This window comes from Sander lucioperca, chromosome 16 (assembly GCF_008315115.2).
Source record: "Sander lucioperca isolate FBNREF2018 chromosome 16, SLUC_FBN_1.2, whole genome shotgun sequence".
Lineage (NCBI taxonomy): Eukaryota > Metazoa > Chordata > Actinopteri > Perciformes > Percidae > Sander > Sander lucioperca.
This window is the reverse complement of record NC_050188.1, coordinates 7,388,415-7,459,846: the sequence shown is the minus strand read 5'-3', so window position 1 is coordinate 7,459,846 and position 71,432 is coordinate 7,388,415. Positions and strand designations below refer to the sequence as shown.

Genomic DNA, 71,432 nt, shown 5'->3' with positions numbered 1-71,432 from the left:
TTCATTCGGGACTGTATCAGGAAGTTTCCTTATTGTGAGGCCACGCTCCTTCAACAGCTGGTGAGGAGCATTGCACCAGTAGAGATTGTAAGTGAAGAACATATCAGAGAACTGAAGTGCAGTATATAGAATATCATTTTTAGCAAAAAGCGCATCAATGAGGGATAATGTGGTTATAACTTTAATACACACTTATATATTATTTCCAGGGCAATGACCCAACAGCGTTCTCAGTGTTGACCCAGGCCGTAACAGGTCAGATGGCGATTGTAGATGCTGACTACTGTGCTACATGTGGGGAGAGGGGAGCACACAAGAGGTGCTCCCTTTGTAAAGCAGTAAGTCAAAGTCTTCTGTAATATAATTCAGTCATGTCATGAGAAATTTTTTGAATTACGTCCAGGTCATTTTCTTTTTATTTGCCTTAGGTGACTTACTGCAGTGTGACGTGCCAAAAGCTCCACTGGTTCACTCATAAAAAGATGTGCAGGACTCTGCAGGAGCAGGATGCCGAGCTGGAGAAGGATGCTCCGAGGTTTAAAGAACTGAAAGGTGAGGTAGAAGAATTTGTTTTAAAGAATACTTCACTCAGGATCTAAATTGAAGAAAACAATATTTACTTTAAGCTTTAGAAGAATACATAGAATGAATTTCATAGCAGTCATGAAATCTCTAATCCAGATTAACATTCAAGGGTAGATTGAAACAAAAGGTTGTGGGCTGGGCTAATCAAGGGGTCTGAGTGATACCACAACAGCAAAAAGTGAATAGAACTCAGGAAATCCCAGACAGGCTATCTAACAATACAATCTGATTCAATCTGCGGCTGGCCCATTTGGCTAATCCCTTCAGCACTTTTAGCACAATTTAGTGTCTCTGTCTGCCTTGGGAGCAGTCTGGTAAGATTAACTCACATGTAAATTCAAGAAAGCTTCTCAAAGGCTATCTAAGTTTACACACAGTGATCTGTATAGAAATGGAAATAACCACCCAATACAAATGATAAACAAATGAATTAAATGCTGCTTCCTAGAAAAAGTAATTCATGCCTTCATTACATCCATGCTGGACTATTGAAACTCCCTTTATTTAGGCCTTCCCCAGTCTTCATTAGGTTGCCTTCAGATGGTCCATAGTGCAGTTGCAAGGATGTTGACTGGTACTAAAAAATGTGAGCACATCACCCTAGTGCTAGCCTCTCTTCACTGGCTCCCTGTCCACTTCAGAATCTAGTTTAAGACCCTGCAGATTGCCTTCAAGGCTCTCAATGACCAGGCACCATTTTATATTACGGATTTATTCAAAGGCACTCAGCCTCGTCGTCTCTTAGATCTGAGGACAAATCTCTCCTCTATGTCCCCCGATCTCGACTCAAACTAAAAACTGACAGAGCCTTTGCAGTTGCTCCTTGACTGTGGAACCTGCTGCCTTTACATATCAGATATGCTCTCTCCATTTCTGTTTTTAAATCTAGGCTAAAGACACATTTTTACTCTCTAATCTCTCAATCTGTTATAAATGTCTATAATTCAGTATCTGTAAATTGCTGCTTGTTGTTGTCATTGGGATGTTCTTTATGTGTTTTCCTTCTACTTTTATGTTTACATTTTAATGTCCTTTTATACAGCACCTAACTGCGTTTTATTACAGCACTTTGGTCAGCTTAAGCTGTTTAAATGTGCTCTAGAAAATAAACTTCACTTATTTACATACAGTATGTTGCAGGGACTAGGCTACTAGAATCTTCATAATGGTGTGATTGTATGCATCAATGGGTGAAATTGAGCATAACATTCTTGAGAGATTTCAAAATATGTAAAATATATATATATATATATATATATTTTGTATTGCTTGATATAATTGGAGAATATTATTTATAGTCCATATTGCCCAGCCCAACACAACAGACATAATAACGTCTGAATAAAGTGTATTTCTGCTCCCTGTAGATGATGAGAGCGACCTGGTTATGGAGACAGCCAACTTTCTGCAGCAGCTGTGTCTGCGGGCAGAGGAGCAGGTGGCTGCTGCTGGAGGCTGCCCTGCACAGCTCCTGGCTGGTCCTTCCACCTCTGCTCAGGGACCGTCCTGCACCCAAGACTGAGGCTCCTGAACAATGCTGACTCATCTCTTTTTGGCAATTTTTTACAAACGTTATGTATGGAGAGGTGTGGCGAAACAGAAACCATGTCAGCAGGGTACATCTTCTTTATATATTTAACGCCACACCGTTTAGTTTAAGATAATCAGTAACACAAAAGCAGCTGCTTCAGGTAACTTTACACACTGGAAGCTGTAAAACGTAGAGGTATTGGAAATCCTGTAAGTTGATTTCAGCAAACACCCTGTTGGTCTGATTCGTAAATAAGAGAGGCATAAAGTGAAATCTGATGTTGGTAATTCCAGCCTTTTCTGGGTGGAACAGTTGCTCAGTACTGTTGAAGGCACCATTTGGATGCATCTAAATTCCACCACTTAATCACAAAAATCTATGATTTGGCATCTCAGATAATAAGGATAGACCTCTTTCTTTCTCATTATGTTTCATTGTGTAAGGTGGTAGGATTATCAGTTTCTTAGCAGGGTACCTCAAAACGTTATGAATGAATTAGCATGTAGACCAGGGAAAAGGTTGTTCATAGGTCATAACAAGTGATTAATATGACTTTTCTGTTTGCATATCAACAGACATAGGAAGAGAAAAGTGCTCAATTTGCAGCCCAATGGGGGGTGTTGGAAATTTATATTTATATATATTTATATATATTATGTTGGACGATTCTACCCTCAATGACAACATCCGTTTTTTCAAATTCTCACTTTCAACAATATCGGTGCATTTCAAATATGGTACAGTTAAGGTTAGGGAAGGATTGTGGTTATGGCAAATAAAAAGGGAAATAAGTGCAGTTCTGTGTTGCAGTTACAGTTGTCTTTAGTAATGTCTGGAAACAGGAGTGCTATGGCAGGAGTATTATCCCCGTCTGCCATAGCATTAAACACAACGGTAACTGTCATGTGTGTAGGTCTGTGGTGGAAGAATTAGTTATTATTATTTACTGTAGTTCGAATACTAATACCACCCTGTCAGAATAATCCTGCATTCCTGCATTTAAAGGTACAATATGTAACATTTCTGCATTAAAATGTCTAAAAACGACAATACCTGTTATATATTTTGTTGAGTTGTGTACTTACACTATCCTAAATGTTTTCAAACCCAGAAAAATCTGTAATTTTATATCTGACACGTTATGTTTTGTCAGTGGCGTCATATAACTTTTGACCCCTCTGGTTCCTCTAACTTCCGTCAAAACACCCAAGTAGCAGCGCCTTCTGAGAATATAGTTCCCAGTATGTATACGGTTAGAAGATGGCTGTGTCTCATGTGACCTTGTTATTTGTACACGCTGTGACTATACAAATCACAACATGTAAATAGGAACATGTTGGCGTTATTTTGTCACTTAAAGGGAGCAGTAGGCTAGATGGAGTTTTCCTCCTTAAGAAATAAGGAAGAAGACATGCCTTTATTTATCCCACAAGGTGAAATTCACATTTTCACTCTGTCGTAGTTTTTTACACACATTACACAGGCCTGAACTACACACACATGCTCAGGACAGTACATGCACTAATGGAGAGATGTCGAGTGAGGGGTATTGGATGGATGAGTGCCCTTGTTCTAACATTACCCCAGTTACAACACTAGATGGCAGTTTTTCTCTCTTATGTTAAGACTGAATCTTAGTTTGAGGTTTACTGTTCTTCATAAGCGCCATCAAGATTGATGCTAATAAACCTTTTTTCATAGGATTAAAAAGATTATATTACGTTCCATTCAATTGTTATTCATTTCATTTTTTGATTTCGACGAGGTCATGGCCCCTGATTAGAGATTATTAAAAATGGTCATTAAATCAAGTTTCACAAAGCTTTGCTACTTGAACGTTAGTGCATCAACTAAGCCTAACTGATAATCTAGATATGAACTGCATGACAGCTTGAAGACAGATATTCAAAGGGATGCCAACAGGGTTATCAGGATAAAAAAGGCTTCTTCTCATCCTTGCATTCTCACACATGCTGAACATCCTTCGGCGATGCATTAGATTTCTATAGAGCTCTGTCTTCTGACTGCATTGTTCTCCGCTCTGCTCCCACGGGAGCACACTGACCCCTGTCACTGTGTTCACAGGACAAACAGCGAGCATGGCTGCTGTCACGCTTACTCAAGCCCTGTTCCTTTCCCCCCCTATTATTCCCTCTCTCCTTATCTGTGTGTCACACTCACTCTGGACTGCAAGCGAGCATAAAAGCTTGATCTCAAATTTCCGGTTTCTGAGATGTAAAAATTAGCGAACGCTCTGTCAGATCAAATGACTTCTTCGAAGCCCCCCAGGTTCTTTTTTTCTCAGCTGCTCCTCATCCACACCTCCACCTCGATGATGTGATGTGACAAGCACAGCTTTTTAGGGTAATTGGAGATCATTTTGAGAGCAAAAGAGGGGGAAAAAACTCCCTACCTCTGTGTAACAATAATGGCATGAGCTGGACACTTTTGGAGTGGATTTATTTCCAGTGGCACCAAAGAGGAGACAAGGAGAGCTGGAGTAAAGTCATTGTCAGAGAGCCCTGGGAAAGTCTTGTAAGTGGACACCTTGGGTCTTGGGGGCAAAGTTTCGGCAGGATGAAGGTGAACAGGAGGCTTTGTCTGGCTACTGTATGATTTGGATAATGGACATACACATTCATCATGGTGAGCTCATCCACTCAGCTTTGGCTGGATGAAGCTCAGTGAAAAACCTCCATCCGGAGCATGAAACATACTCGTCCTGCTATCAGCTGATTCCCACACTCTGAACATCACATCCCATCAGAGTCAAAGTCTGGCTTTGTATACTGTATGAGGTTTATCTGAATCACTACAGCAAGAAGACGTATATACTGAGGAGCTATAATCGAGGATGCACCGATGTATCCTCTGTGGAAGTCTTTTCACCCGTGGAATGTAAACAAAGAGGCGTGACAGAGAGAGAGAGAGAGAGAGAGAGAGAGGAGTAGAGGTGGAGAAAGGGAGATAACATATCCACGGTCCGGGTCATACAGCGGTTGGGTGAAATAACACAGAGGCCTAATTAATGAGGGAAATATTATTAACGTTCTTTATACGTGTTTGGTGTTTTAAGTCCCCAACGTCGACTTCAACAGATTCTCACTCCCATCTCGTAAAATATGGACGCTTGGTCAGGTGCCTTTGTCGTTGTCATTGATTCTAAAAGTCTCCTTTAGTGTCATATAACGCGCTTTATCTAAACGCGCTTGGTCGGGACTATTGGCGTTTGGACCTTTTGACGCAGTTATGTTAAGGAAAAGGTCGCGGGTGGGCTTACGTTTCCGTGACACACGGGAAGAACGGGACGGTTGGGTTTAGGAAAAGGTTGTGAGTGGGCTTACGTTTCTGTGACACGCGGGAATAACGGGACGGTTGGGTTTAGGAAAAGAAGAAAGCGACTTTAGGAAACGTGACACGCTTCCAGTCTCCTGGACATCCAGTCTCCTGGGTGAAAGTCCTGTGTTTGACCCATCCACCCCAACCAACCTCCTTACGCGGAATTTCGGCCTTACATACTACTGGCTACCGTAGTTGCTCTTAGTGTTATGTCATCTTCAAACCCCGTGTAGCTGCTGCTCTCCCCGATACGTTCTACAAACACGCTGAAGGACGCTTTTTTCGTCGCTTCAGACGCTGACAGCTACTGTCCAAACGTCCATATTTTACGAGTTCCTGGAAGGCATTAGGATTAGGCAATGGTTAGGTTTAGGGTTAGGTGCCTTGAAGTCGACAGTCGCAGCGCTGCCTTGAAGTCAATGTTGGGGGCTTAAAACACCATCGAGCTTCTTTGTAATGTGAGCATATCAGAGCTGCTGTCAGACAGACAGCTTAATTTGCAAGTGCATCCCCAGAGAGACGCTCAAGAAACAGCAGTTTAAAGCAACACTAGAGAACTTTTCCCACTTTGATCCCCCTACAGGTTGGAAGCGGAATTGTCCATTACATTACATTGTCCAGTTCATTCGAACTACAGATCCGCTACCCGATCTGGCAAACTTACATAATGTAATGTAATGGACAATTCCACTTCCAACCTGTAGGGGGACCGAAGTGGGAAAAGTTCTCTAGTGTTGCTTTAACTTCATTAGGATTATTCCAGAAGATTATTCCTCTGTCAGGTTATAAACCTCAGTCAGTTTTGCTGCTGAAATGTCCGACGATATCAGCTCATGTGACATTATTGCACATGTAGTATATGAACATTCTATAACTTTCTATAAACTTTGCACTAAAGGATTGTTATAAGGGAGTCCTATGAACTTTACCCCACATATACTGAAAACATCTGGAAACTGTTAACATGAGCAGAGGTCCCCCCAAGACTTTTTTGGAGTTATGCCAGATGAAAGGCATCTATTGGTCAGTCCTCTGGTCCAATGATATACTTACATATATCACGTCCTATGTTAATACAATGTATAGATATATATATATATACTGTGTTCACACAAAGAAAAGGCAGAACGACTTTTTGGAAGAATTCGGGTTGGTCGTTCTCCAAGCTCTCTGCAGGAGTTTGTAAAATTGATGCTGAATCTCTGATTGTAATAAACCTTTTTATAATCGAGAGCAGTGTCAACGAAGTTCCTTCTCCACACATCAACTACGCAGTGCTGCAACTAAATATACCACACACACACACATAGAAATGTTTACCAGCAGCCTCTCCAATCATTGAAGTAAATCCTTAAAGAAAACACTCATACATCATTTAAAAAGCAATGGAGCCTGCAGGGACTGTAGAGGGCCAGTAAAGTGTCCATGCAGGTCTCTGGGTGGAGGGTGGATGACTTTAAGCCTACACGCGATCCGGATAAAGAGCTGATCCACGCATTAATAATAGATAGATAGAGTGAGTTTGTGTGTATATAATATAGCTAAACGTGCTTTTCATACAAACATTTGTAGTGTTTTAAACTCAAATAGCTTATAAGTCTATATCCTATTTACTGTGTATGTATATTTTATAAATATGTGCGTGTTAAATACAACAAATAATGATGTACGACCCCCGTACATTCTTATCACATTTTGCTACGTTGTGAATTGAACTCAAAGTAAATATAGAACACTTCTCCTCTGACAGAAATCATAAAATGCAGCGTATGACAAAACAATAGACAGCTGCTGCAGTTGTGCTGCTCGTCATATTTAATACCGTTGCTTTTTAATGACGGCTTGGAGGCAGAGATGTCTCGTGTTTGTTTAAGTGACTCCTCTCTAGGTGTTAAATGACTCCTCTCTAAGATTGGGCATCGAGAACCGATTCCTACTTGGAGTCGTTTCAAAAATTACGATTCCAGTAGAATCATTTCTTCAGTGGAATCGTTTGGAATCATTTAGAAGATTTGGTTTCAAATCCGATCATCGCTTCCCAATTTAATATGCGTATGTTTGGAATTAAAGATGCAATATTTGGGAAATAGTAATGGGTCTTTTTGTTATCCTTATAATTTGTACCACCATTTTAAACGTAATCAACCTGTGCTAAGTGGACTGAGTTCTCGTGGCTCATGCATTCTGACCGATGCCCCATGATGATAGAGCTAAATCCTTCTTAACAGTAGGCTTGGCTGTCGTCTTCCCTGGCTGTAAATCAGAGAAATACGTTATTTTCTTTTTTTGTCACAGACGTCACATTGAAAAACAAAACAATAACCATCTAACACTCATCAGATGATTTTCTGTTGTATATATACAGTATATATTAGGGCTGTCAAAATAACGCGTTCATTTCGATTAATTAATCTGAGAAAAAATAACGCGTTAAAAAAAATAACGCAGATTAATCCATTCCAGCCGTTCTAGCCATAGACTGTATGGTTCTAGCCACCATTCGACTGTAATATGAAGGAGGAAGACGAGAATGTGCTGCCTGGATCATTAACTGGAACATTTACTTGTAAAAATCTTCTTCCTGCCAACCCTGGCTACCGAAATCTGGTGCCACTGATATGTCTGCTCTTCTCTCTGATGCTCTGAAACAGACGGCAACACTAACACCGCTGCACGTGACGCTAGTTAACACTATACTCGACAGCAGCGCATTGACATATATAAGAAACGTTAGCCTACTGCTAGCTAGTTAACACTACACTCGACAGCAGCTAACGTTAGCCTACCGCTATCTATTAGCTGGATTAAAAACGGTTAAAATGCTGACAGCTAATGCTAAACGGTGTAAAGTTTGACTGTGTTTTAGCCGTCTGAAAAACAACACAGACGGTGCGTTCAATGAAACTGGTAAACTACACCCACCTGGTGGTTGTTTTTGTCGTTCAACAGCAATTTACTAGTGAAATAAGTTATTGTTATTGTTATACATTATTATTAAATCATTTAATTTTGACCATATGGCCTTAGCAATAAACAAGCCGTTCTTTAATGTCACCAACTGTTGTTTAGTACCCTTTTTTTTTTCTTTTCTTTTTTTACTTTCTTAAAAAGTATCGGTTCAGGCACCGTTAATTATATATGCGATTAATTTCGATTAATTAATTACAGAGTATGTAATTAATTAGATTAATTTTTGTAATCGATTGACAGCCCTAGTATATATATATATATATATATATATATATATATATATATATATATATATATATATATACTGTATGTTATTAATATTACAAACAAGAACTTTACTTTGGGGAGACCCTTGATAAGCCTTTTAGGCTTTTGGCCTCCCTTGCATATTCTGCTGTTATTAATATTGTTAATGTTCTTTTTTCATGTGCTATTAAAGACATGAAATGACCTGTGTTCATATCAGCGCTATGGACTGTAATTTCAGAGCATGTTTGTGCTAATGCAGGTTTCCAGAAGGATGAGATCATTAAGAAAGCAACAAGGCTATCAAATGTTCCTCAAGCAGTCGGTGTTGACACCTAATACCTGATGAGGAACAAACAGCACAGCTTTCATGTTCAGCTGGCTGCAGGGTTGTGCGTGTCTTACAAAAGAATAGGAAACTCTGTATCCTTAATGTGTACTGTAGTGCACCATCTTAGCGCAATCATCACCAGTTATTACTGCTGAGCTTCATAGTAATGATCAGTAATGTAATGGTAAAAATAAGAACATCTCCTTACACGTGATTAGCACAAAGCTTACAACTGTCCTTATGAAGAACAATTCCACTTTACTCAACATGTTCAGGAAAAGTAACCTTCAAATAACTGAAGTTATTGCTTTTTAGTTAGCTCTGTGAGGTATACACATTCTGCATGAACTCTTTGTCCCAGATGTTCATACACAGAAAACCAAAGTGTTCCTATGCATGCATGTTTATGTTGTTTTGGGGGTCTTTCTAGTAAGCAGGGACAGTGATTGACTTGCAGCACCCTTCCCTTTGCTGTATGTAAGTGCGGAACACCTGACACATAACTTGAGCTCATATATGGGGAGCAGATTGGGCTTCATTGTCTTGTCCAATGACACATATTAATAATTCATTAACAAAGTATTTAAAGTCTGTTCTCAAGTAATCATAATTATCTTCTATATAATCCTGCTATCCCCCTTCCTTTTCACCACCTACACTGCAGACTTCAAGCACTGCACTGAAACATGCCTGCGCAGAAACATCTGCACAAATTCTCGGATGACACAGTCATTGTTGGGTGTGTGGAGAGTGGACGGGAGGAGGAGTATAGGGATGTGGTTGACCGCTTTGGGAGCTGGAATGGGGAGAATCACCTACAGTTGAATGCGGCAAAGACAGTGTATGTAACAGGATGCTCCTGATGTTCTATCGGTCAGTTGTTGCAAGCACTGTCTTCTTTGCTGTGGTGTGTTGGGGTGCCGGCATCAAAGCAAGGGATGCCAACAGACTGAACAAACTCATTAAAAAGGCTGAGTCTGTAGTTGGCGCGTAGCTTGCCTCTGTGGAGGAGGTGGTCAGAGACAGAATGCAGGTAAAACTGCGTGCGATTATGAACCATGACAGAAAACACTCGACAAACTCAAGAGCACCTTCAGCAACAAACTCATTCAACCCTGCTGCTCAAAGGAACGCTACAGTGCTGCACTAAAAAATATTTATTTACAATCATATCTATATATTTGCCTTATGTCATGTATCATGTATGTCATGTATCTATCACATTGTAAAGCTTTTCATTGTGCAATGCATTACCACTGTATTTGTATTTGTCTCCCTCCTCTAAAAGTGCATTTGTGTTGTATTGTATTGTGCTTGTATCACATTGTATTGTATTGTATTGTATTGTACTGTATCAATAGTATTGTGTTGTGACTGTTTAAGGTTTAAGGTACCTGGCTGTGAAGACACCTATATTTCCCCGCTTGGGATTAATAAATTCATCTATCTATCTATCTATCTATCTATCTATCTATCTATCTATCTATCTATCTATCTATCTATCTATCTTTATTCAGAGTTATTCAGGCACTATTTTTGAGTGACTCATAAATTATCAGGTAGTTCCTTACTTGTTCCTTACAAATTATTTGTTGAGGTGTTACTGGAGCTGTTTCAAGACAATCTACAAATGTTTGATTAGACCCTCCATTTCTTTAACACATTGCATTGTGGGAGAGTAGTGCACAAAACCAGACTCAAAACCAGTATTTATAAGCCTGCCCACTGTTTGTTTCTTTTAGTATAGTGTAATTAGTTATGTCACTTTTCAAGGTCCAAGGTTCATTAATTGTCATTCTACAACACAGGGTTGCACAACAAAATGCAAGTTGTAGTCATTTAATGCTACACAAGATTAAAAAAAAACAACCCAAAAATGGGTCATCAGGCCACTCCCAAAGAAACATAACCTGGACCCCAATTTAATCATTAACTACAGAGCAATCACAAATCTGACATTGTTTTCAAAACTTTTTGAGAAAGCAGTGGCTCAGCACTTTATAGATTATAGATGTATAGATTAGCTCTTATCCAATAACCTGTATTAAGCTCTTCACTCAGAACGTTCCACAGCACAGAAACTGCTCTGACAAAAGTGGTCAATGAAATTGCTTGAAATTGGCTCAGTTTTAATATTGGTGCTCCTAGACCTCAGCAAAGCTTTCCATATGATTGATCACCACATTTTATTACATTGCCTAGAAAGTTACATTGGTCTCACTGACACTGCTCTGTCCTGGTTTAGATCATACTAATCTGACAGATCTCGCTTTGTTTTACACAACAACTGTTCATCAGACCACAAGAAGATCAGTTATGACGTGCCACAGGGATCTGTGCTCGGTCCTATCTACATTAGTCATTAGTCATTAGGTCCCCATTTCTATGAGTTATCTGGTTGAAATATGCTTGATGTGCATTTACGATTAGTTCACAGTTACTTATCTTGAAAAAAATCTCAGGCTGTGCGCAGACTTGATGTGGTGGTGTGATTGGTACCGTTTCTGGTTTTAGGAAACATTCAAATAAAAAAAACACACTGAGTATATTGACCAACAGGTTGACCCTGATGTTAATTTGAGCAGCACAGGAGAGGCTGGACCACTAATGTAGAGGAGACAGCCACAACATCACGGACAGTTAATGAAGATTCAGATTAATTTATTGCAACTCATTCCAAATCAAGAAAAAGAAGAAAATAAGTTGCCCCGAAAACAATATCTGTAATGACTAACATTTCTGTGCAAAGAACAACAAATACAAAAACAGTCAACCAAACTGGTAGAAAAGATGCTATTTATTCCACTATATGCTATTATATCCACTTTGTTTTCATTAACATCATTATAATTGGAGAGAGAAGAGACATGTGATCCCTGTGAACCACAGAGTCATTGTCTGCTCAGGGTTTTCCTTCACTAACTTCCTGCCTGAATGACAAACAGGTGTGTCTGAATCTTTCTTTGATTGTTGAGACTATTGACTGCAGAACACACATGTCGACAGACATTCAGCAGAAGGCACCTTTCACAGCTTCAGCCTCAGGACACGCAACAAATGGACCTTTGAACGATTCTATTTTGGTCTTTTTACTGTGTATGATTGCAGATGATGCATTTCTGCAGCTTTTGATGTGGCTCCCACCCTCTCTTTGATGTTTACAAAAGCAAACATGTATTCATACTATAGGAAAGAGGAAGATTAGTACTTGTAGAGAGACTTTATAGGATGTAGTGTGGCTGTAAGCCAGCAGTGGTACAATATGTTCTGGTCTAGACTACAAGGCTTCCAGACAAGCACTTGTCTTACAACAAGTGACTTGTAAGAAATCCAGCAGTATCACTGACTGTGCTCTAATCCTCTATTCAGATATGTGTGAACTCTGCAGGGAGAACTTTGTGTTTGTTGTATTCAAAGAATGAAAGATGAATAAATGAATGAATGAATGTAAGACTCCAGGGTTCGGCAGGATGTGGAGTCAGTTCAGATGAAGTATTGTACAGTAAGCCTCTGCTTAAGGGCTGCATCAATAGACATGTAATTATAGCTGATGTTTGATGGCCCTGAAGCAAGCGTCAGAGACTGCTCTCATGTTGGAGGGACCAGGGTCAAACAGTTCACTTCCTTGCTTTAACACATTATCGCTCCTTTTTTCCACATTGTCCCAGCACCTTGTTCAGTGATCTGATCTATCTGACCAACATCTGACACAGGGAGCTCCATTCCACTACATACTGTATGACATATTGGCCCTGTCTGGCTCTGTTAAAGCCATAGTGTAGATTCAGATACATGTCAGGGTGCTTCTGTCCATAGCAGCATTTTTTTATTGGTCATTTAAAGGAACACACCAACTTATTGGGATTATTCACCGTATCCCCCAGATAAGTCCATACATACCCTCCTCATCTCCGTCTGTTTGACGCACCCACCGCTAGCCTAGCTTAGCACAGATCCTGGAGGTAACCAGCTCAATCTAGCCCACTGCACCCAATAAGTGACAAAATAACACCAACATTTTTATATTTACATGTTGTGATTTGTATAGTCACAGTGTCTACAAATAACAAGGTCACATGAGACACAGCTGTCTTTAACCGTATACATACAGGGAACTATATTCTCAGAAGGCGGAGTAATTCTGTTGTATGGGCGCGGTGTCTTTGTGGGAAAAGTAAGCTTGAAGCAACAGCAAGTATGGCCATCTCCACCTTTAATGAAGGTGCCTCTGCCATGCTTTCTGTTATGGCTTCAGAGCACAGTTGTGACGGTCAATTCAATGAGAGAAACTGATATGCTCAGGATCTTGAAAGCTGAGGCCGTCACAACTGCCAGTGCAAAATATAGGCGCAAGAGTCTGAGCACAGCTAGACAGGTGAAAAGGCATCAGCTGGAACTGGATGAGGGACCTACATATGAAGCCGGCATGGAAAATTAGGCTGTAGACAGTATCTAGGTTAGGACCGTTTCTTTGTTAACACAGTTTTTTACTGGGGTTCTGTTCAGTTGAAGGCCATAAATGCTGTGTTATACGTTTTGATGTGCTTTAGGTGTTGTTGTTGGTATTGTTGTTGCTAATGATTTGATGAGATATTGTGTCTGTAAATAGTTGTTTCCACTAAAAAAGTATGAATTTTTACAATACAAATCTTTGAAGGCCGTCTTCTCAAAATGGGTTTTTTCTCATACTCTGAGCCACAAATCTCCACTTTAGCAGTACATACACCAAACTTTCCAGTTGTATTCCTATTTATATTCTTAAGGTTTTTACAGAGGGGTTTGTTCATATATATCTGATTTATAAAAATTTTAAAAACTTGTAATATAAAAGAAATTTGACTTAATGTCAGTAATCAACTGGGGAAGTTTCATGCTGATATCTATTAGTCATGTTTTTTTTTTCCTATTCACCTGGGGTGTATCCCCTTAACATTCCTACACTTTACCTTGGTCTCTACCCACAGGATACTATCCACAAAGGCACACCAATTATTTTCCCTCTGCGGGTAAGACAAGTTAAACATCCTGTTGTCATCCAGAGCAGGTGATTCTATTCACTGTGTCCCTCAGCCCACAGCTTTCAGAGAGAAAAAACATCAACGGAGACATGGAACAATAACGCATGTTAACATGCTGCAGTAGCTGGAACAAGCCCCAGGCTCCCCGAGGGGAAGGGATCCCCTTCACAATTAAACAAAGTCTGGCCTCTGTTTCATCTCTGACTAATGCCTCTGTTGTCAGGGAGTTCATGTCCGCCTACAGCATTATGTCACAAACACAGCCCTGTAAACAATTTCCTTTTTCATTCATTATTATTTTTTATTTATTTCAACAACAATAATATAAAAAAGAACTTCAATTGTTCTGGTACAAAAATAAATTACATACTATTCACTCTGAAAAACCCATACAACTTTACCCTGCACATATTGTACATTACATTCACACTACAGGCTGCTATTGTATAAGTCTAACTTCACATTTGGAACTTTTATTAATTATGGCAACATTATGTTTTACATGTCTTCAATCCAACATCTGTTGAGCCTTTAACTATGTAATTGATTATTGTTTTTGATTATTTTACATGAACTAGCTGCCCTGTTGCACAGGACTACATCACCTTTAGTGCCAGTAGAAGACTCACTAACTGCCTGCCATGTTGGATGCCCACAGTATTAGTCTCTCAAAGGGGCAGATTCAGAACAAATGCAAGAGCGAGTAGTTTAAGCGAGGTAGAGCACCAAATGAACCATGAGCACATAACTCCCTCTAAAACCATATTGTCATTTTTACTTTTGTGATTGTGTTCAGAATAAACAAATAAGATATAACATGTTAGTCAGTGAGTTTTCGAGGTGTTGCTACTGTACGGTGTATTTTTAAACTTTGGACAGAGCTGGGCAAGCTGTTTTCCCCTGCAGATTATATGCTAAGCTAGGCTAACCATATCCTGACTCCAGGTTGGTACCTTACACACACACATGAGTCTGAAAGAAAGCAAATATCTGTTTCTTCCTTTTAAACTGTGTTTTGAGCTACAGACTAATCTGAACTAAAACTGTTTTCTATGTCACAATAATCTACGTTTAGAGACAAACCACACACTACTGACTTTGACCTCTATTTGGCTTGGCTCTTAAATATTTGTTAGTTGTCAGACTGCCTTGCGGCCGTCTCCTCAGGCAGTGCAGCCTTCCTCTGATGTTTCCTCTCTTTCCCACTGTGGACAGATGTGTCCTTGTGTCCTGAGTCATTCTGCTGTCTGGAGTAGCGCTTGCACTTGCAGGAGGTCACCACCGTGATCTTGTAGGTCCTGGAGCTGCCATCCTGGCACTGCAGCCGGATCCGCTGGCTCCTGGTCCGGTCAATGACGCAGCGCCACTCCTGGGAGTCGCGGCGGCTCCAGTGCCTCCCAGTGTAAGCCCCAATCCAGTTGGGCAGCAGGTGGGACGGCAGACACTCCCCAGCACACACCAGCTCCTTGATAGGGTTGATGCTGGTGCACTGGCCGTCAGAGATGTACTTGGTGGACCTCAGCTCCCTGCAGCCCATCTGGCTCTGCTCTGTGCCTGAGACATGAAAACTCAGTTAGATATATGAATGCTCCTCCATCTGTTCACAGGCCGTATTACAGAAACGTTGTACTGTAACTTACAGATCCTATCTGAACTGTTTGGTAACCATTGTAATTATGGGTTAAAGGACAAATCCGGCGCAAAATGAACCTAGGGGTTAATAACACATGTGTACCGAGTCGACCGTTCTCTGGGATGTGTTTTCATGCTAATCGAATGTGACCAGTTTTATCCATAGACAGTATATAACAATGGACCAACAGATCCCGTTGCTCTGGACGGAGACCAGTGAAGGCCTTTAGAAGCACTTTTCCGGTGATGGCTGAGCGTTACTGCGCAGCCTCCAACTGAGAGAGACGACATAAATGTGACATGAGCAACCAAGAGAAATCTCAATCATTCCCAATCTTGCAGAGACGGAGAGCGTAGGTATATGTAAGGAGATAACATGGACACAGGCTAATTATTGCTAACTAAAATGCTAGTTAACATTAGTAATTAAACTTAAACAGCTAATGTAAGTCAAAACTGCGTGCGAGCTTCTCCTGTACGGTAATTCCTCTACTATGCGACAGTAAGTCGCGTGGTTATGACACAATCGTTAACCTATTTTTATAAAAACGTCTGCTACGGAGCCATAACGTGAGGTACAAGGTAATGGAGCCTTTTATACATTGTCGTGTTTCTTTAGAAATAAACAATGGACAAAAAAAGTCTTTAAACGCTTCAGATGTAAAGTTATTCGCTGTCAAAGTGACGTCAAAATGAATGGCAGTCAATGAAATGCTAACGTCGGGTGATTGTTTGGTAGCATCAAAATGGCGCCATAGGAGGTTCGAGCTCTGAAGCGAAGCTTACCCCCTTGGTTTTATCGCGAACCGCTAATTAGCTTATGAAGCTAGTCGTCGGGGCACGGGTAAAGTAAAAAGAAATCGCTATTTCTATAACACTAACAAGGCTCAAAATAGCACCACACTTCCACGGTAGCATAATGAGGGTCCCTACATGTGACCAGTCGAACGACAAACGCTGTGCAACCAATAACCAGTAACATAGCTCAAGCACGGCGTTCGTTGTTCGACTGGTCATGACGGTTTTCCCAAGATGGCGCCCGCATGTACAAATGGTACTGTCTTTATAAACTATCTTTTTAATAAACTGTCTGTACACTTACAAAGTTCTCAATGCTTCGGTTTACATGTAGGGACCCTCATTATGCTACCGTGGAAGTGTGATGACTAGCTTCATAAGCTAATTAGCGGTTTGCGATAAAACTGGTCACATTCGATTAGCATGAAAACATATATGTGTTATTAACCCCTAGGTTCATTTTGCACCGGATTTGTCCTTTAAGACCTGATGTAGGAAAAAAACCATTACGAATGAACAGTTCCTAAGTCAATGCTCCTACTTTAAGTTAAGCTAGGAAAAGTGTTACACAGGCATCCTAACTTCCCAAATAAACTCTCTTAACTTTTTAAGGTCTTTTTTCTGGCCGTCCTACACACAGAGTACGCCAGGCAGACACAAAGGTGACAACCTTGCAGATAGATGTGGTAGAGACAGATTCAGACATAGGCTACCTTCAGCGTCTGTGGACAGCTGCAGACTTGTTCCGGTCATGTGGACGCGCAAGCCGTTAAATTCTGGGAAAGTGGGAATGTGACCACAACAATGCATGCAAGATAATGGCTGGGCGACCGGTACATGTCCACAGCTGTCCGCAGACGCAGAAAACGGAAATTATGTCCAAGCTTCCCTGACGGGTGAACTGGGACTCAGTTTCCTGCTTGCGAATAACAGTTAATGATCAGGTTGACAATTGGTCAGAAAAAAATTCTAAACTAGCATCCTTAGTTTCAGGCTTATGTTGGACTAATCTAGATGATATGGAATGTACATGCAGGTCAATCATTGGGGGGGTTATTTCCCTCCAACCCACAACAGGGACTTTAGAGGGACGATGGTCCCTGTATTAAGTTATAAGTTTCTGTTCTTGTTCCGATGTTCTTGAATGTGTGTTACTTTTTTCAAAAGTGGGGGAGATCTGTTTTTGTAAGTTGTGTGTACGTTAATGTAAGTTATCTGCATCTGCGGAAGGGAATACCTTAAAAAAAACATAGTACCCAATATAATATGTAATATGGCAATCAAAACTAAAACCTTGAGTATAGGCACCACATGGTTAATGTAATTTCTCTGAATGGTAATGGGCTTCTCAGCCCAATCAAACAAATATAATTCTAATAAAAAGAGAGAACATAGGCATTGCATTTCTGCAAGAAACTCACATGATGGGGATAGAACACGAAAACTTAAAAAACAAGGATTCAAGTATATTTTTCCTTTTCAAATGGATCAAAACATACTAGAGGGGTAATTATACTGATCTCCGAAAGAGTAACATACGAACACATCTACTAGTAAGGAAAGTAGGGCTGAACGATTAATTCCATTTGCGATAATATCGCGATATGTTAAAACGCGATTTCCTAATCGCAAAGGCTGCGATTTGGTCACATGACTTGCGAGAGCAAATCAGTCTGTACTCCGCAGAGAAAGCATCAACTTAGCATGCTAACGCTACACTGTACCTTGAGCTGATTTCTGTCATTCAAACAACTCTGAGTTGTAGTTTAAAACTTTTACAGCCATTTTAATAAAATGAAGGGTTTTATTCTGGTTCGAGTCCATACGTGCAGTTAATGGATACAGACACGCAGAACTGAAGGCTCGGTTGGCAACTAGCTCTGATTAGCGGTTAGCTCCGGTTAGCGGTTAGCTCCGTTATAAAGATATGAGTGGAGGAGCTGCCACTGAGAGGGGTAACAATCAGACTCTGATAAATGACGTTCGGGGAGCGTTCACAACAGCGTGGCCGCAGTGTTTCAACGGTTTTATTAGTACAGTTAATCCCATGGCAAGAACACCAGCAACTAGCTAACGCAACGATAGCCTCTCTGAACAAGTGCACACGGCAGCACGCAACTTCACGAGGGGGAGGGGCTGGAGGCAGCTCCTCTCTGTGCACTGTAAAAAAAAATACACTGTTGTGTGTGTGTGTGTGTGTGTGTGTGTGTGTGTGTGTGTGTGTGTGTGTGTGTATATATACTATATTTTTACTTTTTTAACTGTGTAGTGTGTAATTGTGTGTTGTTCATACTATAAAATGATTTATTGTTTGTCTTTGTTGAATAATACAGAAGACAAAGAGCTTAAAAAAATAATCGAATCGAAATCGCAATATTTGGGGAAAAAAATCGCAATTAGATTATTTTCAAAAATCGTTCAGCCCTAAAGGAAAGGGAAGGCAGTTTCATACTGATAGAGGGAAAAGTTGATGAAAATGTGTTCCCTCTACATTCACTCAGGGCCAGATGTCTATATACAAATACTGGATAGGATTGTAACAGGGTGATGTCAACACCACTCTGAACCCTCATCTTGACTCACCAGGAATGATAAAATCCCATCCACCAAAAATAACAAGAAAATAAACTCAGTAATATCAGAGATAGGACTGATCCATCAGGTAAAGACTATACCTTCTCTCCATGTCCACATTCAACATACTTAAGAATTGATTACTTTTTATTATTTGGATAACGGATAGCAGCAGAGTGCAAAAAGTGTCATACTGGAACAATGGATCTTGAAAAACCAAGTCGGAACATAAGAAGTCAATGGATCCCAAGATTAAAGTAGAAATAAACTTTAGAAACAACAACAAAATAAATGCCCCCAAAACTAAGGACACCAACCACCAAATAAAGGACATTAAAGATTGCTTAAAGGAATATTATGAAAAAGTATATTCACAACCCCAAGTCGACAATGACCAGAAAATGGAGACACTAATCAAATCATTACCTTTGCCAACCCTTACAGATAGTGGTGGGGAAAAAATCGATACAGCATAGTATCGCAATATTTTCCGTGGCAATACTGTATCGATCCACAGACGCCAGGTATTGATCTTTTATTATATATTATTATAAGTGTTGGTCAGTTTGTCTGCTTGACAATCCCATTTTGCAGCAATAAAATTGAAGTGAGATGAACAAACTGAGAAATTTATCTTTTTAGATAAAACAGTTGTTGACAAAGTTTCCTTTTGGGGACATCATTTGAAATTGGAAAAAATGTGCAATATATCGCAGAATATTGCAATATGTTTAAAATTGCAATAATATGGTATCGTGACATAGGTATCGTGATGATATCGTATCGTGAGGCCTCTAGTGATTCCCACCCCTACTTACAAAAGACCAAAATAAAAGTCCAAAACCAAAAGTCTCAAAGAAGCCCTGACACCTAAAAACATTCAACTGGGTCCTGACAGAGGAGGAAACTCAAGCCTCATGGAAAGAAGGGAACATTTCAGTTATACCTAACAGACAGAAAGATAAATTAGAGTGTGCAAGCTACAGACCAATTAGCATGCTAAACCTGAATTACATTTTTTTTTCCTTTAATCATTGCCAAAAGACTTGATAACAATCTACCTGAAATATGATAGAAACTCCCATTGCATAAAATATGGATGCTTGGTCAGGTGCCTTTGGTGTTGTTACTGACGCTAATAGTCTCCTTTAGCATCATATCTAAACGTGCTTTATCTAAACGCACTTGGTCGGGACTATTGCCGTCACTTTTGACACAGTTAGGTTAAGGAAAAGGTTGTGGGTGGGCTTACGTTTCCATGACACGCAGGAAGAACGGGACAGTTGGGTTTAGGAAAAGAAGAAAGGACGGTTGGGTTTAGGAAAAGAAGAACGGGACAGTTGGGTTTAGGAAACGTGACAAGCGGGACACGATCCCCGGTCTCCTGGGTGAAAGTCCTGTGTTGTTTGACCCGTCCACCACTCCAACCAACCTCCCTACGCGGATTTTCGGCCTTTCATACTACTCGCTACCATAGTCGCTCTTAGTGCTACGTCATCTTCAAACCCTGTGTAGCCGCTACTCTCCCTGGTGCCTTCTACAAACACGCTGAAGAGCGCTTCTGACGCTGACAGCTACTGTCCAAACGTCCGTATTTTACGAGTTCGGAGTGAGAACGGGTTGATATGGACCAAACAGGATTTGTCCAGTCACGTCAAAGTCCTGATAACATTAGAAGAACTTTACAAAACATTAGACATATTAATCAAAACAAAATACAGGCTATGCTGATAAGCATATATGCTGAAAAGGCTTTTGATTCAGTTAGATGTAAATTCCTATTCAATTTCATGGAGAATTTGGGGTTTATTCGAACAATCATTAGGACGTTAGAGTTGGGCCATCAGTTAAAATTGAGAAAATGAATAAAGAGCTCAATGATTGCTTTCGGTTTGAGAGATCCACAAGACAAGGCTGCCCAATAAGTCCACTTCTATTCACGATTATCATTGAACCATTGGCACAACGGATTAGACAGGTCCTTAAAGAGTAAGTACCGTTTTCTTCAACCTGGACCCTATTTTCCTATGTATTGTGTGTGATTGATGGGAACAGCAATCTTTGACATTGGTCCAGTATTAAGCAAGATCGCTGCAGTCAGCAGCGGCGAAACAAGCTACAATGTTAGTTAATAGGGCAATTGTGCAGCTTGTATTTACCTTCACAACAGTGCTCGTTTTGCCACTGACAGGCTCAGATTAATATTCTAAGTGTCTGACGACATTATGGTAAGGATTTCTAAGGAGGCCGACCTTTCTGTTAAAGAGTAAGATCCTTTTTTTAAATATAAAAACATCCGTGAAATTGCGTTCGCTAAAGCTTCCAGACTCCATGTAAATAAACAGTAATTTTAGCATTGTAAAATATACTTCATTCAAAGTCGACAAAAACAAAATAAAACTATGAAAAGCCGTTTTGGCTCGTCTTTCCACTTTTCCAACCATCACAACTCTAGTTTTGGTTGAAATAAACACAGAGTTTACCGATTTACATGTGAAAATATGTTGGCTCTATACACGCTAAAATTAAATGGAGTCTAGTGGATTTAGCGCTAGCGACTTGTTTCTGGTTAAACAGAAAGGTCTTAAAGAGGTTTTAAAGGTCTATCTCTGTAGAGATCCAGTTGGGACTGTGATGAACAGTGGCAATTATAGTCACAATAAAGATAATGGAACTATGACTAGTAGTAGTAGTAGTTCATGGCAAAAGGAGGTCGGTTTCTGTAGAAGTCTATGAGAAAGTGATCCACTTCTCACTTGATTTATTACCTCAGTAAACATTTTCATAATGAGTTTATGGTCTCAATTGTTAGTTTTAAGTCTTCTACAATACAGAATGATGTTAATTTTTTGAATGATGGTTGATTTTAAAATCGGCGATAAAGCAGGGGGTGTTGTAAGGCGTGGCTATGATGTGATTGCCAGTGAAAGTGTGTAACGTAACATAGAGTGTAAGCAGCTCCTCCCTCACTCCTCCCTCTCGTCTAAAATTGTCACATCCGCAACCAGGATGGCTGCGCCCGTAACGGCAAACTCGACCTCTCATAGCAGATCTCCACAAACCAATGGGTGACGTCACACATGCTCTGTCCATTAATATTAACAGTCTATGGCGGCGGGTAGAGACAGAGAGTCAGAGGAAGGCAGGGAGAGGGTAATACATAAATGTGACATTATGAAATAAAAGTCCCCCCAAGCATTTTCAGTGTATAGGTTTCCAAAGTCATTTTAGCCTGGGCTGAAAGCAACACTGGTACATCGGCGCTGTTGCCTTGGAAATTACATCCGGTACCAGAATATGAAAAACTCAGTGGCGCCAGGCAAACAAGCAAGCAGCCAGGCCCGGCAGCGGCCAGCAGCACCAAGGGGGTAAGCGAGCGTCCACAAAGTGTAGCTCCTATGGCGCCATTTTGTTGCTATCAAGCCATCACCCGCCGTTAGCATCCCATTGACTGCCATTCATTTTGACGCCACTTTGACAGCAAATAACTTTTCATCTGAAGCATTTATAGACTCTATTTGTCCATTGTTTATTTCTAAAGAAACACGACAATGTATAAAAGGCTCCATTACCTTGTACCTCACGTTATGGCTCCATAGCAGACGTTTTTGTAAAAATAGGCTAACGATTGTGTCATAACCACGCGACTTACTGTCGCATAGTAGAGGAATTACCGTATAGTACAGGAGAAGCTCGCAGGCAGTTTCAACTTACATTAGCTGTTTAAGTTTAATTACTAATGTTAACTAGCATTTTAGTGATCAATAATTAGCCTGTGCCTATGTTATCTCCTTACATATACCTACGCTCTCCGTCTCTGCAAGATTGGGAATGATTGAGATTTCTCTTGGCACAGCTACCAGAAGACTTACAACTTTCAGACTCACGTTGCTTACGTCACATCTACGTTGTCAAGCTCAGTTGGAGGCTGCGCATCAACGCTCCATCACCAAAAAAGTGCTTCTAATATACTTCACTGGTCTCCGTAGAAAACAACAGCGTCACTTTGTCCATTTCTTTTACTGTCTATGAGCAGCGCGCGCGCGCGCGCGCGCGCACACACACACACACACACACACACACACACACACACACACACAAGCAGGACAGAGACGGAGCAGAAGAATGGCAGAGAGGAAGAGAAGCGCCGTGTGGCTATATTTTCAGGCCAAAAATGAAACAACGGCAAGCTGTATAATTTGTAAAAAGGCTGTAAGATAGGCTACAGTGTTGACACAACACATTTATACAAGCATATGAAAATCCTGTCCTGGGTTTAAACTTATTAATAATCCAAAGGAAAAATCACAAAACCACTTAAAGGTCATGAAAATTAATTCAGATTTAGCAATACAACTTAATATATTAAAAAGTATCGGTATGTATCGGTATCGGTGATACTGGCCCTGTATTTAGCCTACTTGGTATCGATCAGTACCAAATTTTGCAGTATCGCACACCACTAATAAGCACTACATGTCTGTGTGGACAGCGGATCCCTCTGGTGCACCAGTAGCCTTTTCATTTCATGTTTGTTTCAAGTTTGATTATGAACAATATACAGAGCTGGTTTAATATTGTGACACACGTTTGACAAATGAATGGATGGGTAGATAGCAGCTGGTTTTTAACTTACATTGCAAAATCCATTTATTCTTTTCTTTCTTGCGTTTTTGTCCCTTATTCTCTTGTTCTTCCTATCTTCTTTCTTTCTTTCTTTCTTCCTAAGTCCCAATATGCATCGACTCACTCACTTTGAAACAATATGCGTCAAGCTTTACTGAGCAAGACAAGCCATAGGCTACACTTAGACAAATGTTAAAGTGCTGTAACTGCGCATGCGGACTCACCGTTCCGCACAGCGTCCCCCAGCCGCCTCCCTCCGTGCCTCGGCCGGTTCGAGTCCTCCTCCGCCGGCTTGTCCTGAGTGTCCTGGGCCGGCTCAGTGTGTCCGGACTCTGTGGCGGCGTTGTGAACAGCTGAGCTGCGCGTGCTCAGCAGCAGGAGCGCAAGGAGCGCGAGCAGCTGGAGTCTGCTGGCAGGACGGAGCATGACTGATCTGAGAGCTGCTGTCAGGGACAGACAGGGTTCCACCTGACCTGATCAAAACTGATCTGAGAGCTGCTGTCAGGGACAGACAGGGTTCCACCTGATCTGATCTAAACTGATCTGAGAGCTGCTGTCAGGGACAGACAGGGTTCCACCTGATCTGATCTAAACTGATCTGAGAGCTGCTCTCAGGGACCGAGTTCTAACTGACTGATCTGAACTGATCTGAGAGCTGCTGTCAGCTGACAGCAGGGGACCGGGTTCTGACTGACTGACTGACTGATCTGATCCGACAGATGCTGTCAGGGACAGTGTTCTGACTGATGAGCGGCAGCTGTGCTTTATATATCCAGCGGGAGGAGCCCTGCCCACCTGACAGCAGCTGCACCCTTCTGCTGCTCCACAGGTCTCAGCAACAAGTCACAAGTGTTCAGCTCATCAGTAGCCTAAACCATAGGATGCTTGAGGTGTAGGATGCTTCAGCTCTGGAGCCTCACTGGAGAATACAATGTTACTGCTCCTGATGAAAATGTAGCTTAAATCTGTATTATAATTTTCAACTTTTATTTTGAAAATATAAACATAACTTCACCAGTGCCACACCCTAGAATTTAAATATACTGTAATGTTGCTTTACATGAAAAGAAAAAAGGAAGCAGAACTCCCATATTGACATATGTGCCTCCATGACTCCATCTTTTCTCTGACTCGCATCATTTCTAAAAGAAAGAAACACGTGTGCCACTGGAGGCCATATCTTTCTGTTCCTCAGCCTATGTGACATTCTTTCACATGCAGTAGCCTAACAATTGTCGTCCAGAATTCCGGTTCTTAAAATGTTTTCATCCAATAAGTATTGCTGTCTTTGTCCAGTCCTTCAAACAGATCATAATAAATAAAATATAATAAAACAATGTTATGTTTTAGACAGAATACAGACTGCAGGCCTGTAACATCAGAATAACATGTGAATCAGATGGTGGATTGTCCACAGTAGGTTACATAGTGTCCCTTCATCTTCCTCAAATGTCCAGCAGGCTACAGACTCTTTCAAACTGGATGTCAAATGGAACTGTACTGTACCTGAAGAAGGTTTTTTGTCTCCACCTAGAGGCTGAACATGGTTCAGTTTGGTAAACACTATTACTGATATATAAATCTGTTGGATAGGCTGCACCAAAATATCTTGAGTTTACCATTAAAATATTCTTGCTGAGTTACTTTTTATACATCCATCTATAATATATTTCATGTGGAAATCAACCAGCATACACCTGGAGGCTCTATGGCAGTACACGCTGTGATTTGTTGGCTTGCCAAGAATAAAGAAAGCACAGATAAGCATGTCTGTGTGGACAGTGGATCCCTCTGGTGCACCAGTAGCCTTTTCATTTTATGTTTGTTTTAAGTTTGATTATGAACAATGTACAGAGCTGGTTTAATATTGTGACACAAGTTACACAATGAATGGATGGGTAGATAGCAGCTGGTATTTGACTTACATTGCCAAATCTATTTGTGCCCACTATTATTGAACTTTCTTTATTTCTTTCTTGCGTTTTTGTCCCTTAAGCTCTTGTTCTTCCTATCTTCTCTTCTCTTCTTTCTTTCTTTCTTTCTTTGGAAGTCCCAATATGCAGTGGAAGCCATTACCTTTCTCTTTAACTTTTAAATCCTGATGGTAGCTGTAATGACTCTGGCCACCTGTTCCTGCATGGTGCATAACCCTGGCCAGCTGTTCCTACATGGTGCAGGACCCTGGCCAGCTGTTCCTGCATGGTGCAGGACCCTGGCCAGCTGTTCCTGCATGGTGCAGGACCCTGGCCAGCTGTTCCTACATGGTGCAGGACCCTGGCCAGCTGTTCCTACATGGTGCAGGACCCTGGCCAGCTGTTCCTGCATGGTGCAGGACCCTGGCCAGCTGTTCCTGCATGGTGCAAAACCCTGGCCAACTGTTCCTGCATGGTGCATAACCCTGTTTTTCACTAACAAGGTAGTGATGGAGTTTTTCACACTATTATCATGGCTGAGCCTGAAAAAAAGAAGCAGAAAGCTAGGAAAGCATTGTCGGAGGAACAGAGAAAGAGGAAACGACAGACTGACCGAGCGAGGAGTCAGACACAAGTAAACATAGGAGCTGCCAAATATCTGTTCCGAAGCTGTAGGGGGAGCTCTATAGAGAGTGGAGTCTTTCCGCTTCCTGGGAACTATCATCTCCCAGGACCTCAAGTGTATCAGAGGATGTACTTCCTGCGACAGCTGAAGAAATTCGACCTGCCAAAGACAATGATGGTGCACTTCTACACAGCCATCATCGAGTCCATCCTCACATCCTCCATTACCATCTGGTACGCTGCTAGCACAACCAAGGACAAGGGCAGACTGCAGCGTGTCATTCGGTCAGCTGAGAAGGTGATTGGCTGCAATCTGCCGGCGCTCCAGGACCTTTACGCCACCAGGACTCTGAAGCGTGCTGGAAAGATTGTTGCTGACCCCTCCCACCCCAGGCACAAACTCTTTGAGTCACTCCCCTCTAGCAGGAGGCTGAGGTCCATCAGGACCACAACCACACACCACATAAACAGTTTTCCCCCTCCGCCACTAGCCTTATTAACAAGGCCCGGAACCCACCCTGACTCCCTCCACACCCCACCTCTGGCTCTACATGCCACTGTACTTAATCTGGTCTTTTTATCTTAATTTTTACTCTCTTATTTTTAATACATTCTGTGTATATAACAATCAGACTGTTAATGGAAACAATACAGCATTTCACGCAGAGCGTATGCTCAAGTTGGCGTCTCTTCGGTGTGTTCTGAGGCACTTTTTGGACCTCGGGGACCTGACTGATCAGTCCGACTGACTTTTCTGCCGACGGTCGGCCGTCTGGTTGGTGTGTAACTACCTTAAGGGGTAAAGTCATAGAGAGCGCGCTCTCTGTGTCAAATATCGCCGCAGATAGGATTACATTGTTGTTAGTAGTTGAAAGCCCCCATGCGATGTAGACGTCAAGTAGAACTTGTAGCCTAATAGTAATTGTGTTGTTGTGTTTGTACGTTTTATGGATGTATGATGTTGAAACAAGGGGCCAGAAAATACCACAAGCCCCGCCCCCCTTTTGCCCCCTCGTGGTGCGATGGTGCGCACTGGACCACTGCGCCACCTTAACAGCTGCATTGTGGATGAGTAGTGGGGGATGCAGTGGCGTAGTCTACGTGATACGCAGGTATAGGCCTACGCAGTATACCCACTAAGAAAGATCCAGGATTTCCATATACCCACTCAAAAATGCCCAATGACACGCAACATTATATTTTTGATATATTTTGAATTGTCGTCTGTGTTTTTCTTCTTTGCATAGGCTAAATAAAGGTATTTCCACCGTAAATTGCTGCATAAAAGTGTATCCAAATGCAGGAAATGAAGTCTTTGATGCTCAAAATTTCCCTGGGGGAGGACACCCAGACCCCCCAATATGATATGCCCCTCTCTTCAGGAAGCTGAGAAGGTCTTCCTCTCTGGGCCAGTTTATCATCACAGGTAAGAGTAACGTTACACAATGCCATGAAATCTTTATCAACTATTTACTAGAATTAGTTAATATCTTAATTTAGAAGTAGTAATGCTAGTGAATGCATCTTATTGAAGTGTTACCAATATTTCATCATTGAGGTTCTGTGATCCTCCACTGTTGGGGGGCGGGGTGTGGAATCTGTTTAATATATTGTTATTTTTTACTGTTGTTTCCAAATAAATTAGATTAATTAAAAATTGCCCAACATGCAACTCTTAGCAACCAAATTGGAAGACATAAAGTAGTATTTGGATGAAATAAACCTTTAAAACTATAAGTAGTTGGACAGAAAGTAGGATTAGGGTGGAATAAACCTTTAAAACGGTATAGTGTCCACCGGAAGGGGAGGGACTTCCCCTGCAGTCAGATGAAACACCCCCCAGCCACCAGGGGCGCTGCGCTGCTCGGTATACGCATGAATGTAGGGGACACGTCATGCAAACAGCAGCTTTACCCTTCTGAGCATGCGCATTCACTCCTTCAATATCCGAGATTGGAAGAGCAGCAGTGGACGGTAATGGTCTGTTCCTTTATTTCTTTTAACTGTACAAACTGCACTTATTTCTAACTTGGTATTTTAGAATGAGATACGTGAACATGACTGGCTCAGTTTGAATGATGTAGACGCTGTTGTTTAGTGTAGCGTTAACGTTAACTGTTAGCTAGCATTGTCTCTGTCTCTGGGAGCTAACGTCACATATAGCCGTAACGTTAACGGTATGTCTCGTCTTGTCCACGTAAGCGTCTGGAACAGTGTCGAGCACTTTGACGTTAGAGCGAGCTACAAATGTCAAACACAATGTCAATTGAGGAATGCTGTCAACATTTAGAACAATTTGTAAATAAAGCTTTATTTAAAATCTGGAAACCTCTGGTCGGTTTACAGCTAACATACAGACATATTCAGTGCTTCCATAAACATGTCTTCTGCTGTAGTTTGTGTAAATGCTGCTAGCTTCATTAAAGTAGAGATTGAGCCTTGTTCAGTTCACAGCCAGATGGCTGCACTGAGCTAGCGAGTGTGTGAGCTGTCAGATTTGCTGTCTCCTTTGCAGATGATGATGATGATGATGATGATGAAGATGGTGCTGCCTGTGTTTCTGCTCCTGGCTGTGTTGGGCCTGGGCTCCGGAGAAGAGGGAGCCCGCCTGCTGGCCTCCAAGTCCCTGCTGAACCGCTACGCTGTGGAGGGCCGAGACCTCACCCTGCAGTACAACCTCTACAATGTGGGCTCCAGGTCAGGCTCAGTGCTCTGCTCCAGCTTCTCTCTCTCTCTCTCTGTGTGTGTGTGTGTGTGTTGATATTATAAACTGTGAATAAAACTAAACAACGGCACAGTAAAGGTTGAGACACCGCAGCCATCTGCGCAGAGCCGTTGCAACACGCGTACACAATAATGGTGAGACGTCACGTGAAAGCAGTTTTTCTGCAGTAATGTAAATACGTTAGCCATAATGTGCTAATCGCTATGAGCATCACAGATTGGACAAACTGCATGGGACTGGAGTATTAAAACTGCCTGTGTTGACATTGTTTGCTTGCAGCAGGCCCCAGCCAGATAGGGGGGGGTGTTCTCTTTGGACTGTGCCGACATCAGCAGCACCAAAAAAAGTGATCCGGTGATTTTCCGTGGGGGGGGTCAATGAAACGTCCCATTTGTGTGTTGTGTTCTCAAACCCCCCAACAAAGCACAAGTAAATTCACAGTTACCGTTTTCCGTCACATCGTTTATAGATCACGACGTTTCCAACCGCACTTGAAGGCATCTTTACTTCACAGGAGTGAGGGAAGGAAAAGAGACGAGCGAGACATAGCGAGTGCTTTGTTGTTGCAGAAAACCTTCTGCTATTCCACAAAACTCCTGGGCACTTCAGAGCTTGTGTTTGGTGTTTTAAAACTTTCTCGTGGCAGAGATAGAGGCAGTGATGTTTCCCGTTCCCCACACCGACTCAAAACAATCCGACAAGTCTGATCTACGCGCACATGACTGGCCATCGCAGCGGGACGCAGGGTGGAGTTTCTACAAAAGTTGAGTCGGTCTCAACTTTTCGCCACAGGGCTGCTGTTTTTTTGAATGTTCCCCCTGCGTGTTTTTTTCGGAATTGGAATGAGGCAAGAAACATCAAGGAGAAACCTCCGAGCCGGCTCGTCTGCGTAGTTTTCTCTTTTAGCAACCGTGCTAACAGCTGTTCATGTCACTTTGTGCGTAACAGTGAACTCAATCATGGGTACCATAGTGACACGGCATGCGGCTGACAGCTTTTTCAGACTTTAATTGTGATTTAATTTGAGTGTTCTGATATGGAACGGTGCGCTCTCTGGGCCAATGGGTCTGACTGTCTGCAGCAGCACACAGCTGGCTGCAAGGGCCCAGTCGTCGAATCAAGGGGAGGGTCCACTTCTTGCAGAGTTGTTGGGAGCTTGTAGGGAGCTGAATGTTGGGGACACATTGTGTTGTTTTAGAGATGCTTGTGTTTGTCCAGTACCAGGAAACCCTGGTTGATCCCTCAGCAGCTGGAAACATGTGGAATGTTAGCAGAATGTGACAAATATAGTACTATAGCTCTGCTATTGTACTGGGTTATTTATCTGGGTGTGTTCTGGAAACATTGGTCAACTTTAGATAAACAGATGGATATAGAGTTGTATGAATGGCTGGCTCCTAAATGATGGGACGAACTCCCTATTGACATCAGGACAGCTGAATGTCTACACATCTTCCGCGCGGCAAAATAATAATAATAATAATAATAATACTTACATGTGACTCTAGTTTGTTGCTAATGTACTTTCACTTGATTCTTGTGGCCGGAGTTTGGACCTTCATGGTTGAATGCGCTTAATGTTATCACTTTGGGTAAAAGGGTCAGCTCAATGACCTGTAATGTATCTGAGTGTCCTCTCTCTGTCTGTCTCTACAGTGCTGCTCTGGAGGTGGAGCTGTCGGATGATTCTTTCCCCCCTGAAGACTTTGGAATCGTTTCAGGAATGTTGAATGTCAAATGGGACAGGATTGCACCGTATCCTTGAACTGAAATGTCTTGTTATCGGTCCTCTCAGCCTGCGGTTGTTGCTGCTGTAGGATGGGGTCAGTTGTGGAGTTTAATGGGAGAATGTGTGCTGACTCAGGGCTCCACACTGACACCGATTCGCTCTATTGTCAAACACTGCTGTTAGCAGCACAGTGACTCACCGTCACAGATGAAAAACGGGGGCAACTGAGCATGGAGTAAAAAGAAGTTGAAATGACTTTTTAACATCACAGACAGCTGAACCTACAACGCAGTAGAACTGATGGGGAGAGTTGTGTTCAGGTGGCAGAGATCGGAGCAGTCAACACACAGTGTGTGTATGAACACACAGCACACACATGAATACAGCAAAACATATTAGCACATTGTCACACAGAACACTTTCAAATCAATGTTGGGCTCTGAAGTGTCAAACATATCTCTCTGATGTAACAACCAAAAGTCGAGAGAGACGCTCAGGTCGTGAGATTTTTCCACGTTTTGAATTGGTTTCAGATATGCATGCATGCATGGACTCTTGATCATTTTCCAGTTGTCAGATTTAACTGTTGAACTTTCAGAGCCAGCAACGTGTCTCACACAGTGGTGCTGCGCCCCCTGAAGGCTGGCTACTTTAACTTCACCTCTGCCTCTGTCAGCTACCTGGCCCAGGAGGGAGGACAAGTCGTGGTAAAAGCCCTTTATCTTGATGGTGGAAGCAGTTAAAGTGTGTGGTGCAGTGAAGCTGAATCAGGTGTGTGTGTGTGTGTCTCCTGCAGGTTGGCTACACCAGCGCCCCCGGCCAGGGAGGCATTCTGGCTCAGCGCGAGTTTGACCGCCGCTTCTCCCCCCACTATGTAAGTGTTCCACTAACTGTAATACCCCTTTCACACCGATGGCTCAACCAGGGTTAAAGGAACACGCCGACTTATTGGGACTTTGTCTTATTCACCGTATCCCCCAGAGTTAGATAAGTCCATACATACCCTTCTCATCTCCGTGCGTGTTGTAACTCTGTCTGACGCCCCCACCGCTAGCCTAGCTTAGCACAGATCCTGGAGGTAACCGGCTCCATCTAGCCTACTGCTCCCAATAAGTGACAAAATAACGCCAACATTTTCCTATTTACATGTTGTGATTTGTATAGTCACAGCGTGTACAAATAACAAGGTCACATGAGACCCAGCCATCTTCTAACTGTATACATACTGGGAACTATATTCTCAGAAGGCGAAGCACTGCTACTTCTGCTACTTGGGCAGAGTGATTTGTTCGCAGCCCCTGAGAAGCCCCGTGGTGAGGAGCAGAGAGTAACAACGGTGCTTTTCAGGTGTTGCGCTAACACAAAGTAACACTCAGTATGTGGTGTGGCCGCCAGTAGTATTAACCCTTGTGTTGTCTTCTGGTCGACCCTGCACTTGTTGTCCTTCTGGGTCAAAATTACCACTCTTTTTTGACTGTTTATTTATTTTTTTTGACACATTTTCAATGTTTCTGTCACTTTTTTCCCACATTTTCAATGCTATTTTTCACTAACACCAACTTATTACCAATAGTTTTACACATATTTTTGGAATTCATGGTCAATAAATCTCATTTATAGGAGATTATACCTAATTTTGAAATGATGAATGATTTTGACTCGTATTAGAGGAACGTGCGTTGGTGGAGAATCACAGACATGTGTATGTCAAAGTTTAGTCATCATTTCAATTTTTTCAAATGCTATAAAATTGAAAACCCACAATTCAATGAAAGTAGTGATCGAGTACTTGCAATTGCACTTAATTTTTTGAGTCATTTGGTTAAAAAGAAACCCATATTTCTGATGTAGAAGTTTTGAGAACGGGGCTAATTTGACCCGAGGACAACATGAGGGTTAAGTACTGCACAGACCTCTACAATGACAGACAGCGTTGAATCAACACATGTCCAAAACCGGAACATTATAACCTTGATCATTTGTGATTTTTCTCTTCTGAACTTTAGACTCCCATTGCACTGAGCATGGATAATAAAATGAAATGTCCCATGTGTGTCTGTTGTAGCTGGACTGGGCTGCGTTCGGCGTGATGACCCTGCCCTCCATCGGCATCCCGCTGCTCCTCTGGTACTCCAGCAAGAGGAAGTACGATTCGCCGAAGGCCAAGAAGAACTGAGCTGGGATTCATCCGAGGGGGGTGGGGGAGGCGGTAAGGGAGGGGCAAAGGGGGCAAGGGGGGCACAGGATCTCTGAAAAGCTTAATAACCCATATTGGGGTTGAAAGTAAAATACAGTGACCAAGGAACAAGGTTGTGATTTGATCAAACAGGCAGCGTGATTCAGGAAGAAGAGCAGCAGCGACAGTACCGTGTGCTTCTCCCTATGACCATGGCTGGCCGATCCTTCACATTTGCAGATGGTTCATGTGACAGAACAATTACTCCTGTTAAGGGTTTTGTGGTTTTGTAATTGTGGAACTGAATTCAGATTTGAAGTTTATAGCCAGGTGTTGAACGATGAATGAATAAAAACTAGCTGGGTTTTTCTAAAGCTGTGTCTGTCAGTTTTTGTAACATTCCATGGAACCACGAGAACAGATTTTAAGGTTATTGGCTGATGTGTAAACATGGCAGTCAATCAATCGACAAATCATCGAGCATGAGCAGAGAACAAGGTAGCCTGGTGTAGCGGGGACCCTTAAATGTAACTACCATTTTTTTTTCAACCTGGACCCTATTTTCCTATGTTTTTGTCTAAGTGACTGAACAATCTTTGACATCAGTCCAGTACCTTCACAAAAGTGCTTGTTTTGACGCTGACATGCTCAGATTAATATTCTAAGTGTCTGACGACATTATGGAAAGGATTACTAAGGAGGTCGACCTTTCTGTTAAAGAGTAAGATCTTTTAGTTAAACGTAAAAATAGCCGCGAAATTGCGTTCGCTAAACCCACCAGACTCCATGTAAATAAACAATAATTTTAGCATCGTGAAATACACTTAATTCAAAGTAACTAAGTAAAACTATGATAAGCCGTTTTGGGTCGTCTTTCCACTTTTCCAACAATCACAACTCTAGTTTTGGTTGAAATAAACAGAGTTTACCGATTTACATGTGAAAATATGTTGGCTAAAGACTTTAACACAACCTAACAGTTGTGAAAGTTGTGAGAGGATGTCTGAAAAATATTTCAATCAGGAGAGACTTCGTTGCAGATACGCAAGATTTTATTTGTAAGTTATATATGTAAAATATGAATTGTACATAGTCTTTGGCGATTAGACTCCATTGTATAAAATGTTTATGTTTTAAAGGGTTAGAAAAACCCAGACATATCCCCCGATGGAGTCTAGGCAGTGGTGGTGGCGGTGAAGGGGCACGAAGACGGGATCGAAAGAGTCGAAGGGAGCGGTCAGCCGGAGGAAGCTCGAGAGTGCCGTGGGTGAAGACGCCTGGAGGTGGAAGAGGAGGAGGAGGAGGGTTGCACTCTTGCCTGAAATGACAACTGACAGCCGCAGAGGAGAGAACAGATTTAAAACGTGGATGTTATGCTGTGATTGGCTTGTGAAATACATGGCTGATTCTGATTGGTCTGAAAAGTGACTCCCTTGAAAACAGCTGATCAGTTTAGGAGAGAAGTGATAAAGTTATTTTAAGTCTCCCTGAAAGAATTTACGCTGAGCTACATTAGAGGTGGTTTGATATTCATAAATAAAAACCTATTAAAATGATCATGTCTGAATATGCATTTTATAGACAATAGATCAGGGATATTAATTCTTTCAAACTAACAGCTGTAAAAGTTGTGAGAGGATGTCTGAGACATATTACAGGTGGTTTGATGTCAATATATTCATAAATTAAAAAACCTATTAAAATGATAACGTTTAAATATGCATTTTACAGACAATAGGTCACTGATGAGGATGCTTAGGGATTTGCTAAATACTTCAACACAAACTAACAACTGAAAGTTGAGAGAAGATGTCTGAGAAATATTGCAGGTGGTTTGATGTCAATATCTTCAGAAATGAAAAACCTATTAAAATTGCAATCTTGAAATGTGCAAAAACCATTATTTGCAGTATTTTTCTATTTGAAAAGTTTCTTTCTACTAACTCAAAGTGTGAAATGTTTAAGGGCTGCAACTTTCTATTATGGAAGTGGTTTGAGATTTTTATGTTGGGAAAACTAAAAAGTTATTAAAGATTAAAATGAGTGGCGTTGCAAACAGTCCCTAACTACCTCAATAGTGACGGGCGCTTTGGACAGACATTCAGTTCTTTTCACTCTAAACTGCATCATCATTTTATGGTGATTTGGAGTCAACTAAAACTGTGAAACGTCTGTCAATAAGCTCTCCAACATACCCTGAAACTGGGGGAAATCGAAGCATTGACACAGAGCTATTGAAGGCAACATCTGCGAAAACCAACGAATGTCAGACATTAAACTAACTTCACCCCGGTCGTTAACAAGGGGCAATTGGCAAGGAATCGCTTGTATTTTAATGCGATCGTGGACGTAATTCAGTTCCTTGTGTCACACCAGCAACTGCTCAGTGGGACGTTAGATGCTGTGGAGTCAAGAGAAGACGGAGAAAGTGGACTGTTTTTGTCAATGTTGGAGTAGGCTATACACTGAGGAAAAACCCAGCCTTAGCAAAAACATTCAGCACTATCCTGAAAAAGGCCACATAGCCTGCACATCACGACATTCAAAATGAAATGATAGGGCTTATAAGTTCAACAGTGACCAGTGAAATAGTAAAAAAAGTAGGAGACAGCTGGTACACCTTGAAAGTGTATGGGACCAAGGATCCAACAGGTTGTGAGAATGTGTCAATCGTGCTCTGTTATCTAGATAGCAATAATGCGACTCGCGAGAGACTGCTCGTAATTGCCAGTACGAAGCACTGTGATGCCTTAAAGTGCTCATATTATGCTTTTTGGCTTTTTCCCTTTCCTTTATTGTGTCCTTTATTATCTTTTTTGTGTCCTTTATTATGTTTTTTGTGCACTTTATAGGTTTACAAAGAGAAAAAGCCCAAAGTCCACCCCAAAGGGACTTACCATCTCCAACAGAAAACACTGTTCACAAACTGCTCCAAACAGCTCTGTTGTAGTCCAGCCTTTACTTCAGAGACAAACGTGGTCACTTTGTAACACATGTTATAATGCGCGCCTAGCTGCTAGGGTGGCACGCCCTCCTACTCTGCTTCTGACTGGCTAGTAGTCCTTACCTAGCTACTGTGCATGTGCGACTCCCAATAAAGATGGAACAGAAGTGAGATGTCTCACTCTGTAGCTAAAACAGAGAGCTCAATACACAAACCTATTCTGATATAACCTCTAAATACAAATATGAACCCGAAAATGAGCATAATATGAGCACTTTAAGTCTGACAAACCTGATCCTCTCTGAGCTGACAAAGGCAGGCTTAGCAACTGTCAGCGCTACGATGGTGCGAGTGTGATGTCGGGGAAAAGAGGAGGCGTCCAGCAAACACTGCAGGAGAAAGTGGAGTGAGAGGGGCCATATGTTCATTGCTTCAACCATCAGTTACATCTGGTGGTTATTGATGCCATGTCATCGGAGAACACTCTGCAGGCTTTTTTTTATGTGTGTGACATGCTTTACAGGTTCATGAAAAAGCCAACTGTGGCTGCAGTGTACACGGGAGAACGCCTGAAAAGGCTATTAGATCAAAGGTGGACCGGTCACCTTGGCACCGTGTCAGTGATCGTGAACACCTCTGAGGCTGGCATGCAGTTCCTTGCGGAGATTGACAGCAGCGGCATGCACGCCGAAGTTAGAGTTGCTGCAGGGCTTCCTAAAAGCAGTGCAAGAGCCCCACTTCAGGTTCACTGTGGTTATGGTCCACAAAATCCTCGCCCTTCTAGACCCTCCTAACAACGTGTTGCAGGATAGAAAAACGGACCTCTACACTGGAGCAAAAGTTGTAAAAAGTGCTTTGGATTGCGTGGAAAAGCTCAGGGGTGACTTGGAGTTTGAAGCCATTTGGGCAGACTGCACTTCCATAGTCGATAAATCAATTTATCGCACGATGCAAAAAATGAACTCAATAATTTTTCCGGTCGCGATAATTTCCATTTGCATGCTTGTTTGTTTTCCTTGTCTCTCTCTCTCTCTACCAAAGAGACTGGATGACCACTCTCGGTTCCTTAGTGTAATGAGGAGTGAACCCTCTTGTCAGTCGCATGGTCTTTGTGTGGGGAGGCGAGCTCCTGGCAGAGAGAGAGAGATGCTAGTTGAGAGTTGGAGCAGGGTTTCCCACAGCACTTTGCAGTTAAGGCGCCGTCCAAAAAAAAAAAGAAAGTATATGAGCGATATCCGCCGTGTTACTCGGCGGCCTGTTTTCTCCCTTTCATTCCAAACCATGCAGTTGACAACCTGCAGGTGGAGGCGGTGGAGACAGGCTCGGACATAAACGCCGCTGTGGACTTGTCAGTCTCGCAAGCAGTTTCAGGAAAGTGGTCGCATGTGTCCGACAATGCACAGAACATTAACTGGTACAAGCCTACAGCTGTCCGCGGACACGGAGTGCGGAAAGTGTGTCAGAGGCTCCCAGACGGTGAACTGAGACTCCGTTACCTGCTTGTCGGTCAATGGTTAATGATTGGTTATTTAATTTCATTGGGCTTTCTTTTGGAAGGCTGGCTGCCAAAAATCACCACTTGAGGCAGCCTGAGGTAAACGATAGCTATCAGTAAACAGAAGTGACGTGGTGGCTGGTGTTTAGTGTGTGCGCCACTGTTTGTGTGTGTGTGTGTGTGTGTGTGTGTGTGTGTGTGTGTGTGTGTGTGTGTGTGTGTGTGTGTGTGTGTGTGTGTGTCGGCCCGCGAAGCTCCGACCTGCAGACAGCAGAGGAGCAGAAGAAAGTAGCTGCACCTGCGCCAAAATTAAGACTGAAAAACAGAACTGTTTTGGTACTAACATATACTCGCCATGTGGCAGATATCCACATAGATATAGATAGATATAATGTAATAATTATATATTTATATATTATATATATATGTTTAATAAATAATTGTTAAATGTAGTACAGAGTCTGTAGTCTATCGCACAAACACTCGAGGAATGCTGCAAACATTTGACAGCCAGTAGGAATTACCTGGGAGAACATACGTGTCACAAATGGCAATTCCACAACTGTCCAACAGCGTGAAAGACGACATACTAAATGGGATCAAAGACATATTGTGGATATTTAAAATGTCTTCCAGTTCCAGTGTTAAATATTCTTTAGAAATAAAAGTGTATTGATCTTTGAAAAGGTGTACCTGCATTATTATGCCATTATCATTAGATGAAAGTGGTCTCAGAATGACAATATTATCGTTTATCACAATCATTTCTGGGACAATTTGTTATTGTGACAGGCCTACCTGGCGGCCCACCTGACGCATCAGAACCAGCAGCTCCTCCGCCAAATAAAAGAGTACGCCAAGTCCCTACACACCTGAAGCAGTACGTGGTGGAGAGCACTGCAGGCCAGCAGGACATAGGTGAGACAGAGTGCAAGCGGCTCTACTTCAGCACATTGAACAGCGTCATCAGGGAAATTAACAGAAGATTCAGTGAACGGAACAGCCGGCTGGTCGAGGCGCTCTGTGCCCTTGACCCAGACAATCCTCACTTCTTGGATGAGAAAAAGGTAAAACCACTGATTGAGCTCACGAAAACAACTGTAGTGGAATCGGAGTTTGTTGTAGCTCGACACTTTTTAAAGTCTGAAATGGCCCGCTCTACGAATGGGTGGACCTCTGCTGCCACCCTGCAGCGCTTTTCCAGGCCTCTTGCCACTATGCCAAACGTGCTAACCGCACTGAAACATGGAGTGGCTTTTTGTTCATCCTCTGCGACGTATAAGAGCACCTTTTCAACTCTCACCAATGTCTTCAGTCAGCATAGACAAAGCATGCTGCACCCGAGAAAGGCCTGCTTGATCCATCTGGCGTTTAAGGCGGACCTGGCTAAACAATTTCGGGGGAAAAGACTGGAAGGAGTGCTGATTTCGAAAGTTCAATAAGCAAACAAGGAGGCTGTAACTTTACTGAAATAAGGTAAGAAGTAATGCTGCTGTGTTATCTTCTAGGAAAATAAATTCTGGTATTGCGTGTTAAATTATTGGGCTAAGTTGCCAGTATAAATGTAGGCATTTTGTAAAGATGTAGTAATTAAGGCAGCGCTGTCCATGGTACTGAAACAGAGCGGAGACTGATGGATGTACCTGAACTCAACACTTTGGTTTATTATCTGCGTGCTTTTCGTTGTTGTGGATAAAACTTTCAGGCCTGGTCTAATAACAATTCCCCTCATTGTATCAATCCACAGACGAGATACTCAACAGAGAGGGAGAGAGAGAATGCCGCTGCAAGCTACACATTTTCCAATATGCCTGTTTGCAGATTTGGACATGTCTATGAGGCTTTATATAGCCTATTTGCACACCTTGTTTTGGACTTTTGTTAATAAATGTGTTTAATTTCATTGTATTCAATATTATGTATATATGTATTTTATTCCATCTTGTCAAGGAAGAGAGACGGGGAACAACCGAATTGTATAGGTGGGGGGTGGGGGTCAGATGGGGAGGTGATGTGCTCATGCTGTGAGTTGTATGATTTCTGTTTTGTTTGTGTGTTCTGTTTGTTTTAAATAAGAATAAAAATGTTAATCATAAAAAAAAACTTGTTGAAACATAGCCTTACGTTTGAACTATTAACCATTTTTGGGGATAATGCCTGGGTAAATTAGCCTATTAATTTTAGCCTACTCTTTGAAAAAGAAAATTGCCCCCTTAGTCATTTTGTCCTGGCGCCAGGCCTGGTTCATCACCATTATGTTCCAAACGCTACATATGCTGCTTACAGGCCTTGGCTACAGAAAATGCTGCCACTTCGTCCTAAAGACCATCGCACATTTGTCCTGCTTAATAGAGGAGGAGAGAGAAGGAGGGGACTAGGGGAGGAAAGAGAGGAGAAGAGAGAAGAGGAAAGAGAAGGAGGGGACGAGGGGAGGAAATAGAGGAGGAGAGAGAAGGAGGGGACGAGAGGAGGAAAGAGAGGAGAAAAGAGAGAAGAAGGGGACGAGGGGAGGTTATAGAGGAGGCGAGAAAAGCAATGGACAAGGGGAGATTATAGAGTAGGAGAGGGAAGGAGGGGACGAGGGGAGGAAAAAGTAGGAGAGAGAAAGAGAAGACGAGGGGAGGTTATAGAGGAGGAGAGAGAAAGAGGGGACGAGGGGAGTAAATAGAGGAGAGGGAAGGAGGGGACGAGGGGAGGAAATAGAGGAGGAGAGAGAAGGAGGGGACGAGGGGAGGAAAGAGAGGAGGAGAGAGAAAGAGGGGGACGAGGGGAGGAAATAGAGGAGGAGAGAAAAGCAGGGGACGAGGGGAGGTTATAGAGGAGGAGAGAGAAGGAGGGGACGAGGGGAGGAAAGAGAGGAGAAGAGAGGAGGAGAGAGAAGGAGGGGACGAGGGGAGGAAATAGAGGAGGAGAGGGAAGGAGGGGACGAGGGGAGGAAATAGAGGAGGAGAGAAAAGCAGGGGACGAGTGAAGCTTATAGAGGAGAAGAGAGAAGGAGAGGACGGGGGGAGGAAAGAGAGGAGGAGAGAGAAGGAGGGGGACAAAGGGAGGAAATAGAGGAGGAAAAAGGAGGTGACGAGAGGAGGAAAGAGAGAAGGAGGGGACCCCCCCCCCCCTCCAGGCTGCTGCTGTATTCCCCTGGAGCCCATACCTAGGTTAACTAGCGTTAGCAACAAACGTGACAGAATAAACAGCATTAGTTAAGGCTATATGACAACATTACTGTGAGTTACTGTTACACAACTTAATCTTCATTATCTGCTCTACCTACCACTGTCTTGTCTTGCTTTCTTTTCTCCTCCTTTTTATTCTTTTTTTCACCTAAATATGGATTACTTTTCATTTTCCTGTAACTTTCAATTCAGAATACTGGCTATCATCAAATATTCTCCATTCATGGACATCACTGACTTTGGCTCTCTATTTACATTTACCTGGTGGGAATGACATGGGGCGCCTACAGGGAGGTTTCCTACTGATATGTCATTGCAAAAAGCCATGTGTAGGTTTAAGCGGGAGGGGGGGTTGCGGTTGCTGTGATAGCAGCATTTTAAGACATTGCTATGGAGTAAAGTTTGTCAGCCCTCGGCGGCCCCCTAACGGCCTGGGGCCCCAAGCAGTTGCCTGGCATCTCTGCAAGTTTTCCAAGCACTCTGCAAGCTGGAGATCACCTCAGGCTCCCAACCATTTTTACTAACCCAAGTCCATTAAATGAACCCTTTATTTCAATTAGCAACCACTCCCCCCAAACACACACACACACACACACACACACACACACACACAAAAAGAGCCATGGACACAAATTCATGAAGTCAAGCTTTCTTCTCTCTTGTTGAACTCTGCTACAGAACAGAGTTGATACACAAGTACAATGAAGAGTGAAATCAGACAAACAACATCCGTAAACAGAGAACATACAATGAACAATTGCTATTAGAAGACAACTGAAAAGGAGCAGGTTCAGCAGATACGTTAAGAAAGGGCTAAAAACAAAGTACAAGAGGCACATTTCAACAGTTCACCAGTTGAGGAATGAGGATAGACGAAGCCAAGAGATGACGTTGAGCAGTGAAACCACAGCCTCACAGGGTGCTGGAGCTTCTGGATGTTTAACTGAAAATACAAAAAGCGAGAGAAGGTGGTCAAGTGTTTTTTTTTTAGCTAACCACGCCTCAGCAATGCAAAGCAACACAACATGTCAGCAGGGTTTTCTCCGATGATTATTGTTTGTCATGGCTGAGTTTTTCAGTCCTCGTCTGTCACCAAAACAGGGAGCTGTTTCACCAAGAGAGCAAAGGGTCGCAGCATCACCTTAACAAATGACTGTCGCTTGTAATACATTTGTGAGTACTGCTAAGCTCACATCAAGTCAAGTCAACTTTATTGTCAATTCTGCAATGTATTGTCGATTCCTCTGTATGTCTAGCACATATATGTGCTAGACATACACAGGAATCAACATTACATTTCCCTCTGACCCACGGTGCAATAAGGACAGGTAAAACAAGTATAATATAAAAAATAAGTAATATACAAACAAATGTCCATGCATGCCTCAAAAGTAATGAGAGAAAGGGTAAATGATCTTCTGTTGGCCCTAAATAGAGAATACAAGTTGGCAGATTACCTGATTACCGTTAAAAGTATTAGATTAAGAAAATTCCTGACGGTGTACAGACTTAGTGCACACAGTCTAGCTACAGAGACGGGTCACTTCAAAAACAGCTGGCTCCCAGAGGACAGACTCTGCTCTCACTGCCACAGCCAGGAGTATACTTCCCCCAAGTAACACACACACACACACACACACACACACACACACACCCTGAATTAAAACACACCACACACACAAAAACTATGATATTTCCTGGGAGAAAAACATGATTGTGTGATGATAGCAGCATAATTTATCACAGCCTGTGAGAATCTGAGGACACACACGCGTGCACGCATGTACGAGGTCTTAAACACATTTACACTTTTTATTATTATTCTTACTTGAATAGCTTTGTCTCATATTAATTTAATATTACCATTGGTATATTATTATTATTGTCTCTTTGGTTTTGATTTGATTGTCTGTATTGTTTTATTGAATTTGTCTTTGTATTAATTTGGCAGGATGCTATGGCAATATAGTTTTTGTTACATTCATGTCAATAAAGCTAATTGAATTGAGTTATAGTACAGGTTTAGTAACACAGTGAGAGATGCTAAGAGATTGTACCCTGAGAGACTCCAACAACAGTTCTCAGCTGATGACTCTCCCTGTTTGGGAGGGCCTTAGACAGACTATAAACCAATCGGTTTCCCACTCCATCGACGACCTGCGCCTGGCAAACTACCTCAACAACTTCTACTGTCGTTTTGAAAAACAATGCAGTCCTGATACTATCACAGGGGCCAGAGAGTGTTCATCACTGTTCAAAAAACTTTAAAGGGTAGAAAAAAAGATAAAGACTCAACCCAGCCAAGTGGGAGCCGACAATATCTAAGGATGCTTGAGAGCTCCAAAAAGAAACTTCTCGTCTGTTCATCAGAACCATCAACGAAAACAAGATATTTTACATGTGATAGTGCTGTGTTACTACCAGTGACGTTTTCCTATTCACTATTCAACAACTCAATTCAACTTAATAGGGTCTGAGTTTAAAATTATACTTTAATGTTGTGGTTGTATAGCCTAGAAATCTAGACGCACTAGCGGCAGCAAATGTAATTTGCAGCCAGGGTTCTCTAGCAACTCTCCATTGGCTTGCGAGCTGGAAAAACCAAACTCTAGTCAGGCCAATCACATCGTGTATAGAGTTGGTGGGCGGGCTTAACATAATGACGGCAGAGTTGTGACGGTTCCGTGTGATTTCCCTGCTACTTGCAAACAAAGAAGATGGCTGCTGCTGCTGGCGAACAGCGGTCTTTCGAATCGGCTTTGGCCGCGACTCTGGAAGCCTTGGAGTTAAGCACTGAAGTCATTCTTAAAAAAGGAAGATGTGTTCGGAGTTTTGCCGACCGGATACGGCAAAAGTTGAATCTATCAACTAGCATTGCTCTGGTTGGTTGTAGCGCTATCCTATTGCGTGCAGAGGGAATTTGAAAGACAACTGTTTATCCCGCCCCTCAGATTGAGCCCTGCCAATGGGGAGTTCCCAGACCCAACATCTTGATGTGGGTCTGGCTTGTCAGGCTAGTGGTGGTATGCAATAAATGAACATTAACAATTGAACTGCTGTACTCCAAATATCCTGTCAGTGGCAGATGATGTCCTTTTTTAGCTGAATGAAGGCTTCTGGACACACTGAAACACTTCTGTTGCTGCATAAGGACAGATCACTGACAAATATCATAGGTGGATTTCGTGGCTCAAATTAAACAGGATCTAAACATTATTAGGCTCTATGTGCAGTGACGTATAACAAGTTAGGGTTAGCCCGTCTTACTCCAGACTGGACTGGGAAACACTCAGAGAGTCTTTTACTTACATGATGATACATTTCATTCAAGTGTTCATAGAATGCAAAAAAAGTGTTTGCACTCCAATTAGATGCTCAACCTTCAAAAATACAGATCAGTTCAAAAGTAGAAAATGTAGTCAATGTAAAGGCAGGCTCTGTAAATGACACGTATCAGTACTTACATAGAGGTCATGTCGTTGAGGGCGTGGTCCAGTTCCTCACTGATGGCTTTGTACTTGAGTTTCTGTGCATAGAGCTCATCTGTATGTCCACACAGAACAAGACAAATTTAAGAGAGGCTGACATTAGCATTGTGGAATATGTGATAATACAGATATTTAGTGACCAGAGAAATATAAACACATGGACATTTTTGACAATTCAATAGAACAGAGACTTGGTTAGAAGCGGGGATAATCTATTCGACATGTGTCCAGAATGTCAGGTAGATTCTATACAACTCATCGAAAACAACTACAGCTCCAAACTATTACAATCCAAACACTAATTAGATATAGAGTGAAGTTATTACATTTCTGGATGCACCTCAACTTCTGCTTTCTATATGAGTCAAAGTCAAGGAAGTTCACTTCCATTATCATTTATTAACCTGACCAGGATCCAGCTATTTTCTTCTCATCACTTATTGCACTCTCAACCAATCTGAAACCAATCTTACTGTCTCAACAGATTCGTTGGTTTAGTTCTGTTTATGTATTTCTACTACCAGTTTAGCTGACAACAAAATGATACATTTCCACCATGTTCCCTGATCTTATAATAAAATATATTTAAACCTTTGACAAAAACCACAATACATTTTTTATTAATATCTCAAGGTCAATAATAAAACAGGCAAGGAAACAACCAAGCTCTGCAGCCTCCAGCAGGACCAACCTACTTCCTGTCTAAGCTGTGTGACGCTCAGAGCAGACTGCTCCAGACGTTTCCATGGCTCCCATCACCACATCGTCATGCTCGCATCACAAACCTCTTGTTCTTATGTATTGTAAAGTCTACTAAATGGGTGCATTTAGTCTTGGGTAAAAGTGAAATCATTGTGTACCTTCCAGATCATCGATCGTCTTCTCCAGCTTGGCCACAGATCTCTCAGCAAACTCAGCTCGGGTCTCAGCCTGAGATGACAAAGCACAAGTCACCGTCCGACCAGATAACATCTGAGGTCAACAAACTGAACGTACACGTCTCACACATCTTACTAAAATCTGTAGGGTGGATTTACATTATAATATGTATATTTATGTGTACAGGTTGAGGGTTTATGATATCATCAGATGTCCTCCCCCAGAAAACGACAGTATAACTCGATTGTGCAAGCAGCTCATATCGACTCATATTTACGTTTGCTGTTAGGCGGCGACCTCTCATGGCTGTAGTAATTATCGTGAATGCAAACGAGGAAGTGAAGTGACAAAGTAAAAGAATGTTGGGGGGGTGGATGGGTCAAACAAACACAGGACTCCCTCAGGAGACGGAGGTTTTGTGTCCCGTTCAACCCGTTCTCACTCCGAACACGTAAAATACGGACGTTTGGACAGTGGCTGTCAGATCTGAAGCAACGAAAAAAGCGCACTTCAGCGTGTTTGTATAATGTACCGGGGAGAGCAGCAGCTACACGGGGTTTAGCGAGTAGTATGTAAGGCTGAAATTCCACGTAGCGAGGTTGGTTGGGGCGGTGGATGGGTCAAACACAGGACTTTCACCCAGGAGACCGGGGTTCGTGTCCCGGCACGTTTCCTAAAGTCGCTTTCTTCTTAAACCGTAAACATAAGCCCACCGATGACCTTTTCCTAAACCCAACCATTCTGTTCTTCCCGCGTGTCATGGAAACGTAAGCCCACCCACGACCTTTTCCTTAACATAAGTGTGTCAAAAGGGACGCCAATAGTCCCGACCAAGCGCGTTTAGATAAATCGCGTTATGTTTGTAAGTTTTATTTGATTAGGACAATGCACATTAATCAACATTTCTGTAAATGCGCCAGTGTTAGCCAGTCGGCTAATTTTCAACTGTAGTCCTAATTACCTAGCATGCATGTCTTTATGGTGGGAAGAAACCGGAGCACCCGGAGGAAACCCACGCAAACACGGGGAGAACATGCAAACTCCACACAGAAAGGCCCGGAACGACCTGGATTCGAACCCAGAACCTTCTTGCTGTGAGGTGGCTGCTTTAGGCACGGTGGTAGCGTTATATAACGCTAAAGGAGACTTTTAGCGTCAATAACAACGACAAAGCGTCCGTATTTTATGAGATGGGAGTGAGAATCTGTTGGTCTCGTTTGACGGTCCCTTCTTTACATTTACTGAGTTTTACAGACCGACGTCTGTGACGCAGTTACGCCCTCATTTAAGGAGATTTTTACGTGACTTATTTTAAGTCAATCCCTGATCATTTCCGATCCCTACCTATTAAACTATTTAACCCCTAACTATTATTATTAAAAAAGATATTTTTGTTGTCTAAACTTAACCAGTTCCATTTCACAACTACGTGTTTAAAACGGCAGCCCTTACCTTAAATGGAATGGTCACATGATTAAACTGCCACAGTGGTCACATGTTATGGTCCCATGTTTAAAACGGCCATTTTGCGACAGTTAAAAGAACGTTCATAGATAGTGATTTGGGAGTCATTGGAAATGGACCTCTCCTGTTGTTTAGCTATGAGGATGTGTTGATAGCATTCCTTGTTGCTCACCTCTTTCAGCTTGTCAGTCAGGATCTTGATCTCTTCCTCATACTTGTCCTCCTTTTGTGAGTACTGCGTTGAGAAATAACAGAATTCAGGTGCTGATCTTTGTTTAAGCAATTTGGCATGTGACTTCACATTGACTTCTTAAAGTGCTCATATTATGCTCATTTTCAGGTTCATAATTGTATTTAGAGGTTATATCAGAATAGGTTTACATGGTTTAATTTAAAAAAAAACACTATATTTTTGTTGTACTGCACATTGCTGCAGCTCCTCTTTTCACCCTGTGTGTTGAGCTCTCTGTTTTAGCTACAGAGTGAGACATCTCACTTCTGTTCCATCTTTGTTGGGAGTCGCACATGTGCAGTAGCTAGGTAAGGACTACTAGCCAGTCAGAAGCAGAGTATGAGGGCGTGCCACGCTAGCAGCTAGGTGAGCATTATAACGTGTGTTACAAAGTGACCACGTTTGTCTCTGAAGTAAAGGCTGGACTACAATAGAGCTGTTTGGAGCAGTTTGTGAACAGTGTTTTCTGTTGGAGATGGTAAGTCCCTTTGGGGTGGACTTTGGGCTTTTTCACTTTGTAAACCTATAACGTGCACAAAAAAAGATATATAACACAATAAAGGTAAGGGGAAAAGCCAAAAAGCATAATATGAGCACTTTAACATAAAAAAGGTATGGAAAAAAGAGATAGGGCATTAGTGCTGACACAGTCCCCACTTGGTGTAAAACTACCTTCACACAGGTTGTAACCTGTTAGCCCGTTGGGATCTTCCAAAGTTAGAGTCTTAGTACTACATTTGTGTGGATTTGCAGGAGGACAAATCGAGCCAAACCAAAGCTAACCCTGCTGTGCCATGCTGTGCCTGGCCCTACCTTCTCCGCCTGGGCCTCCAGAGACTTGAGGTTGTTGGTGACGTTCTTCAGTTCCTCCTCCAGTTCTGCGCATTTTCTGGGAAATAAGAAGAGAAACAGGAGATAGTAAGGACATCCGATTAGTTTGGAGAAAACTGTGATCATTGGAGAGAGTTGCAAATTGTAAAAACAGTGTTCAGGTCCTTCACTTCAGTAAAAGTAGTAATACCAAGTAGTAATACCACAATGAAATACTCCAATGCATGTAAGAAGAATGGGCTGTGGTAGCGGCAGCCTACAGAGCAGCTCCTTCCCATCCTCCATACTTCAATAAAGGGACTGCGACCTGCATTTGGTGGTGCTACGCTGTGTTGTAGAATGGCAAACCTTAAAAGTTCTGCTTTCAAAATGTATTAAAATAGAAGTACAGAAGCAAAATGAACTGAATGTTGAAATTACAAATGCCCATTGTGTAGAATGGCCCATCAGTGTGTTATTATATTACTGAATCATCATTTTTATTAATGCTTTTTAGCAGCATTTAAAATGTCTGGCTGTGTGGAATCTAAAATCAGCCAATGGTAGTAGAAATATGCAAAACAGAGACATAGTGCTTTGTAAAATGAATCAGTGTTTTGTGACAGCTTGTAATGTTTCTGGACTATGACTGATGAGAGCGAGGAAGGCCAACCCTAACTGATCAGCTCATGACCTCATGACACACAGCCAATCAAATCAGAGGAGAAGAGAACTTACGCTTCGGCCAGCTCGGCCCTCTCCTCTGTACGTTCCAGCTCTGCTTCTACAATCACCAGTTTACGAGCCACCTACACACGAAATGATACATAAAATTATTCATCCATATGATATATCCATATGAATATTAGATGGCTTAGATTAAAACATGATCAACTCCTTGATAGTCACCACAAAAAGAGATATTTATTATGTGGACTATCAGTTTGAGTGCTGATCATTCATTCATGGTGCCTGTTAGTGTGAAGCCAGAATGCCGGCTATATGGCTGTATTATTTTCCATACAGCCCTAGTATCATAATCATACATACAGTAAACAGCTGCTCCAGGGGGTAACCAGAAACAGGAAACTCACCTCCTCGTACTTGCGGTCAGCCTCCTCTGCGATGTGTTTGGCCTCCTTCAGCTGGATCTCCTGAAGCTCCATCTTCTCTTCATCCTTTAGAGCCCGGTTCTCTATCACCTTCATACCTCTGCACACACACAGATATAACAAATATTTGTTTAATTTTAAGTCTTTTCTTTTATTCTTAATTTATTCTTTAGAAATATTATCTAATGCTAAGAAACCACATAACAAAAGCCTGCTTTTTTTTTAATTGATCTATTAGTAGTTTTTTTTATTTCAGCTTTCATTTTCTGATTAAATAAATTATGTATTTCAATAGCTATCTTTAGGAAAAGGCTTCCTAACCGGTAAGAAAAGAAATAGTTATCTGACAGGTATCAGCAGATGAAAAATGAAATAATGGGTGAATAATGTTGGCACCTGATGTTGATGGAGTTGTAGTATTACTCTACTGAGGAAAATGTATATTACCGGAAGTCCAGGTTTTATAAAACTTCATTCATTCATTTTTAAAATGTTATGTCTTTTAAGCTTTTTGGGTCTACAGCTGTAGCCATCTTTTTCTGTTACCATGGTCACAGGTGTCACATGTCCCTCAGCTCTGCAGTAATCTAATCTACTGACATGGTTTTACCAGTGGCAGGAAGAGTTTGTCCTGTTGCCTTTAGTTGTGTCCAGGCAGCTCCACTCACCAAGTCTGAACTTGCATATGACAGACTGTGATTGGCCCCCTGTGCTTAAATCACTGAACCTGATCAACAGCATATTTACTATCACTCAATGCACTCAGTGCACAAGCACTAAAAAAGGGAATTTTTCATGATATGTCCCTTTTAAGGAGCTCTACATGTTTCTAGGATAGCATTTCCCTCCCTAACCTGTGGAAGAGGTTAGATTAATGGGCTTGGATGTAAATGGACTGTATTTATATAGGGCTTTTCCAGTCTTAACGACTAGTCAAATCGCTTTAACATAGTACAGAAACTATTTACCATTCACACACATTCATACACTGTGGCCGAGGCTACCATTCAAGGTACCACCTGCTCATCAGATAAACATTCACACACATTCACACACCGATGGTGTTCGGGGTTCAGTGTCCTGCCTAAGGACACTTCGATATGGGACTGCAGGGCCAGGGATCGAACCACCAACCATCCGATTTGTCCTTTAAGCGTACTATGCCAACATGGCTTTTACGGTTCATATCTCTCTGATTCCAGTGACAGCAGGAGATCACCTCTCGCTCTCATCAGCAGCCTTCTCAGCCTCCTCCAGCTTCTGCAGAGCCGTCGCCAGTCTCTCCTGAGCTCGGTCCAACTCCTCCTCCACCAGCTGGATCCGTCTGTTCAGAGAAGCCACTTCTGCCTCAGCCTGAGCACAGAAAAACATGGTTGAGACACACCGGCTGCACAGGTCTGAGCTGCTTACAGGGAAGTAGCTTTTCCTTGGTTCTTTTTTCAAATTCCAATTCTAAATCAATTACACATTTATTCTGAAACCAATTTGAAAGAAAACGTGTTTTGTCAGATAGTGTAGACACGCTGGAGCTTATGGAAAACAAGTTCCTTGCTGAAGACCAGCAGATGGGAATATTAGCGTTCCATCATGGTACTCCATCTGTGACAAATTGTGTGTTGGCCCAGACGTGTTAACTCTTGCTGCGATGTTAACATTCAGCCTGCACAGACAAATACCTATGTAAATAATGTACATGGCAAGGAGAAAAGTGGTAGGAGAACAAGTGCTATACCATATATCTATGTGCTATACCAATTTTGCATTTAGGACTCAAGGTATTTTAATACATAGTATTTTTATAGTTTATTGTTGAGTAATAATGCTGTACTGTCAGGTTGTTACTAGATAAAAAATCTAGGTAACAACACAGATATTCACCTTAACGCACAAACTGTTGATTTATTTAAAATCATGACATGCAGTACTTTAGGCTAAATAAAAGAGAAGAATAGTAAAATGGCCAGTGGATACAGGCTTATTGTTATTCTGCTGTACAGTTCTCTGTATGGTTTTTTTAAATGATGATATGCTAAATATAAAAAATGCTTGCTAAAACTGTAATTTAAAGGTTAGAGAAAATTAAAAGAGCTCCTAAATCCTCTGTTGTTCTTGTCTATCGATGTCCTGTTGTCTACAAAGTTAGACTTGCTGTTCTCTCTTCGGACATCAAACCATGTAAGAAGTAATGCGTGGAAGCTTTTGGATTCTACACATAGTTGGAAAATCATGGGTAAAGGTGAGGCAACTGCCTTACATCACGGTTCCCATGGTAACGGCTTTGAAGTCACTTGTTAGTGGGGCACTGGGAATGAACGGAACAAGGTCAAAACTACAATGAAATTTAGGATTATTTTATACGAGTTGTTTAAATAAATTCCCATGATATGTTAAAATGTACATATACTGTATATGTTCATTTTTATTTGTTTGCTTTTGATCTTTTGAAAAAGGGAACGTCTCTGTGATAATATGGGATGGATGAGATGTGAGTGCTGATTTTAGTTGATAAACTAGAATTGGGAGCTTGCTAGTTCTGCTGCCCTTACACTGGTATATTTGCCAGGCATTCTTTAAAGGAAGAACAATGGCCTTGCTGACAGCTGTACTTTCTATATGTAGACTCATTTCTCTCAAACTGAAAGGAGGCAGAAGATTACAGCCTGGAATGTTTTCTTTCCTCTTTAATGATTGTAGATTAGCATGGTTGGTGGTCATGTTATTATATATATATATATATATATATATATATATATATATATATATATATATATATATATATATGTATGTATGAACACAATTAAAAAGTATTATTTGTGGTTGTAATCTGACAAAAATGTACTTATTGAAATGCATTAAGTAGCAAACATTTTATATAAATCATTGACTCCAAAAGGAAAGAGACTAAATCCATACTGTGACCCAGGAGGAATGGATTAAGTACCTAAAATGGACTCTGACCATTGTTAAGCCTGCAGTCAAGGCTGAGCGGCTGACATCATTGCCAAAATAGGGCTCTGAATCCCCCCCGACAGCTGTGAGGAGTCCATGCAGAGCATGATGGGAATGGAATGTAAGGGAGAAGCCTGCTTTATACAGGCAGCATCACAGCTTTAATCAGAGCCTCAGGCCAGTATGAGACGGTACTGAGTCTGTGATATTTACAGGTTTACTTTGTGCAGTGACAGTTCCTCTACATAATCAGGTAGAAATAATAAATACAAATAGACAAGGTATTTAACTAACCTTTAACCTAAAGAACTAACTAATTAACTTAAAGCGGCAACTCCACTCTAACACTTGTACATCTAGGCCTAGGTTCTGGTGCAGAGGAGTATGTTTCTATTCTCTGGAATAACTGATCGAGCATAGACAATATCATGTCACAAAGTGAATTAATCACAAAGTTTGCATATTGCACTTTTGGAATTGTATTACTCACATCAGCAGCCTTCTTGTCGGCCACCTCAAGCTTCTCCTGAGCATCCTTCAGGGCCTCAGAGTATTTATCAAGCTCATCCTCTGTCCCTTTCAGCTTCTTTTGCATTTGCAGAATTTCATCTTCATGCTGATGGAGTGGAATATTAAACACAGAGTCAGCAGGTTTGCAATATCACGTTCAAAAATGTAATCATCACATGCTTAATACATTACATTGTTGGTAAAACCCTGGATTATAATATGTAATATGTATTCCTGTTAAAGTTCAGGCTCAAAACAATACTTACATGCCAATATGTACATTGAAACACCTTTTGTTTGCTGTAATCAGTCCTTCATACTGGTCATTAAAAGATCCCTTCCTGACATGCTTCTAATGGGAAACCCACACATCCTGTGCAAAGAGTAAATTAAATACCAAAATGACTGTAACTTTGGAAGCTATCCAATCAATATGACTAACTCCAAGTGCAAAACGTTTAGGTTCCTGTGTGTTTGTGTAGCCTGTCCTCTTTGCAGGTCTCCATGGTGGAGAGGAGGCAGTGAGGATCAGGTTCTAGCTGTTAGGTCAAACCTGGAAAACTCTTGACAACTTCCTGGATCTATTTTCTTCAAACATGTTTACATTGCATGTATAATGTTTGTCCTAATGAATGCCTATATATATTTTATTATTATTTTATTATCTATTGGTAGTAATGTTTTTCCTTGTCTGAAGCGAGGGTCTAAGGACATTGGTGTCGTGTGCTGTACAGACTCTACAGGCAAATTTGTGATTTGTGATATTGGGCTATATAAATAAAACTGACTTGACCTTACTGAAGCCTCATAATAACTTCAGATAAACTACAATTTTAATCTGTTGGATTTTTTCTTCCAACATTGAAAGCATATTAGGAAGATGTCTCAGACTGTCCTCACCCAGAAAATTACCATATAGGTCCATTGTGCAAGTATCTTATAACGACCCATAATTACGTAAACCCTTTTGGGCGTCGCCCTCTAGTGGCCGTAGTAATTAGCAAATGAGGAGACCAGGGTTCATGTCTGCGTGAAAGCAAAAGTCAATTGGGACTTTATAAAATGAACCCACACTGTAACAGACGTAAGTCCCTGACTTGGATATGTTCTGGCTGTAGTTAGGTCCTTGTCTCAATTTAAGCTGGCCCATGATCTTATATATATCCTATATATTGATAAAACCTGTTCACAGACAACATGTAAGGCGAGAAGCTTCAAACTAGTTCATATCGGCATATGTCGTCAAGGCCTGTCGGATTTTCTGTTTCACGAAGCCACAAACATTGTTGAAAGCAGCCCGTTCAAATCCAACATTAGCATGGTGTGTTAACACCACATATTGTAAAAAATAATGGACGTAGCAGCAGTGATGTCACCCATTGGTTTGTGGACTGCTGTTTTGAAGCATTGAGTTTTTTTTAAACCAGACGCGACAGGTGTTTTTAACGAGAGGGTGGAGCTGGTGGTATGACGCAGCTAAGCCAGTAGCGTCTATGGTTGGCGCTGTACTAAGCTAAATGCTAACGAGGAAAAGTTGCTGATTTTCAACCCTTCAAGTGATCAGGTGGAGTTTTACTGGCCGGTAAACACTGACCTCCGGGTAGTGGAGCCATTCATCTGCATATACGGCAGTACAGAAAATCTGCAGACTTTTCCTTAAGTTACCAGCTTGCGCTAGCTAGCTAGCTGGGTGACAAGGTGCTGCCAAATGCTGAACAAGACCTTTGATGAAAGGGGGCATGGATAAAGCATAGGGGGCAGGGCAAACCAGCACCACATAAAAGGAACTCCCTGCTGAGTGCAATGATGTATTTTCTATTAATGGTCTATTTGAATGTCCACAGTGTCATGGTTAGCATTGCCAAGCCTCTGTGAGTTATCCTCTATTTTAAAATAAACGGGACCATCATTTACTAAATGAATATTATGCTGTAGTGAAGACTTGAAACTAGCGATTGAGATCATAAACTCATTATGAAAATGTTTACTGAGGTAATAAATCAAGTAAGAAGTAGGCTCATTTTCTCATAGACTTCTATAGAAACAGTCTTCTTTTTGGAGCCAGTGGAGTCACCTGGAAGTTAAAGAGAATGCAGTTTTGAAGAGATTCAGCTTTGGCTTCACTTTTAGGGGAATTTGACCCTAATCTCTGGAAAAGCACTTCATGTGAAGCATACTGATGCCCATAGGCTGCATAGACATTTTCACCAAGATTACCTTTTAATGATGCTATAATTATGTAACAATCTTACTCTTTGCACTTTAACATTTATAGGTCATATTAACATAGACATGTAATATAGTATATGTTGTAGTATAACAGTATAAGATATTCAAATAATAGAGTATAATGTAAAAAATGATACAATGGAGAAAGAGAGTTCACCAGACGCTGGCTGTTAGTTGGGCAAAGACATCTTTCATGAGTTTGATTTGAACAAAATAGAAGTCATCACAGCTTATATTAACTTCTGTTCCCAACAACGCAAAACAAGACCTACATTACCAAGATTGTCTAGGGTTGTATCAAACGAGGCTTGCTTTGAGGAATTAAGGACCAAATGCAACTCAAGATCAGCACAAAGGGAGCAGAACCACAAACTCAACACAGCTAAAAGACAAAACAGGCAATGGAAACTGGAAAGGACTTATTTGCAAAGAAATACGAAGAAACTGTGGGCCACTATGAAATCTATTAGAAATATGACTCCCACTAGGAAACCACAGTACACAGCAGATGGCAACGCTATGCCAAATTATTTGACAACTTTTATGGTGGGTTTGATTTACAGGATTTATTTTTGGAACCTGACAGTGTCATTGACACCAAAACAATTAATGATTGTGTTCCAAGGATAGAAATGAGTCCCAAGACTATTTAAAAGAACAAACACCAATAAGGCAACGGGCCCTGGTGATGTCTCAGCTTTCCTTTTGAAGACATGTGCAGAGAAACTAACACCAGACTGGGTCTCAAAGGTCTGTTGATTCACATATAGTTCCATCTCTCTAAGGATTATAGCCCTGACCTACATTGTAATAAAGTGTCTGGAATAGATAATGGTGTCAGAGCTGAAGTCAAACATAACTGTACAGCTAGATTCTTATCAATTTGCATATACAGTAAAGACAATCATGTCACTGATGATGCAATACTAACCATAATACACTTTACTTTGCAACACTGGAAAACCCCAAGACACTGGCTTTAGTTAGGAGGGTAAAAAGTTTGTACAGTGGTGTGATGGCTATCATCTCATGGTGAACACTAAGAACACAGAAGAAATTCTTTTTGATCTGGGGGATCATTCTCCACTATTGGTCCATAATGCATGTATTACCCTAATCTTGTCTACTTATAATTATATCATTCAAATAAACTGCATTCTCCATTACGTTTCGTGGGGAACGTATTTTCCCATTGTGTTTGGAATGTGATTAGATCACCTACAGATGTGTTCTGGGTCACTCTGGGATTAGATCTCTGCCAGATGTAAAAGTGATAGCAAGACCACATCAAAAATAATGCGCCCAGCAAGTTGAAAGGCCTCTTCCCGCTCTCTCAATCTACCTGGTGTGAGCTACAATTAATAGCAGTAGTTAGCTTGTCTTCCTCGCATAAAGTGATTTAATGATGAGATAACATGACATTATGATGCTTTTCTTTACGGGGCACAACAGGGTAAGTAAGGATCAGATAATCATGAAGTTTAGCCTTGTGAGATTTACTCAACATCAACTCAGTATGATGTATCAGTTTACTTGAGGCTTCACAAAAGAGTAACTAATGATTAAGTAATCGTTATTAGCTCAGAGGCTGATTCAGAAATAATCAGGGCCAACTCATGAAGAAAGTGGTCAATATGTCTATTCACAGACATTTTTATTTTTTATAATTGGGTGCTCCGATTCTATCAGCCAGTTAAATACTAGACACTCATTTCTCCTACAGTATTATACATTGTGGAACAGATATATATATATATATATATATATATATATATATATATATATATATATATATACTAAAAAATAGTAAATAACTTTGCATTCAAGGCTGTTGGGTTCCAGCCGCACCAGACTGCTACCTGACCTGAAGCTAACAACATTCCAGGTTTCGGGCCATTTTGTTTTGTGAAGCATTGGGCTCAGGTGGTTCAGGTTGGGCAGTGGGAAGATTAAAAGCAGCAGAGCAAAGCAAAAAAAAATAACTCCACGTCTCTTGGATTCAGTCAGGTCGGGTCTTAAAGATGCAGACAGGCCGGGTTCGGGTCTCAGCTTTAGGCCTGAGTAGAACTCTGCCTCTTAGACTGATCAGATTATCATCATCCAAAGCCATAATGGGAAATAGTTTGAAGATACTATCCAGAGATGATAGATACTACCTCAGATTTATTTCAGTCAGAAACAAATGAAATTGTGATTATTAGGCTTTTGTAACCCCTAATAACTTCATGAGAAACTTCTCAGTCACTTAACGGAGTGACAGATATCCTTATGGCTAGAAATCCTCATCTGCCTCAGAGAACTTTAACACTGAGTCACACCTGTTTAATGAGACTATTTATATGTGATTTGATCTGTGTTCATAACCCACCTGCTTGCTTCTGTCTTCAGCTGCTTTCTTGTCTGCTTCAGCTTGTTCGGCCTGGTCCAGTGCATTCTCCTTGTCCAACTTCAGCATAAGCATCTTCTTTTTGATGGCCTCCATTTTGGCTTATGTTTAAGTGTAGAGATGGGAAGACAAACTGTTGCAGGACCGATGACCTGAGAGCCTGGTGGAGACACTAAACTCTGACAAAGATAGAGGGAGACCATTTATACGAGGAAGGAGGAGACACTCCCACTACTAAGCCCCTTCAACTCACCCTCCGCTATCGTCCACAGTTACCACTCACATGAAGTAGACCTGCACACTAACGTGTTTGCCTGATGCTTGGAGACACAAATATCTACTGTGAGTCTGGCCTGTTCCTTGTTGTGTGGGTTCTAACGTGAAGAAAAGAACAAAAAGATAATGTAACTTTCATTTCCCTGCATGGGATCAATATGAAATAAAGACCTATGAAGAAGACATGACAAAGGAAATGCTTTTGTCTTTTTCCGTCTGACACACACACTGCTCAGATGACAGAGCAGACAAAGGTCAGATGTTGGTAGCTGTCAGTTGTCGCTTTGTTTTTGACTTCAGTTATACATGTTATCTTTAAAATGGTTCAGGGTACTTTGATTCTTCCTCTTCTACTACTCCTTTTCTTCAGAACAGACTTGATAAAGAATCATGTTGTAGCAGGTTTCCATATTTGATTCTACTCCTGTTGTTGCCCCCATGCAGTTAAACTACAGCTGTTGCTGCCATTAAGAGAACATAGCACTGTTCCATCCATCTCATATCCATCTGACAGCCAGTTTACAGTCAAAGACATGCCATGTGGAGCTGGGTGGGCTTCTATCACAACACATGGAATATATCATGCAAGATATATATATATATATATATATATATATATATGACTATATGGGAAAGGTCCATTTAAGAGCTGTTCTGCTCTTTTGATAATATCACCTGATCCAGCACTGAAAGGAAAGACAATGTTTGTGATTGCTGTGGGCATTAATGATTGTTTTTGAAATCATAAAAGCTCAGTGACCTTAATGTACTAGCTGAGTTAGAAGTGCAACAGGACTGAATAAAGAGTATTAGTGTATATCATGTAAATCCCATAGATGTCTAAGCATGGTTTTGAATCAACAATCAAAGCACTCATGTAAAAAGTTAGACATATTAGAATACTGTATGTTTAATTTTTTCTGATGAAACGACGTTATTCTTTATTAAGTTGATCAGAATCAGAATCAGAAAAGGGTTTATTGCCACAGTAAGTTGCACTTACGAGGAATTTGGTGATTCTTGCCTACATGACCAAAAAAACACATTAAACATTAATGTGAAATAAATAATAAATACAAATATATACAAAAAAGCTGTTTAGATCATGTGTTCACGTTAAGATGACTGAACCAAACAGTACAAAAACAGTAAGATGAAAGATGATAAAAGGGGAGTCCATTCATTAGTGCAGATTTGGGTCCAGTTTTGAAGGATGTTCTGCTCAATGTTTTCAGTGTTTTTCAGCTTGTAATCACAGACAGATGTAGTCATTTCATATATTTCACAGCAGAAGGCATTCTTCATCATTCCTCTTCACTTTGTGACCTTGAATGGTTGAGATTTCTGTTCACTGGACATTGCCAATGACTTCAAGGCAACAGGCTGTGTCTGAAAGAAATATGCTTAAATTGATGACTAAAAACACACTTTTTTTACACAGCTCCTTTAAGTTGAAAGAGTCTCTCGAGCGTTTATTAATATAAAACGTCTTGGTGATGTGGGTGAGTGGTTGTGAGATAGAACAAACACAATACAAACTGACACCAGGGAGGAATGCCTGTCCTGTAACTCTATTCCATCACCTGGCCTGTAATGCCTATAATTGGATTTCTCCTGGGGATGGACAGAGTACCGGAGCGACGGGGTGACTATGTCAGTTATCCCCCTCTCTAGGCCCCAGTTAGTTATTAATAAACATCTTTTGGCTGACATTGTCCAGAGGATTAGAATAAGAGACTAGCTGTGCACACAAATAGGCAGACATGAACGCAGAGAAGTGAAGTTTGATAGCGTGTTTGTGAATGACTAGCTGAACTCTGGAGAACACGTTTATTTGCCATCGAACTAACACTCCGATGGAAAGGTTGCGATCAGTTTCTCCTCTGTGTGTCTGTAAGTTAGTGTGTTGGACACTGACCTTTTCTATTACAGGGAGTGGCCCGTTTGTCCTTACGTTGCTCATATACTTTATATGGAGACAGGGCTCAAGTCGAGCATTAACCCTATGTAATCTGCGAGTTGTTCTACTTTCATTGTTAGAAAGTTCAATTTGTAACAGTTCATCTTCACAGACGGCTTAATTCTGAATAATGTTTCAACAACTATGGAGATAGTTGCTTTTGCGTTCCCATCAGGAAATCTGCATTGTTTCACAGTCTGCAGTGTTTGGAGATTTTCATTCATGACATATTTTAATTCAAGAGACATACACACACATACAGTAAACATATAAAAAGAAAAAGGAATAATTTATCAAAAAAAACAGGAGTACTGATAATGTTGAAATGTATTGCTGTGAAAAAAAAAGTGTAATATTCATGTCTTCATGTTTAACGTTTCATTCAGTCAAATCAGTACAAAATAAAATGTGATTAAAAAAAAAAAACCTTAAAGGGACAGTTCACTCCCAAATCACAAATACACAGTCTGGATGGTTTTGGTGTGGGTTGCTCAGTGTTGGAGATGTCTGCCTTCTCTCTAATCAAATGGAACTAGATGGCCCTCGGTTTGTGGTGCTTACAGCGACAAAAACTATGTCTCTTTCCAGAAACCATGAGCCAGTTACTCATGATAATCCACAGAGCTGGTTCTGAGCCGTTTCATTTAGCAACAATTTTCTCATGATCTCTGGAAGGAGACATTGCCGATGTTCTCTACCCCCCTTCTTCTTTCAATACCTGTGTCCTCTCTCTTTCCCTTGGCTGTCAATAACTAAGTTTACGTGCACAATTTATACTGGTTTTTGCCCTTAATTAAAAAAAGACAATCTGTATACTGGTCACAAACTGCTGAACAGCATACATGGCTTGTATCAAATTCAGAATATTGTCATAATGGGAATAAGAGTGGAATATTAGTGTGCCTGTAAACATACTGAGTGATCCAGATGACTAGGATCTGGATCTTTGCCTGTGGGGGACTAACCTCCCCTCAGTGTGAATGCTGTTGTGGACCCTTAGGTCGTCTGTCCAGGTCTTTGTTAAAGAGAGGTCACATGGCTCAGGTTCTTCCTGGAAGCTCCTGGACAATTTACCCCATCCATATTTTTAAGTTAAGTTGACACTCTGTTGACATAATAATGTAATTCTGATTCTCCATCCATCCACATATATACAGTCTGTCACATATAGACACACAACCATTCATCACGGACAATCTGGAGTCTCCAGTGAACCAAACATGCAGGTCTTTGGGCTGCGGGAGGAAAGCCATGCTGCCAGTGAAGCCACAGTGCTAACCACTTCACCACCATGCTGCTCTTATGGTTGTGTATTCAAATATTGTAAATTTGTGCACATCGATTAGACAGAGTGGCTGTGAGGTGCATAGCCACAATGCAGTCAATTAAAATAACTGCAACAATGGTATAGTCATCAGTCATTCATTCATTCATACATTTATTCATTCATTCATTCATTCATTCATCCACTGGACTCTTTCACTTCAACTAGGAAATACATACTTTGAATTTTCACACCAACACAAATAAGTTTTGTATTACATGTTTTGTTATTTTATGTAGCAATACAATTCACATGAATAACAAAAAGGTGTTTTTAAAAATAAGTTGAGTCCCTGTCACATATATACAGTCTGTCACATATAAACAGTCTGTCACATATATACAGTCTGTCACATATAAACAGTCTGTCACATATATACAGTCTGCCACATATAGACAGTCTGTCACATATATATACAGTCTGTCACATATATACAGTCTGTCACATATAAACAGTCTGTCACATATATACAGTCTGTCACATATAAACAGTCTGTCACATATATACAGTCTGTCACATATATACAGTCTGTCACATATATACAGTCTGTCACATATATACAGTCTGTCACATATAGACAGTCTGTCACATATAGACAGTCTGTCACATATATACAGTCTGTCACATATAGACAGTCTGTCACATATATACAGTCTGTCACATATATACAGTCTGCCACACATATGCAGTCTGTCACACATATACAGTCTGTCACATATATACAGTCTGTCACATATATACAGTCTGTCACATATATACAGTCTGCCACACATATGCAGTCTGTCACATATATACAGTCTGCCACACATATGCAGTCTGTCACATATATACATTATGTTACATATATACAGTCTGTCACATATATACAGTATGTTACAATTCAATTCAATTCAATTCAATTTTATTTATAGTATCAAATCATAACAAGAGTTATCTCGAGACACTTTACAGATAGAGTAGGTCTAGACCACACTCTATAATTTACAAAGCCCCAACAATTCTAATAGTTCCCCCAAGAGCAAGCATTAGCAGTGGCTATTGCGACAGTGGCGAGGAAAAACTCCCTTTTAGGAAGAAACCTCGGCAGACCCAGACTCTTGGTGGGCGGTGTCTGACGGTTGGGGTTATGACGGTACGGGATGTAGCGTGGCACAGCAGAGCATGGGTGGACGCGGTGGACGCAGCAGGACGTAGCCGGGCATTGCAGGGAATCGCAGAGCGTAGCAGGGTGTAGCAGGTCCATAGCCACAGCTGCACCCAAGACCCAGATCTTGGTGTCGCCCTAATCCGAGGCGATGTTCTGGGCAAAGAAGAAACATAAGGACTCCGGGGAGTAAACTCCCATGAGCTAGGTGAGTAACAAGCACTTCTGAGACAGGATGTGCATAAAAGGAAACAAAAGAGAAGAGCGTGTCATAAGAAGGAACTTCCTCGGCAGTCTAGAATTATAACAGCATAACTAGGAGAGGCACTATATTATTGATTATACGATAGGTAAATCTGATGACTGTAAAGAGAAGCAGAGAAAAGCAGGGGTGCTGTGTCTGCAGCTATACACATATACAGTCTGTCACATATAGACAGTCTGTCACATATATACATTATGTTACATATATACAGTCTGTCACATATATACATTATGTTACATATATACAGTCTGTCACATATATACAGTATGTTACACATATACAGTCTGTCACATATAGACAGTCTGCCACATATATACAATCTGTCACATAAAGACAGTCTGTCACATAAAGACAGTCTGTCACATATAAACAGTCTGTCACATATATACAGTCTGTCACATATATACAGTCTGTCATATATAAACAGTCTGCCACATATATACAGTCTGTTACATATATACAGTCTGTCACATATATACAGTCTGTCACATATAAACAGTCTGTCATATATAAACAGTCTGCCACATATATACAGTCTGTTACATATATACAGTCTGTCACATGAAGACAGTCTGTCACATATAAACAGTCTGTCACATATATACAGTCTGTCACATATATACAGTCTGTCACATATATACAGTCTGTCACATATATACAGTCTGTCACATATATACAGTCTGTTACATATATACAGTCTGTCACATGAAGACAGTCTGTCACATATAAACAGTCTGTTACATATATACAGTCTGTCACATGAAGACAGTCTGTCACATATAAACAGTCTGTCACATATATACAGTCTGTCACATATATACATTATGTTACATATATACAGTCTGTCACATATATATAGTATATTACACATATACAGTCGGTCACATATATATAGTCTGCCACACATATACAGTCTGTCACATGTATACAGTCTGTCACATAAAGACAGTCTGTCACATATATACAGTCTGTCACATATATACAGTATGTCACATAAAGACAGTCTGTCACATATATACAGTCTGTCACATATATACAGTATATTACACATATACAGTCTGTCACATATATACAGTCTGCCACACATAGACAGTCTGTCACATATATACAGTCTGTCACATATATACAGTATGTCACATAAAGACAGTCTGTTACATATATACAGTCTGCCACATATATACATTGTTACATATATACAGTGTGTCACATATATACAGTCTGTCACATATATACATTGTTTCATATATACAGTCTGTCACATATAGACACACAACCATTCATCACGGACAATCTGGAGTCTCCAGTGAACCAAACATGCAGGTCTTTGGGCTGCGGGAGGAAAGCCATGCTGCCAGTGAAGCCACAGTCCTAACCACTTCACCACCATGCTGCTCTTATGGTTGTGTATTCAAATATTGTAAATTTGTGCACATCGATTAGACAGAGTGGCTGTGAGGTGCATAGCCACATATTTGTATGTGTCAGTCATTTCTAAATGCAGTCACTTAACATAAAACTTTACATATTCATTCATTCATTTATTCATTCATTCATCCATTGGCCTCTTTCACTTGTCTTCAACTTGGAAATACATACTGTACTTTGAATTTTCACACCAACACAAATAAGTTTTGTATTACATGTTTTATTAGTTTATGTAGTAATACAATTCACATGAATGACAAAAAGGTGTTTTTAAAAATAAGTTGAGTACCTGTTTATGTTCGGCCTTACGCTACACTGACAAACACAGCATCTGCTGAATATATAATACCTTATACATCTCATAACTATGTTGCCTTTGAACAATATTTGCCATCAAAGTTTTTACTAATCTTGCCATTTTAGGGATATGTCAATATGTCACTGAGATTGTAGCCTATAATATGTTTAGCAGAAAAGAGTACATACAGTTAAAACACTCTAATATGATGATGTTGAAAGTTCACATTCATGCTATATCCTGAAGATAATATGACATTCATTTGGCAGACGAGTGCATGTTTGTTACAACCTTCTTGGTGGTACAGACTGCAATCAGCCAGTCCTAACACACCATAAAAGAGTTAAACATAATAAAAACACAATAAACCTTAAAGCTTGTTTCTATTAAAGAAGTAAGAAAAAGGAGAGGGTAGGTTTGAAAACATGCAAAACAACCAAACAGACTACTGATTCTTTACCAAAACTTTAAAGTCCCTACGATGCTTAAGATTTCCCAGAACTCTGTTCAGGATGTATTACTGCGACACTGCCCTCTCCTGAAAAACGCCCACATAAGTCATTTTTTCAGGCAGCAATTACTGTGGGTACGCGATCTGTGCTGCCTGCACGATCCGACATTCGCATGCGCAAGATGTTCGCGAATGCGCAGATGATAATCCTGTTTCACGATCTGTTCCACGTTTGCGCACCTTTGCACAGCGGGAGCGTGGAGGAAACTGAAGGTTTGCAGTGACAGAAAAACTCAGACTTCATTCCACATGGAACCGACATGGTGTATGTTCATGTAACATGTAACAACTCCTTTATTATTTTGGATTGGCAACCACGTAAACACCTCGTAATGCATAGCGTAAGCTACATTTAAAAACATCACAACATCCCCACACTACATATCACAAAAATAACAATGTTGCCAAGGCGTAGTACACAGACGTCGATATGCGGTTTTGGATCAGTGCCAATAAGTACTTAATTTAAATATCTTTATAAAACAGACCTGCCTTGAACATCATAATGAACATAACATGTAGCCTACAAAAATATGCCGCCAGTTGTGCCGCCTGGTCGTCAAGTGTTTCAACGCATGCGTGATACAAATAGTGTAGGGAAACCTTCACGTTTTCTACTATGTATTTATGCGCATGGGTATATCGGATCGTGCAGGCAGCACAAATCGCGTACCGACATTTACGACTCATTTAACATTTCTAGTGACGGTGCCCTCTAGTGGCTGTAGTAGTTATGACGGTAGCAAAGCAGGAAGTAAGGTGAGGAAGTAGAAGAGTCCTGGTAAGGAGGCAGGTTGGGGACCCAGGAGAGCGGGGTTCATGCCTGACAGACTGCGATTAGGCCATAGTGATGGAGGAATCCAGACCTCAGCTATGCTTTTATTCTTGTTTAGTGTAAAATATTTCAGGACAAAGAACTTAGGAATCGTTTTAGACTTCTGACTGACACAGCCAATGTTTTTTAGTAGTTTCTCCTTGTCCTTTCAAGCGCTGTTGATGATAAATATTGTAGCAACAGGATTTATTGCAGTATATTGTTGTTATGTATGTTTCTGGTATCTTAGTACAGGTTGTTTTATTGAATAGATTTTTTTTTTATAGAATAGAAACTTATTATTTTTTGTTTTTGTTTTTGTTTTTATGAATTTGAAAGAGGAGAAGCATGGCTTAAAGTGCTGCTTCATGCTGTCCAACCCCTGTTTACAGTAAAGGACTACACTACTACTTTGTCTGTCAAAGGGGATTGAATGACACCAATATTTAAACTACAAAGGTGCAAATCCTATTTTTTTTTTTTATTTAATTTCCATATTATTATTATTATGGTATTGTTATTTTTCAATAAATAAACTAACATTGCCTGATATTTTGGGAGAAAATAATCACCCTGCCTTGTTTTACATTAATTTAATTTCAGTTCTTTTTTAACATAAAAATGAAAAAAACAGTATGATCTTACCGTCAGTCCTAATGATAATTTTGTCAGATCTTAAGATTTACTGTAATAGAGTTACATATTAGCATATCCATCAGTCTTCCACACCCCTGATGGAATGAATTCATCAATCCAAAGCATAATGTAGAAATAAAACAGCTTGCTGTTAAAGGTTATCTACTCAGAAGCAAAGCAGCCAATAAATATTAAGACCGGCAGAATAGATAGACATGCACATCGGAGTCAGTCACTTCATATCAGAATCAACTATAGCCATGGGCAGAAAGGTTCTAACAGAGCAGATGTCACTTCCTGTATTGTGGTGCCTTTAACAGGTGGTTTGGTACTTTTCTCTGGCTATATTAGCATGAGAAGAATGATGGCCAGACTACATTTGGCTGGAGAATAGGTGAGATAGTTCTGTAGTGAGTGAATGTTTATAATATCTGGGTGCTTACTGTTAGGTACCAGAGTGTTAATGTTGCTCTTGCAGTCGACCCCCTTGCATTGGCTCTCAGCGTCAGAACCGACACACAAATCCCCCTTTATTGTCTGTCTGTCTGTCTGTGTGCCTGTCTCTCTGTCTCTCTGTCTGTCTGTGTGTGTGTGTGTGTGTGTGTGTTGTGTGTGTGTGTGTCTGTCTGTCTGTCTGTCTGTGTGCCTGTCTCTCTGTCTCTCTGTCTGTCTGTGTGTGTGTGTGTGTGTGTGTGTGTGTGTGTGTGTGTGTGTGTGTGTGTTGTGTGTGTGTGTGTGTCTGTCTGTCTGTCTGTGTGTGTGTGTGTGTGTGTGTGTGTGTGTGTGTGTGTCTGTCTTTCTGTCTGTCTGTCTGTCTATCTGTCTCTCAGCGTCAGATAGCGTCTCCTTTAGCATCTGTATGGGACGCAGTGGGCAGAGCAGCGGTTCCACCGTGGTGCTGTAAGATGACTAGGAGACCGGGGTTCATGTCCTGTTGTCACTGAAACGTACGTCCCGACCCGGAGCGTCAAAAAGTGACGCCAAGAGTCCCGGCCAAGCGCATTTAAACATGACGCTAAAGGAGACTTTTTGCATAAATAATAAACGGCAAAGATACCTGACCAACCATCGCTTTTTGGCGCTCTGGGAGTGAGAATGTGTTGGTCCTATAGGCTGGTTGTGTGTGTGTGTGTGTGTGTGTGTGTGTGTGTGTTTGTAAATGTCAGTTGTTTCTCTCACATTACAAGCATGCGATGACTAATGGAAAAGCACAGTCTGTTTCTATATTATAACTATTATAACATGTTACGTTCCTGCTAGTCTGGATCAACGACATTCATTTCAAGGATAATCGCCAGGAGGAGACAATGTAAGAATGGAGTGTCAGTTGTTATGTCCTACATATAGGTGAATTTGGGAAAGTTTTATGAAGCTTAAAATAGGGTTATTGTATAGCAATGGCTGCCTTTTCTAGACAACCGCACTGCACAGAGCTCCAGACAGCCGGGGATATGAGAGCAGGCAGCAGAGGAACAAAAACAGCCACACAGCCCCAACATTCTGATAATGACATCCAAAACACAACTCACTCTCAGTGGTTTCTGTAACATGAGAAATACTTTGAATGAGTACGTAGTTTCGCTCACAGTTGAGTCAGCAGTCCTTAATGTGGCCCCGGACACATTCTAATTCTCACTGCTATAAGAACACATGTGGCCTGGAGTCTGAGTGATGGGATCTCAATGCGTCTTGAATGCGTCCCGGGTGCATTCCCAGTTTCATTGATTTGAGCATTCTCACAATTAGCAAGCAGAATGGATTTGATAATGAAGCCTAGATTTAGAGTGCAAGTGGAAAGATTGATGCATTATCGACAAAAAGTGTGTGTGTGTGTGTGTGTGTGTGTGTGTGTGTGTGTGTGTTTGGGGGGGGGACGACTAATAATTAAGTGTGTGAGACCCTCATAAAACGCCCATGGCTATAGCTGTAGGCTCAGTAGCACTGTGAAACATGCTGAGGATCAGATCTCCTCTGTAATATCTTGAAGATCTGAAAAAGAGAGAACAAATCATAATTCAGCTCACAGTTTCCCTAAAAGTATAAGAAAATAACATTTCAGTGGTGTCTTCATTCTATAACCTGACACATTCAAGTTACAACCCAATATTCTGGTATGACGTCATGTGGGGAGAGATATTTGAAACGTGTATTTTGCCGTACGAGACAGACATGTGCAGTGTGAAATGTGAAATTTCATGAAATGTATTGAATTACAAGTCTAATTAATAATACAAGTCTTTTGTCTGCTTTTTTAGTTGTGTGAATAGCATTTAGTGATCTTAAGTGAGATTAAGGTTCCTGTGATTTATCTAGTCTTGAGTTTTTGGGAGAGACTAAAGTTATCTGCATGTACTGTTGCTGTGAACTGATGTGAGTTACCACCGGAGTAGATCCAGTCTCAAACACCACTGGAGCATTACAAATGTAAAACATATCCCTTTAAAAATACATTTGGAGCAGATAAAAAACTGTGCGATTAATTTGCAATTAATTGTGAGTTAACTAGAACACTCATGGGATTAATCACGATTAAAAATTTTAATCGATTAACAGCCCTAACGTACAGTGCACCCCAGTCTCGCTTTGCAAGACCACCCACACGCTGTGGAGCGGAGGAGGGTCTGGCTAGTCCACACGGCATTCCGGGATGGGGGAAAAACATGCTCTGGTTTTTTGGCATTTATTTACACCAATCACAATCGTCATGGGCGGTGCTAATCCCCGGACAGAGCCACAGCGCCTCTGCTAAATAGCCTCGGGAAGGAACTTGTTTTGGTGACTAAAGAGTTGTTTTAGTCGTGCACCAGAAAACTCAGATTGGACAGATAGTCTAGCTAGCTGTCTGGATTTACCCTGCAGAGATCTGAGGAGCAGTTAACCATAGTCCTCAGAAATCCACCGGAGTTTAGAACGCCAACACAAAGAAAGAGGAAGGTAACGGACATACATGCATCCGGCGGAAATTCCTGCGGCACTGGCGTAATCCCGGAAGTGGAACGTCAAGGATATAGACTAAGTACACACTAACCCCTAACCCTAACACACACACGAACCCTGTTCTCCTGAGTGAAAGTCCTGGTTGTATACATGTATTTATAATTGATAATCAGTTGCACAGGCTGCAAATGTCTATCTATAGAAGGTTGTATTGTTGGTTTTTATGATGTGTATACATTGACATGCACCTTATTTTTAAATACTTTAGTTCATCAGTTCTCTCAAAATGTAACAGTGTGGAGTGTATATGTTACTCAGAGTATATTTTAACTGACCAACTTTTCACTTTTATTCAAGGACAAATTTCTGTAGGAAGATTACTTTTACTCAAGTAGAAATAGTATTCTTTTCATCCTTCAAAAACACTATGATTCCAAAATATGGCATGTAACATTCACAGTCATTGTGCGTTATGTCTCTGACCTTTGGAGCTTTCAGATGCTGTCCCATCATCATCATCTGACGTCATGTCTACCTCCACATCACTGCCGTCCTGAAGGCCATCTGATTGGTGGGCTGGTTGCTGGCTGGCCCACAGGGTGTCAGCTCCAGTTGAGACCTCCTTTCCTGGCTGCAGAGATGCAGGCTACAACAGCAAGAAAAGAGGACTGTAAATACCCAGTGAACACAAATCAATTTACTCCTCATGGTTGTATAAGGTGTTGTATGATTCTGGAGGAATTTGTCTGACAGAATAACAGGCATGATGACATCATTATGACACCATCAGGGGGTTCTCTAAGTTTGGGATTGAGACTACAAATCCTTACAGAAAGCCTACATACAAACTTGGGGTGTGGAGTTTGAAATATGTTGATTTTTACCAGGCAGAATGTGTCTAGTAAAAAGATGGTACCGATTCGCATTTTGGGATGTTTCCAGTGTTTTGGAACTTGACTGATACTAGGGACTAAAAGTTAGGATATCCGCCACCACAGTGACGACTCTCTCCCCCCTAAAGAGGGACGTTAACAGGCTTTTCAAGTGACAGATCCCCGCAGCCGGACCAGACCAGGATCACAGGACTGAATGACTATGGACCCGTCGCCCTGACCTCTGTGGTTATGAAGTCTTTTGAGCCCCTTGTTCTGGTTTATCTCAAAGCCCTCACCAACCCACTCCTGGACCCCCTGCAGTTTGCCTATAGAGCCAACAGGTCTGTAGACGACGCAGTCAACATGGCTCTTCATTTCATCCTCCGGCACCTGGACTCCTGAGGATACGTAGGGTACGTCAGGATACTGTTTGTGGACTTCAGCTCTGCCTTCAACACCATCCTTTCTGCTACAGGACAAGCTGACCCAGCTGTGTGTGCCTGACTCCACCTGCAGGTGGATCACAGACTTCCTGTCTGACAGGAAGCAGCACGTGAAGCTGGAGAAACACGTCTCTGACTCTCTGACCATCAGCACCGGTTCCCCTCAAGGCTGTGTTCTTTCCCCTCTGCTCTCCTCCCTGTACACTAGTGATGGCCAGATGAAGCTTCGTGAACCATTTTCTTTATTTTCTGAGCCCACTAGATGGCGGTCTTGGTTTTAAAAGTCCTACAGCATGAAAATTTCACTTTATGAGGTTTTTTAACATTAATGTGAGTTCCCCCAGCCTGCCTATGGTCCCCCAGTGGCTAGAAATGGTGATAGGTGTAAACCGAGCCCTGGGTATCCTGCTCTGCCTTTGAGAAAATGAAAGCTCAGATGGGCCGATCTGGAATCTTCCTCCTTATGAGGTCATAAGGGGAAAGGTTACCTCCCCTTTCTCTGCTTTGCCCGCCCAGAGAATTTGGCCCGCCCATGAGAGAGAGAGAGAGACATCATAGCTTGCCATAGACAGTATATAAGAATGGACCAACAGATCCCGTTGCTCTGGACGGAGACCAGTGAAGGCCGTTAGAAGCACTTTTCCGGTGAGCGCTGAGCGTTACTGCGCAGCCTCCAACTGAGAGAGACGACGTAAAAGTGCCGTGAGCAACGTGTCTGAAAGTTGGAAGTCTTCTGGTAGCTGTGCCAAGAGAAATCTCAATCATTCCCAATCTTGCAGAGAAGGAGAGCGTAGGTATATGTAAGGAGATAACATAGGCACAGGCTAATTATTGATCACTAAAATGATAGTTAACATTAGTAATTACACTTAAACAGCTAATGTGAGACGAAACTGCCTCCGTGCTTCTCCTGTACTATACGGTAATTCCTCTACTATGCGACAGTGAGTTGCGTGGTTATGACACAATCGTTAGCCTATTTTTACAAAAACGTCTGCTACGGAGCCATAACGTGAGGTACAAGGTAATGGAGCCTTTTATACATTGTCGTGTTTCTTTAGAAATAAACAATGGACAAATAGAGTCTTTAAACTCTTCAGATGTAAAGTTATTAAGTGACGTCAAAATGAATGGCAGTCAATGGGATGCTAACGGGGGGTGATCGCTTTGTAGCATTAAAACGGGGCCATAGGAGGTTCGCAGTCCGAGGAGAAGCTTACCCCCTTGTAGCTTGCAAACGAGCAAAGTGGCAGTTGGTCAAGGCCACACCCCCACCCTCCATCTTACCCCCCCTCTCTCCTCCTCAATAGCATTTAAAGCTACAGACACAGAAATGACACGTCCTAAGTAAGGCTCATTGTGGGACTGGCTCTAGTGAGACAACACTGTGGACTCCTTCCTGCTGTTCATCTAGGAACTGTACGTCTCCAGGAACATGAGGTGGGTAGGAAAGATTATGCTGACCCCTCCCACCACAGACACAAACAGTTTGAGTCTCTATTCTGGATTTGGCCTCAAGCCTCACCATTGCCATAGTTACGCATTACGGACAGTTGTGCCCCAGCCACAGGTTGACACAGGATTGCTTAGGGATGCGATATATTAAACCCTGGCTGTTGAATTTACAGATTGTAATTGGTACACTGCGGTTTCAAGGCAGAAATGCTAAGCTATGTTGTTAACTACTCATTTTGCTCATGATATGGCTTGTAATATACAAAAAAAAAAAACACCATATAGACATGCTAATAATTAAAAACTTGATTTTCATTGGAGAGGGTCTTTAAAACACATCTATTTTACATATTCTTTATAATATGTTTTTATATTGTAAATCTTTCTATGCTATATTTAGTTTCTTTACTTTTGCAGTACTTGCTTTTGTTTGTATTTACCTCTTATGTTTATTGTTATGCACCAAAACATAAAGGGAATTTGTTTTATATGTGAAAACTTACTTGGCAATAAACCTGATTCTAATCTAAGCCCACACACACACACACACACACACACACACACACACACACACACACACA

At 41.3% G+C, this 71,432-nt stretch overlaps 5 protein-coding genes and 3 long non-coding RNA genes across 18 annotated transcripts in view; 4 read left to right on the top strand and 4 right to left on the bottom strand.

The window, feature by feature from the left end:
* The window catches only part of LOC116035441 (ankyrin repeat and MYND domain-containing protein 2-like), a 12,059-nt gene extending 9,035 nt beyond the window's left edge, over nt 1-3,024 (top strand). Inside the window, exons 7-10 of one of the 2 annotated variants that reach the window (XM_031278454.2) lie at nt 1-60; nt 210-338; nt 429-552; nt 1,953-3,024. The exon at nt 1-60 is cut by the window's left edge and continues 49 nt beyond it. In XM_031278454.2, the coding sequence (XP_031134314.1) occupies nt 1-60; nt 210-338; nt 429-552; nt 1,953-2,107 (468 nt within the window). In that variant the 3' untranslated portion in view covers nt 2,108-3,024. Of the gene's footprint in view, nt 88-209; nt 339-428; nt 553-1,952 lie in introns of both variants that reach the window. The other variant, XM_031278453.2, reaches the window with a different exon arrangement.
* Nucleotides 3,025-14,851: 11,827 nt separating this feature from the next.
* On the bottom strand, nt 14,852-24,305 carry LOC116035709 (sclerostin domain-containing protein 1-like). The gene is made up of 2 exons (XM_031278991.2): nt 23,875-24,305; nt 14,852-15,574 (listed from the first exon to the last, which is right to left on the bottom strand). Exons 1-2 carry the CDS (start codon nt 24,074-24,076, stop codon nt 15,153-15,155), a joined length of 624 nt encoding a protein of 207 aa, XP_031134851.1. The 5' UTR covers nt 24,077-24,305; the 3' UTR covers nt 14,852-15,152.
* A 3,752-nt stretch (nt 24,306-28,057) lies between these two features.
* On the top strand, nt 28,058-32,842 carry ssr2 (signal sequence receptor, beta). 7 transcript variants are annotated; one of them, XM_031278985.2, is made up of 6 exons: nt 28,058-28,167; nt 28,706-28,884; nt 30,569-30,667; nt 31,240-31,348; nt 31,438-31,515; nt 32,707-32,842. In XM_031278985.2, the coding sequence occupies exons 1-6, from the start codon at nt 28,063-28,065 to the stop codon at nt 32,815-32,817; spliced, it is 681 nt and encodes a 226-aa protein (XP_031134845.2). In that variant the 5' UTR covers nt 28,058-28,062; the 3' UTR covers nt 32,818-32,842. The 7 variants fall into 7 exon arrangements, with proteins under 7 accessions (XP_031134845.2, XP_031134844.2, XP_031134848.1 ...); XM_031278984.2 differs by having other exon boundaries at nt 28,060-28,167; nt 28,703-28,884; XM_031278988.2 differs by having other exon boundaries at nt 28,078-28,161.
* A 22-nt stretch (nt 32,843-32,864) lies between these two features.
* Nucleotides 32,865-54,378, top strand: LOC116035710. Its single transcript, XR_004101435.1, has 3 exons — nt 32,865-33,651; nt 38,175-38,184; nt 54,369-54,378. It is a non-coding gene; the product is annotated as an uncharacterized LOC116035710 (long non-coding RNA).
* LOC116035706 (tropomyosin alpha-3 chain-like) lies at nt 41,063-56,709 on the bottom strand. Its single transcript, XM_031278983.2, has 10 exons — nt 56,471-56,709; nt 51,854-51,979; nt 49,634-49,767; nt 48,397-48,514; nt 48,041-48,111; nt 47,306-47,381; nt 46,433-46,495; nt 44,778-44,847; nt 43,894-43,972; nt 41,063-41,372 (listed from the first exon to the last, which is right to left on the bottom strand). The coding sequence occupies exons 1-10, from the start codon at nt 56,582-56,584 to the stop codon at nt 41,369-41,371; spliced, it is 855 nt and encodes a 284-aa protein (XP_031134843.1). The 5' UTR covers nt 56,585-56,709; the 3' UTR covers nt 41,063-41,368.
* Nucleotides 56,710-63,084: 6,375 nt separating this feature from the next.
* LOC116035531 lies at nt 63,085-65,730 on the bottom strand. The gene is made up of 2 exons (XR_004101397.2): nt 64,375-65,730; nt 63,085-63,760 (listed from the first exon to the last, which is right to left on the bottom strand). It is a non-coding gene; the product is annotated as an uncharacterized LOC116035531 (long non-coding RNA).
* An 807-nt stretch (nt 65,731-66,537) lies between these two features.
* arhgef1a (Rho guanine nucleotide exchange factor (GEF) 1a) overlaps nt 66,538-71,432 on the bottom strand; it is a 41,388-nt gene continuing 36,493 nt past the window's right edge. For 3 of the 4 annotated variants that reach the window (XM_031278637.2, XM_031278639.2, XM_031278638.2), the window contains exons 21-22: nt 68,562-68,724; nt 66,538-67,130 (exon numbers count right to left, since the gene is read on the bottom strand). In XM_031278637.2, coding sequence (XP_031134497.1) covers nt 67,102-67,130; nt 68,562-68,724 — 192 coding nt within the window. In that variant the 3' untranslated portion in view covers nt 66,538-67,101. The remainder of the gene's footprint in view (nt 67,131-68,561; nt 68,725-71,432) is intronic. The other variant, XM_031278640.2, reaches the window with a different exon arrangement.
* Nucleotides 69,242-71,432, top strand: part of LOC118493433 — a 7,432-nt gene continuing 5,241 nt past the window's right edge. The window contains exon 1 of the long non-coding RNA XR_004895388.1: nt 69,242-69,310. This is a non-coding gene — a long non-coding RNA (uncharacterized LOC118493433). The remainder of the gene's footprint in view (nt 69,311-71,432) is intronic.

Coding starts and splice junctions, on each gene's coding strand:
- LOC116035706 (XM_031278983.2), bottom strand. CDS start 56,584: ATGGAGGCCATCAAAAAGAAGATGCTTATGCTGAAGTTGGACAAGGAG. Junction 51,980..56,470: donor CTGAAGACAGAAGCAAGCAG/GTGGGTTATGAA, acceptor CCACTCCATCAG/CATGAAGATGAAATTCTGCA. Junction 48,112..48,396: donor CTGACCGCAAGTACGAGGAG/GTGAGTTTCCTG, acceptor TTTCGTGTGTAG/GTGGCTCGTAAACTGGTGAT.
- ssr2 (XM_031278984.2), top strand. CDS start 28,063: ATGAATGTAGGGGACACGTCATGCAAACAGCAGCTTTACCCTTCTGAG. Junction 28,168..28,702: donor AGCAGCAGTGGACGGTAATG/GTCTGTTCCTTT, acceptor TCTCCTTTGCAG/ATGATGATGATGATGATGAT. Junction 31,516..32,706: donor GCCGCTTCTCCCCCCACTAT/GTAAGTGTTCCA, acceptor TGTCTGTTGTAG/CTGGACTGGGCTGCGTTCGG.
- LOC116035709 (XM_031278991.2), bottom strand. CDS start 24,076: ATGCTCCGTCCTGCCAGCAGACTCCAGCTGCTCGCGCTCCTTGCGCTC. Junction 15,575..23,874: donor GGGGGACGCTGTGCGGAACG/GTGAGTCCGCAT, acceptor TTCATGTCTCAG/GCACAGAGCAGAGCCAGATG.